The sequence below is a fragment of the Tursiops truncatus genome, chromosome 1 (genome assembly GCF_011762595.2).
Source record: "Tursiops truncatus isolate mTurTru1 chromosome 1, mTurTru1.mat.Y, whole genome shotgun sequence".
NCBI classification, from domain to species: domain Eukaryota; kingdom Metazoa; phylum Chordata; class Mammalia; order Artiodactyla; family Delphinidae; genus Tursiops; species Tursiops truncatus.
Window position 1 is genome coordinate 40815048 of NC_047034.1, and position 56884 is coordinate 40871931.

A 56884-nucleotide genomic window follows, 5' to 3' on the forward strand; every position below is an offset into this window, starting at 1 on the left:
CAAAGAGTCCGTGGCTTTTCATTGGCTGAGTCCTTTTCAGGAAAGGAGTCTTTCTTCTTCCTGTTGCGTTCTGCTGTTGCTGCAGGGTGTGAGAGCGCCCCCTGCTGGTCTCCCAACTCTATTTAACTGCGGTTTCTGTTTATTAATTTTTTTGCTTACAAGAAAATGAAGAAATCATAATATTTTTGGTAATGTTTTTGTAATCGTAATAATCAGTATGAATTTTGTTAGTTTAAATATATGAATGGCTAAGAGACCCTGATATATTAGAGAATCTGACTTACTAGACTTGTGATTTTAATTTATGTTTAATTGCTATTCCACTTGTAGTTTTTTTTGTCCTTTTGTTTGTTTGTTTACGTATTTATTTTTGGCTGATCCGCACAGCATGCAGGATCTTAGTTCCCTGACCAGGAATCAAATCTGTGCCCCCTGCAGTGGAAGCATGGAGTCTTAAACACTGGACTGCCAGCAAAGTCCCCCATTTGTAGTATATATATATATATTTTTTTGGTGGTACACGGGCCTCTCACTGCTGCGGCCCCTCCCGTTGCAGAGCACAGGCTCCAGACGCGCAGGCTCAGCGGCCACGGCCCACGGAGCCAGCCGCTCCGCGACACGCGGGATCCTCCCGGACCAGGGCACGAACCCGTATCCCCTGCATCGGCAGGCGGACTCCCAACCACTGCGCCACCGGGGAAGCCTCACTTGTAGTATTTTTATTGGAAAGCTCTGTATAGGGAAAACTCTTCCTCCCATGTGTTTCTTCTTTACTCTGACACTACTATCACACTGACAACGCTTCCGACACCAGATGTGTGGGATTTTTTTCCATGTCAAGCAATTCTGTGACACCCTCTGAGTGTCCAACAATTCAACTCAATTTTGACACTGTCTACCTGGAGATAGCATCAGATCCCACAGGTAAAGGTCTCAGTCCCACAAAACTGCTCCTCTCCCCACTTCGGATGACAAATAAATGCAAGTCCAGGTTGTCGCCTGTGCTTCTGACTAATTGATTGACTCTAAATCAAGGTTCCCATGACCCCATCCTTGGTTTCGATTAATTTGCTGGAGCAGCTCACAGAACTGAGGAAAGCAGTTTACTTACTGTTTACTGGTTTATTATAAAAGGGTAAGATGAACATCAAGATGGAAGAGATGCAGAGGGCAAGGTATGTGGGAAATGATGTGGAGCTTCCATGTTTTCTCCAGAAGCACTACTCTTCCATACCTGCAGGTGTCCGCTGGGTGTTAGAGAAACTCGCCTAATCCAGTACTTTTGGGATTTTTATGGATGCTTCATCATGTAGGCATGATTGATCATTAATTTCATTCCCAGCCCCTCTTTCCTCTCTGGAGAATGGGAAGTGAGACTGAAAAGTCCAAGCTTCTAATCATGGCTTGGTCTTTCTGGTGGCCAGTCCCCATCCAGCAGCCCACCAAGAGTACCTCATTAAAAGTGACTAATGATACTGCTATCACCCGGGAAATTCCAAGGGATTTATCAACTCTGTGTTAGGAACTAGAAAGACCAAATATTAAAACAAAAGATGCTCCTAGTGCTCTTATCAACTAGGAAATTACAAGGGTTTTAGGAGATCTGTGCCAGGAATGGGGTGAGGGGCGGTGACAGAGACCGATATATATATATATATTTCTATTATCTCACAGCTGTAAAAGAGTTTCTTTGCAAACAGTATTTCACTGTTTAAGAAAATCTGTTTTAATCAAAAATTTTGGACTTATTAAGTTTGTAAGTAGTGTTTAAAATACTTCGGATGATTTGTTTTGTTAGATTTTTAGCAGTGGTGCATTGGTAGATGTAGCATTTGCCAGTTTCACTGTGTACATATTCCCATTATGGTCAATTTCACGCTACCTACATGATGTCACTGAAGCTGAGATTGAAATTTGAAATTAACAACTTTAATAAATTTTGTATTGATTTAAACACAAGTAACCATGTTTTCTTTTGTTTTCCTGAGCACAAAACGCTCCCTTAACATTAAAAAACAAACAAAATAAGCTCAAATGACTATGGCTGGGGGTAGGGGAGCCATCAGGGGTAAATGTGTGAATGGAAATCTCTTCTTTAAATTTGTTGTTATGAATCTCACCATCTTTTTTTTTTTTTTTTTTTTTTGTAGTATGCGGGCCTCTCACTGTTGTGGCCTCTCCCGCTGCGGAGCACAGGCTCCGGACGTGCAGGCTCAGCAGCCATGGCTCACGGGCCCAGCCGCTCCGTGGCATGTGGGATCTGCCCGGACCGGGGCACGAACCCGTGTCCCCTGCATCGGCAGGCGGACTCTCAACCACTGCGCCACCAGGGAAGCCCGAATCTCACCATCTTTAAAACCAACATGCCAAATCTGATAAATTCATTCAGGTAAAGGGAATAGGAACAAGATGTAATATGGATAATTTAGTGTGATTTGACATTGGTTATACTTAAATCACTCAATAGGCAAATTTTAAGCCAGATTAAGAGAGGCAGGATCTAATTTAGTAAATCCGTGGAGATGTTTTAGGGCAGAACGCTCTTCCCACTTCAGAATTAAATCCCTAGCACATCTGCACAAAAATGTACACATGGTTTCCACCATCTTTCCGTGCCACTACAATGGTAGGCATGAATGTCCTGGCTGATGCTCTCAGGAGCATCAACAATGCCAAAAAGAGGCCCAAATGTCAAATCCTTACTAGGCATCGCTTCAAAGTCATTGCCTGGCTTCTAACTGATGTTGAAGCATGGTGACATTGGTAAATTCAAAGTCATTGATGATCACAGTGCTGGGAGAATTGTGAACCTCCTGGGCAGTTAAAGTGTGCAGTGATCAGCCCTAGATTAGGTGTGTAACTCAAAGATCTAGAAAAATGGCAGAATAATCTGCTCCTATCCTGTCAGTTTGGTTTCATCGTGCTGATGAACTTAGCTGACATCATGGACCAAGAGGAAGCAGGACAAAAACACACATAAGGGAAAATCCTTAGGATTCTTTTTCTAGGAATATAACATATAGATACAGATAAATCACTTCAATGGGGGGAAAAATACACCATGGGAGGATTCTGATTTCCAGCTTCCTCCATGCCTCTATTCCAACTTAACCTTTCCACAGCGTAGAACAGCATTGCCTTGGCCACTCAGGTGAACAGACATGGTAATAGTGGTGCCAACTGAAAACAATGTTGCTAAAATTTACCTGTCTCCATGAAACATGGATTTTACATCTAGGGACCTTGTTCTGGTTTGTATCTTACCCTCTTAGACTTCAGGAAACCTTTGCTCAGGAATAGCCACATCACTGTTAATAGTATCTTGGACCTTGTCTCCTGGGTGTCACTCAGATCTCATATCACTGAACTATTACTCATTCAAATTGGTCTGACTTGGCATTTTCACATCCATAATGTAGCTCAAACTCATCTTGACTCCCAGCCAAGTGATGTTCTCAGTACTGTCCTCTATGGCAGAGGTTAAGGTTCGTGTTATGTTATATATCCATGATATAAAGTATGATTCATGCCTAAACTGGAACATAAGTATCTACCACTGAAGCCTCAAGAGAGAAGAGGCAAGGTTAAGAGATTAAAATGATAATACAAAGAGATACTGCTGAACTTTCCCCTTTCTGTACTCCATTTGTTCCTTTATGGAACTTTGTTGAAAGAGGCATACAAATTTTGTCAAATCCTTTCATTGGAAATATCTTACTTTTCATAAATCATAGAAACTTAAAGTCAGAAAAAATCTTAGATCTAACATAGCTCACTTTTCCATGGAGTTTGGGAATCTTATCTACAACATACCTAGTCCAACACAGATATTTCATCTAACTCTTGTCTAGATATGTCACGTGGTGGTGCATTCAACAGTTGGCCACTTCCTTTTATTTATTTATTTATTTTGCAGTATGTGGGCCTCTCACTGCCATGGCCTCTCCCGCTGTGGAGCACAGGATCCGGACGCGCAGGCCCAGCGGCCACGGCCCATGGACCCAGCCGCTCCGTGGCATGCGGGATCCTCCCGGACCAGGGCACGAACCCGCGTCCCCTGCATCGGCAGGCGGACTCTCAACCACTGCGCCACCAGGGAAGCCCTGGCCACTTCCAATGACAAGAAATCTCCCTCTTGTGAGGCTAAGAGTAATTAGCATTTGCCATTGTGTACTGCCCTTTAGGGACATCCTCAGCGCATCTTCCAGAGAGGGACTTTGCCACCATAAATTCCGTCTAAAAGATCTTGGAGTAGCTCCAGGACAATCCAAGCAGGTTTAAATAGACAAGATGGGATCAAATCTAAGATAACACGAGAATGTGATATGACTTTGAGGAGACATGAGTTGATAATAATGGCTATAGATAATATTTTACTGAGTATTACTGTACATCAGGGATCAAGGAACCATTTAAGTACTTTATATTTATTAGCCATTTATTTCTTACAACCGTCTCATGAAAAATATTGTCCTCATTTTCTCTGTTGGAACTGAGGCACAGAGTAACTAGTCCAAAGTCATGCAACTAGTAAGTCAAAGAGCTAGGATTTGAATCCAGGTCATTTGGCTCTGGAGCCTGGATCCTTAACCACTATAGTAGACTATCTCAATAACTGTAACTAAGGATGCGTAAACCGGGCTTCCCTGGTGGCGCAGTGGTTGAGGGTCCGCCTGTCGATGCAGGGGACACGGGTTCGTGCCCCGGTCCGGGAAGATCCCACATGCCGCGGAGTGGCTGGGCCCGTGAGCCATGTCCGCTGAGCCTGCGCGTCCGGAGCCTGTGCTCCGCAACGGGAGCGGCCACAACAGTGAGAGGCCCCTGTACCGCAAAAAAAAAAAAAAAAAAAAAAAAGAATGCCTAAACCATGTGCGAGGTGTTATTTACTCACTTAATCCTCACAACAACAATCTAACGAGGCATGTACTATTACAGAATAGCTAAGTAAATTGCCCAAGTTCTCACAGCTTGTGAGTACTGAAGTTGGAATTCAACTCCAGGTAGCCTGGCTCTAGATCTGATACTCTTCTCCACTATTCTAGATCCTCTTGGTGGTATGCTCCATGTAGATGATGATGGTGTCAGATACAGAACTTTGTTAAGTGCAGGGAAGACAAATGACAAGGTGGAAAAGAATAAGATAGGCACCAGCTGGTAAAAGCCTGGAGGGAAATTTTTTTTTTTTTTTTTTTTTTTTGGTGGCGCCGAGCAGCATGCAGGGATCTTAGTTCACCCACCAGGGATCGAACCTGTGCCCCCTGCAGTGGAAGCACAGAGTCTTAACCACTTGACCGCCAGGGAAGTCCACCATGGAGGGAAGTTAGATGCTAACTGGTATCCGGGACACTCAGAGGACTCCCAACTCCCAACCCCAATCATTCTTGCTAAGGACATAGAGAAGACAAATTATCTCTGAACAGATGGAGCCTAAAGAATCAGAAAGAATGGCCTCCCTGCAGGAGTACATTCAGGAAGCTGCCTCTGTGCAGAAAGGAAAGTTATCTTTCCAGTCTGGTAGAAGACAATCTCCAATCTTCACTGGATAATGGGGAAATGAAGCCTAATACAATTTGCCACTTTTTGGTTTCAGGAAGGGGGTGAGAAGTTTGCAGATACCTGAATGTTTACTGTGAACATGTGGATTGGAGGTACTACTGGGGCAAGTAAAGAAAGGTCCGTTTAAAATTCTACTCATTGGTGATGATCATTTTGAGATGTGTAGAAATATCAAATCACTATGTTGTACACCTGGAACTAACATGTGTTGTACATCAATAATGCATCAAAAAAAAAAGAATCAAAAATAAAATGAAATTCTATCCATTGGATTACTTTAAAAAAAATTATTTATTTTATTATTTATTTATTTTTGGCTGTGTTAGGTCTTCGTTGTTGTGCTCGGGCTTTCTCTAGCTGCAGCGAGTGAGGGCTACTCTTCGCCGATGTGCACGGGCTTCTCATTGCAGTGGCTTCTCTTGTTGCGGAGCACGGGCTCTAGGCGCACAGGCTTCAGTAGTTGTGGTGTGCGGGCTTAGTTGTTCCGTGGCATGTGGGATCTTCCCGGACCAGGACTTGAACCCGTGTCCCCTGCACTGGCAGGTGGATTCTTAACCACTGCGCCATCAGAGAAGTCCCTGATTCCCTTTCTGAACAGGTTTTTGTTGTGTGTGTGTGAGCTATGTAGAAGGTTTCATGGTTCGTGAAGGTATTAAAAAAAAAGCCTCAGAATAATGAATAGTGAGTTGTACTGAATATTAAGCAATGCAATTAGTTCATTTTTCAGAAATCCATATAATAGACATCTTAACTAAGAATGAAGTCCTTTGGATTCCACATTTATTTGTTCATTCAGAGGACATCACTCAGTCATCTAAAATAATATCTAAATCAGTGTTTAGAAAATCATATTTGCAGAGGAACTTTACAATTTTTTTAAAAAAGAAATGGATTCACTTTAAAAATAAGTAATTATTTAAAATGTCCAATGCTTGTTAGTTGCAGTCATTCAGTAAATATTTATTGAACACCTACTGCTAAGTACTGTTTCAGGTTCTCAGTATACAGCAACAGCAGCAAAGCAAAACAACTTTCAGCCCTGCCCTCACAGAACTGACGTTTTAGTGGGGAAGGAGGAAATAACCACCACCAACAACAACAAAATGACATTTTAGAGTGCTAAGCATTAAGAAGAAAAATGAAGGGGATTAGGAGTGGAATGTGCAATTTATATAGGATGACCAAGGAAGACATAAAATGCACATATTTCTTCAGGTTTAGGATTATGTAGTATTTCACCTGCACTGAGACGTATCTGATATATTTTTATATGCTACCAAAATAATGATGTTAAGAGGCAATAAAAAGAAAGTGTACTGGGTTTTAGAGTTCTAGGTAGCAACACTTTTTTAGAAAAATAAACTTATTTATTTATTTTTGGCTGCATTGGGTCTTCATTGCTGCGAGCAGCCTTTCTCTAGTTGTGGAGAGCGGGCGCTACTCTTCGTCGAGGTGCACAGGCATCTCATTACAGTGGCTTCTCTTCCTGTGGCGTACCGGCTCTAGGCGCATGGGCTTCAGTAGCTGCGGGGCCCCGCCTCCAGAGCGCAGGCTCAGTATTTGTGGCTCACGGGCTTACTTGCTCTGCGGCATGTGGGATTTTCCTGGACCAGGGCTCGAACCTCTTTTTCCTGCATTGGCAGGCGGATTCTTAACCACTGCGCCACCAGGGAAGCCCTACCGTTTAAGATTAAATCCATTGTGAGATACCCCTAGTTTCAATTCCACTTTAATAATGAATACTTGGAGTCTTTTTTTTTTTCCTTCAAATTTAGTTTCCCAAGAAGTAGCAGGACTGACTTTTCCTGTAGTCCAGGAACACTTACAAGGCTACGTGTGCTCTTGAGAGTAGGCAATATGTCTCATTTTTATTTTTTATTCCCCAGAGTCCATGACAGTGTGGGGCACATACCTTTCAAAGCAAGTGTGGTGCTTGGAAGCCACTGAATGTGTGTCCAGTAAATACTAACTGCAAGTGTTGGTGCAAGGGAGAATGTTGAGCAACAGGGCCTGCTCAGGCACAGCACGTCCCAGAGATTCCAACTTCACAAGGGCAGATTTCTGAAGAAATCTCTTTATTTGGATCAAAATGCTTTCCGGTGCTCTCCCTCTGCCGAGACAGCACGAATTTATGAAACGTGCTCCTGTCTGCTCTAAAGGCAGCGTCCGATGTTGAGAGCTGAATTGGGCCGAGAGGCCAAGTTTGTCCTCTGCCAGTGTTAGACCTGTCCCTAGAGGAGCCCCCCTAGGTGGAGAGACTCATGTCTGCCTCTTTGTCTCCCCCGTTTCTCCTAGCCCCTCGTTCGCAGTCCCGAGTTGCCCAATCCAAAGCTCGCCTCCCGCCCGCCCACGCCCAGGTCGGAGGACTTCTGGCCACAGCATCCATCCAGAAGGAGAACACCTAGCGTAGACTTCCAGCTTGGCCTTCCTCCTCTACCGCCCCGCACACTCACTCCCGCCCCGCCCCTCCGGAAGCTCCCCGATTGGCTCCGGCGGGCGAGGGTGCCGCTGATTGGCCAGCGGGCCTTCACCGCGCAGTGACGCTGCTTTCTCCCGGCCCGGCCTGGCCCTGAGTGACCGCCCGCCGGGCAGCGCTCGGGAACGAGGACTTCGCCTGCGGGCTCAGGCAGCGCGGGTTGCAGCTCCCGGCTCAGACCGAGGCTCACTCGGCCGGGGAGAGGGTCGCAGGAGCAGTGGGCCGAGGGGTAGGGATTGGGGTGCAGGGAGGGCCTCGGGTCTTGGGCTGGGGGTGCAGGGCTGGGAGGAGGGCGGGGGCGCCAGGCGGCTCCGGGGAGCCCAGGGACATGGCACTGCCCGACGATGAGGAGGGGACAACGGTGGCGAACGGGCACCCGCCCGCGAACGGATACCTCCCGGTCCCGGGGGACGCGCCCGCTGGAAAGGTGAGCGCGGAGACGCAGAACGGGCCCAAAGCCGGCTGCCTGGCCCTGAATGGGGTCTCTCGGGACAGCCCCAAGGCCCCCTCGGGAGCTCTGGACAGGCCGAAGACTCCGCTGGCCCCGGAGGAGGAGACCCAGGCCCGGTTGTTGCCCAAGGACCCCGGCGAGCAGACGCCGGCGGTCGAGGGCACCCTGGTGCCCCGGACTGCGCTCTCCGCGCGGCGCTTTTTGGTGCTACTGATCTTCAGCCTGTACTCGATGGTGAACGCGTTTCAGTGGATCCAATACAGCATCATCAGCAACGTTTTCGAGGGCTTCTACAACGTCTCCTCGCTGCACATTGACTGGCTGTCCATGGTATACATGCTGGCCTACGTGCCCCTCATCTTCCCGGCCACCTGGCTGCTGGATACCAGAGGCCTGCGGCTCACCGCCCTGCTCGGTTCCGGCCTCAACTGCCTGGGCGCCTGGATCAAGTGCGGCAGCGTGCAGCAGCATCTCTTCTGGGTCACCATGTTGGGCCAGTGCCTGTGCTCTGTGGCCCAGGTGTTCATCCTCGGCTTGCCCTCCCACATCGCTTCAGTGTGGTTTGGGCCCAAGGAGGTGTCCACAGCTTGCGCCACCGCCGTGCTAGGTAATCAGGTAAGGACTAGGGTAACAGATGAAAATCGGATCCCGAAGGACCGGATAAAACGTCATAGGCCATGTGAGCTAGGTATATGGATGGACCCTTAGGAGGCATTCTATAAATGAAGGGCAGGAGGTGAGCAGTCATAAAATAGGAAGCAGTCTTGGATTAAAGAGGGGTTTTGATTTATTTGTGAAGACAGACCTTTCAAAACCAGTTTAAAATGACTACCTGGTCATCTTTGAGAATTACCTGTAAAGTAATTAACTGTACAGGCCCATATCTAGGCCTAACATCATAGAAAACTTGTCAGTGCAATAATGAATGAGTCTAAAGTAGGTATTATTTTTGTCATCAGTGTATTCTTTGCAAAAGGAAGGTGCTGTGTTCTGGGAAGTTTGTTCTTATTTTGAGTGGTCCATGTAAACAGCTTCTGTTTAATTTTATATATTAGCAGTCAGCAGAGTGCCTGGTACATAACAGACATTTGTAAATGATCCCTAAATAAATCTAGTGATAAAGACTTCACAGCATTACTGAGTCCTATTACCAAATTTTAACGGTAAGAAAATGCAAGACAAATCATAGATCATAGAATCCATTGCAAAAGCGTGGCTTATTTTGCCAAGTCTCCATTAAACTGTTTCCTAGACTTGCCAACACCATAGGTTCAAATTCATTAGCGTTCCAGTAGCATTATTAGGTAGAATTTGTGTGTGTGTGTGTGTGTGTGTTTTAATTGCAGAATGGTCCTTTTACTGTAATTTAAATTTTGCATATGGAGTCCTATGATACTTTATGTAAATTATATCGAGTGTTCATTCAGCTCGAGGAGAATCAAGTTAAAAACCTGTATAACAAGGGACTTTCCTGCCGGTCCCATGGTTAAGACTTCCCCTTCCAATGCAGGGGGTGCAGGTTCGATCCCTGGTCAGGGAGCTAAGATCCCACATGCCTTGGGGCCAAAAAAAGCAAAACATAAAACAGAAGCAATATTGTAACAAATTCAATAAAGACTTTTTAAAAGAAATTGCTTTAAAAAAAAAAAAGACCTGTATAACAAAAATGTTACCTCTCTCTATACATATATCATGTAGCTATGTAACAAAAGAATGTTACTCTTTTACTTCTGGTCTAACACTTGTTTCAAGATCACAGTAAGATCTATTTAAATTCCATGTAAAGACTAACTCTACATGTGGGCTTATTGCTTTATATTTATTTCCTTTAAAAGTACAGAAGAAGGGATAGCTTGAAATATAGTTTTATATCCAAAATAATTTGTGACTGATATTTTAGTTGGTTGCTTCCGCATGTTTGGATAGGAACTGTTTCCTTCAACTATTTTTTCATTTACGAAATTATATGCAAGATTAATACTTCATTGAGCATGATGGAAATATTATCAACTCCATATCTATGGATTATCTATTTCATGGATAATAAATGGAAATGTTTTCTCATAGGCAGATATCCCTCTAACACTTGGCACACCTCTGGGCCTTCCTCCCACATTCTCCCTAAGTGTTCGAATCCTTCCTTGACTCTAGTAGCTCTGCACTTGCTCACGACCCCCAAGTATGCATCTTTAGCCTAGATTATGGAGTGGTCATTCATAGTAATATTCAACATTATTGAGCATTCACTAAACCTGGCACCATGCTAAGTACTTTACACACATTGTTTCATTTAATTTCATTATGTAAGGTAGGAACTATTAGTCTCCTCATTTTATATATACAGAAGCTGAGACTTGAAGGGATAAAGTTATTTTCCAAAAGTCACACAGCTAATTAGCAGCAGAATTCACACTTAGGTCTGTCTGATTCCTGAATCCTGTCTTTTAACTACCCATCTACTGTGCCAAGTCTCTAACCTGAGAGAACCTTCTAAAAAAAAATTTTTTTTTAATTTTTTAGCCATGCCGCACGGCTTGCAGGATGTTAGTTCCCCAGCCAGGGATTGAACCCAGGCCCCAGCAGTGAAAGCACCAAGTCCTAACCACTGGACTGCCAGGGAATTCCTGAGAGAACCTTTTAAAACATAGATCAGACCATGTCATAGCTCTGCTTTGAACTCTCCAATGATTTCCCATAGTAATTAAAATAAAATCTAAATTCCTTACTGTGGATTACAAAACCTTACTAACATGTTTTTGCTTCCTTAAACAACACTAAGCTTGCATTTTGCTTAAGGGCCTTTGCAAAAACATTCTCTCTGTCTGGAATGATCTTCCTCCTAAGATCACATTGTTATATCCTTATTATCATTCAGCTCTCAGTTTAAATTCATTTTAAATATCATTCAGTGGCATTTCTTGAGGATCCCATTTAGAGTTGCCCAGTCACTGGCTTATTACATCATTGTACTTTAATCCTCTATGTAGTGCTTATCACTGTCTGATATATTTATGTTTATATATTAATTGTTAATTATTACTCTTCTCCGATCCCCACCATTAGGTTGTAAGTTTCATGAAATAGGCACATCGTCTGAATGTCCAGCATTCATTAGAGTGCCTGGCACGTTGTAGATTCTCCATAAAAATTTATTCAATAAATTAATGAGCTTCAGACTTATGTAGATACTGGTCAGCTGGATATTTCCACTTGACTATCCCATATGACCCCACCAATCAAAATTTACCTTGTCTCCCAGCTCATTACTCTTCATTTCCACTGCCACCATCTTAGCCTTGGCCACCCGTAGCTCTCACCTAGAGCTTGCTAACTGATTTTCCTATCTGCAGTTCTTGCTCTCTTCCCTCTATTCTCCACATTCGTCCATTGTGGTCTTTCTAATGTGCACATCTGTCCTGGACACTCCCTTGCCCTCTGCAGTGTCTTCCATTGCCCTTAGGAAAAAATTCAAACTCTCTTAAGTGTCAAGTGAGACCTTCCAGTTCTGCCTCCTGCCAATTCCTCAGCATCACCTCTCTGCACAGCCTCCATTCCTCATATACAGACTTGCTCTGCTCTGAGGGGACTTGTGCACTACTTACAGTTTCTCACAAGGCCATGCTCTCTCCTTCCTTTGTACATGATGTCCCCTTGACTGGGAACATATATATATTTTTTGAATTTTATTTTATTTATTTTTTATACAGCAGGTTCTTATTAGTCATCAATTTTATACACATCAGTGTATACATGTCAATCCCAATCGCCCAATTCATCCCACCACCCCCACCCCCGCTTTCCCCCCTTGGTGTCCATACGTTTGTTCTCTACATCTGTGTCTCAATTTCTGCCCTGCAAACCGGTTCATCTGTACCATTTTTCTAGGTTCCATATATATGTGTTAATATACGATATTTTTCTCTTTCTGACTTACTTGACTGGGAACGTTTCTATTTCACTTGACTAACTCTAATTTCTTATTCAGATCTTTGTGCCTTCAAAAATTTTTCCTGAACCCCACGTCTATACAGGGTGCTCCTCTAAAGTACTCTCTTAGCTAAGGTGACCATATGCTCCAACTGGCCTAGAATAGTCCAGGTGTACATCTTGTCCAGTACAACTGCTCATGGGGTCCCTTTCACTCTAACTAGTGTTCTTGCTTGAATGATCAATTACATGATCTTCCCAGTCATGGCACTCTACCTCTCATCACAGTACTGCTCTTACTACACTTGTAATTACCGGTTTAACTGTCTCTATCCAGCTTTTTATAGGGAGCAAATGCAATATTTGGTAAATGTTACTTCTCTGCCTCAGCCTCCTCTTTGAAACCTATCTTGGGCCCTTCTGTCTCACCTCCGTCCCCCAAAGAATCTGAAATCTCCCTCCACTGATCCTCCTTTAATACTTTGATTTTATTTCTCTTGTTGTGATGATCATAGTCGGCCTAATTTTTTTTTTCCTGAGGTAAAATTCACATAAAAAATTAATCATTTTAAAGTGTACAGCTCAGTGGCATTTAGTACCTTCACGATGTTGTGCAGCCATCACCTATATCTGGTTCCCAAACATTTTCATCTACCCTCAGAGAAGACCCAGTTCCCACTAAGCAGTCACTCCTCATTGCCCGCTCTCTAGCCCCTGGCAACCACTAATTTGTTTTTTCGCTATGGATTTCCCTAGTCTAGATATTTCATATAAATAGAATCATACAGTATGTGACCTTTTGTGTCTGGCTTCTTTCATTTAGCAAGTTTTCAAAGGTCATCCATGTTACAGCATCTATCAGTATTTCATTCTTTCTAAATAATATTTCATTGAATGGATATACCACGTTTTGTTTATCCATTCATTCATTGATAGACAATTTGCTGTTTTCCACCTTTTGGCTATTGCAAATCAGGCTGCTACGGATATTCATGCACAATATTCAATACCTGTTTTCAGTTTGGGGGTATATACCCAAGAGAGGAATTGCTAGGTCATACAGTAATTCTATGTTTAACTTTTTAAGGAACTGCCAAATTGTTTTCCATGGTGACTGCACTGTTTTACAGTCTTATTAGCAGTGTACAAGGGTTCCAATTTCTCCACATCATGACAACATTTGTTACTTTGTTTTTTTTTAAAAATTATAGCCATTCTAGCGGGTATGGTTTTGATTTGCATTTCCCCAATAACTAATGATATTGAGCATTTTTTCATGTACTTGTTGAACATTTATACATATTCTTTGGAGCAATGTCTATTCAGGTCTTTTGCCCATTTTTGAATTGGGATATTTGTCTTTTTGTTGTAGAGTTGTAAGAGTTCTCTATATATTCTGGATGGTAGATCTTTATCAAATATATGATTTGCAAATATTTTCTCCCATTTTGTATGTTGTCTTTTCTCAGCATTTTTTTGTGTATATGTGTGTATTTTTGTTCTCCTTTTTTTTTTTTTTTTTTTTGGCGGTACGCGGGCCTCTCACCGCTGTGGCCTCTCCCGCTGCGGAGCACAGGCTCCGGATGCGCAGGCTCAGCAGCCATGGCTCACGGGCCCAGCCGCTCCGCGGCATGTGGGATCCTCCCGGACCGGGGCACGAACCTGTGTCCCCTGCATCGGCAGGCGGACTCTCAACCACTGCGCCACCAGGGAAGCCCTTATTCTCCTTTTTTATTGTAAGTAGCCAAAGGGTAAGGAGTGTGTCTTACACAACTTTATAGCAGCATCATTTGGATGGTTGGAGCTTAGTAAATGTTTATTAACTAGGGAAGACATTTGACAACAATTTTCCTTTAATGGTATGGTAAAAAGACATTAGAACATGGTGCTTTAGAGCTTACGAAAGGACCTTGCAATAGTGGTTGTCTTTATGTTGATTACTTTTTTTTCTCTTATAATAAGAAGAAAGAATTAACAGGACTGTTTATTTTACAGCTTGGAACTGCAGTTGGCTTTTTGCTGCCACCAGTTTTGGTGCCGAACACACAGAATAACACACAACTGCTGGCTTGTAATATCAGTACCATGTTTTATGGAACTTCAGCTGTCTCCACACTTTTATTTATTTTAACGGTAATTGGTAAGTGAATTATTTTCCCTAAAGCTTATATAGATAAGTGCATGACAAACATATGAAAATAAAAATAACCAACCCTGAAAATTTGTACTGGTAATATCTCAAGTGCTATTTGCTTGTTTCATTCTTGCTGTTCACTTTCTTGTTTAGGTAATGAATGCTACCGCCTAAGGATATGTTATGGTCCGCTACATCCGTTTTAATATTGTAAAGGGTTTGAAGACTAATTCATCTCATTTGTCTCCCTACTAACTTTTCTTTCCTGATAACTGTTGGTTTCAAACATATTACCTGCCTCCTCTTTGCCTATCCGTCTATGTGTCTGCATCTTACACTAACCTCGCCAGGAACAAGTTCTTGTCGTGCTTTGAAATGATGCGAATAGGCTACAACCTTCCTTTAAATGATAAATCCTTCCAGGGATCCCCAATTTAACAGTTAACTGGATCTGAAAATGTTGACCAGTGAATGATCCTGGGCAGCAGCAAGCTGTTCAGCAGAATTTCAAACTGTGGCAACTATCTGCTTGTTAGGCCACTCCAGCAAAGCACTGCTGCCACCACTCGTCCCCGAGTCCTCTCGTCCGGGCCTGTCTCTTGAAGCAGTCAGTCAAAATCAGCTGCAAGCAGCCATCATCAGTTTGGAAGAAGGTTTGGGAAGGTCTGCTTTTTAAAGTTTATTTTTAATGGGAAACAATTTTGATTTCAGGGAAAAGAATAGGTGAGGCTTATTTAAGTAATAGAGCTGCTAACATAACTATAATATTGCCTTGTGGGCACTCAGTATATCTTAAATTGATTTGAAGAAGAAAGGAACTTTAAAGTTGAAAGGCCATCTTTCAATCATTAAAATTTATAATTAAATTTCATTATAGCTGGAGTTTTAAATTTTATATGTTAATTTTTACCATGGTTATAACAGTAATGAAAAATGCAATTTTTTTTTTTTATGATCACCAGATATAAAATCCTCAGTTTTCAAAGAAAATGTATGTTAAAGACTATGGAGTGTTTTGATAGAGATGCCTTTATTTTTTAAAATTTTACTTATTTAATTATTTTATTTTATTTTTGGCTGATTTGTGTCTTCGTTGCTGCACGCGGGCTTCCTCTGGTTGTGGCGAGCGGGGGCTACTCTTCGTTGCGGTACGCAGGCTTCTCATTGTGGTGGCTTCTCTTGTTGTGGAGCACAGGCTCTAGGCGTGCAGGCTTCAGTAGTTGTGGCACGTGGGCTCACTAGTTGTGGCTCGTGGACTCTAGAGCACAGGCTCAGTAGTTGTGGCGCACGGGCTTAGTTGCTCGGTGGCATGTGGGATCTTCCCGGACCAGGGCTCGAACTGGTGTCCCCTGCATTGGCAGGTGGATTCTTAACCACTGCACCACCACAGATGCCTTTAGAGATGAACTGCTGGACCCAGGGATAGGAAACTCAGCCCACATATTTTTAATTTTCCTTAAGATAATGAACAAAATATTCTCATGGTAGCATTTAAAATATTCTGACATGTCCAATCTACCTATGATTGGTTTTTATGTTTCTGTTAGGGAGTGGCATATTTGCTGTGTGCTGACTACTGAAAAAGGATAAATTATCCCTTGTACTATTTTGTCAGTTTAACAAGGTTTTAAAAGAAATCTATATTTTTAAAAAACAAATTCCTATATCTACTTTTCTGGTAGCCATATTTGATGTGCTAGATGAAGTATGAGATATAGTTTATATACATTTTGCATAAATGGATCTTCCATTAGCAATAGGGATTATTAAAATATAAAATTCTCGGGCTTCCCTGGTGGCGCAGTGGTTGAGAGTCTGCCTGCCGATGCAGGGGACACGGGTTCGTGCCCTGGTCCGGAAAGATCCCACATGCCGTGGAGCAGCTGGGCCCGTGAGCCATGGCTGCTGAGCCTGCGTGTCCGGAGCCTGTGCTCCGCAGCGGGAGAGGCCACAACAGTGAGAGGCCTGCGTACCGCAAAAAAAAAAAAAAAAAAAAAAAAAAAGAAATATATATATATATATAATTCTCTTTCCTTTGATTGCTATGTATCTTTGCATAAATTCTGGTTTTCCTTTTTTTATCGTCTTCAATTGCTTGTCTCTTTGGAAGAAGTGAGAGTAATAGACTGTATATAAGATATCTATAGATACAAAATTATATATAAGAAAAAAAAATTATATATAAGACACATGTATTTAAACATATATATATATATGAGATGCTACAAATATAAGATTTTTATTTGTCAAAGGAGTGGGACAAAAAACATAGGTATGACCATTGGCGTATCACCCTGTATTATTTAAGAAATTAAAAGAGAGCTATTCATGTACATAATTATTTACGTACTCATGGCTTATGAGTAGACAGTGGAAATGGAAATGGGGGGTGAATGGAATGGAAATAGAATAGGGAAAAAAAAAGCTCATTGTCAAGTTTTGCTTGGTGACCTATAAACTTAATCTTACGATACTAAGCATAGTATAAAAGCAAGATAATATACAGTTGTGATGTGAAAGTCTAGGTTGAAAATTGTGACGTTTAAATTAAAAATTTACCTGTTTTCCTTATACCTAAATATTTGCTATTAAGGAAAATATGGATTATTTTAAAAATCCTAACTTTCTTATAGTTCCTTAATTACTAAGAGACAATGCTACTTCCTTCTAAATTCTACCCATACATATTTTGGAAGCCCAATCAAATCTTATAAAATAATTTAGTTTTGTGCTGATGCTTTTCAGCAATGTGACATATACCAAACTGGTATTCAGAAGTCTTCCTAAAATACTAACTTGAGGAGGGTTCATGTCATGTAATCCTATTACCCTCCCTAAGTGTAATCCATCTAACATTTCTAGGAATTAAGCCCAACCTTCCACTGAATTTCACGGTAATACCCCATTCTTATTGGGAGAATACTATTACAGTCTCTAACATTTGATTGATATGTACCAAACATGTTTAAAAGCACAACTGCATGCTATATTTCATTTAATCCTCAAAGCCCTATAAGGGCGGTACTATTATTATCATTCCCATTTTATAAATGAGGAAACTGGGCACAGAATTTAAGTAAATTTAACTTACCCATGGTCACAGTTAGTATATAAATGCTAAAGATGAAATTTGAGCCTGGGCAATCTAACTCCATTAATAAAATGTTACATATACAAATATATCATTTTAATTTTTACTTAGTCTGATTATTTGTTTCAATTCCTCTTGTATAAGTGGTAATGCCGTTGTATTTGAAAGCTGTTCTTTTTATGCAGAGCAGTAAACTATATCACTTAAGTATGTCAGTTAAAATCCTTATCATCCTGATTCACTAAAATGAGTGGATGACAGAAACCAAAAGTAATGGCAGTCAAAATATTTAATATTAAGGTATTTAATACATGAGTATAAAACATGCATGTATAATTTTATTTTTGATTCTTATATTCAGGATATTTATATATTGGCTCCTATTATAAATTGTTAATAGAAGTACGTTTTACTTAGTGTATAAGAATTTCAAGCCCTGAGAAAAGTCTCTGATTTTATTTTATTTTTAAATATTTATTTATTTATTTATGTTTGGCTGCACTGCACAGCATGTGGAATCTTAGTTCCCCGACCAGGGATCCAACCTGTACCCCCTGCGGTGGAAGCCAAGTCCTAACCACTGGACTGCCAGGGAATTCCCTGAAAAGTCTCTGATTTTTAAAAATAAATATTCCTCAAAAAGACAATGTATTTTGTGTAGTACTCAATAATTACAAAATTCTTTTACACATATCATATAGTCCTCATACCAGCTTGTTGTTATTATCTCCATTTTATGAATGAGAAAGCAATAGCTGAGAAGCAGGAATTGATTTCTTCGAGTCATATAGTGAGATGAGGCAGAGCCAGGATTCAAACCTGTGTTTGTCTTATAATAAATTAATATGTGTAATGTCCGCTTGAATCACAAAGGCACAAATAATGAAATCAAAAGATAATATTATAACATGATTTCAAAAAATAGAAGTGGTCCTAAACACAATAGATTTGTTATTTATTCATCATGGGAGAAAAAGTTTGAATGTGGTGCCCAAAATCCTTTGGCTACTTTCCATTCCTATTGCTAAGGGTGGAGAATAACTTTTATTAATTAATTATTTTATTAGTTAATTATTTTATTTGCACAACTTTTTGGTGGGGAGAAGAGAAGTTAGAAGTCTATTTTTCAGTTTCAAAGGAGAAAGAAAAAGCCATATTTCATCCTTTGAAAGGAGCAATGAGGCGTAAACAGGGTCATAGACCAATGGTTTTTTTGTTCCTCTTTTTTTTTTTTCTTCATAGACTTAAGCCTGACTTTACTATATTGTGTAGCTGGTAGATAAAATCTTGATTTTGTCCAAGAAAGCAGTTAACTTCCTGAAACTAAGACATAACACTTGTATTCAGAAAACAAGTCTAATGGAATTAAAGACTACCAGAACTTGTTTTTATTTTGCATTTGAGTTCAGATCTGAGCCATTTAGACTTATTTTATTGTAGTAAATAAACATCTAAGTAAGAGACTTAGGACTCAATACCCATGACTACGTTGTAAGCATAATTTTTACATTCTGAAACTTTGTTTTACAACATGTGAGTTCTGTTTTACCAATATTAATAAAGAGAGATATCTCCTATCTTAACTAGGATGCAAAGAGACTTTCAGGAGAGGACAACAGGCGTCCTCAACAGTGCAAGGAGCAGATAGGGTGAAAGGAAGGGGAGGGATTGCAACCACTTAAAACGTTTTATGTCTACCAGTCCTCCAATGTAAGGATATTAAAAAGTAAATATGAGTTATGTCTCCGCTTCAGTTAGTTGTAAGACCTATAAAATTAGAAGTCTAGTTGTTGTTTTATTTATATCATAATTAATCCATGTTTTGGTGAGCAAAGAGCTGTAATTTTTTATTTTTAGCAGCAAACAGGAGAATTAAGAGAATTACAATATTGTGTGCAAGTTTTAAGAATCATTTCTTTCTTTTGCAGTGATTTTCAAACCTGGCTGAGCGTTGAGTTTTGTGTAATACAGTTCTAAGGTTCTGTTCTGGAGGTTCTGATTCACTGAGCCTTCTCTAGAATCCCCAAATCTGTATTTTTAAAAAATTTCTACATGATTACAGTTGACAGTCAGGTCCATCAGATCTAGACCACTTTCAAACTACAAAGCAGGCTTCTTTGTTGGAAGAAAGAAATAGCCACTATTTAAAAAGAGAGAGAGAGAAAGAGAAGGAGGAAATTCTAATATTTTAGAAAATATTACTTTCTTCTGAATCCATTTACCTTCTTTTTGGCTTTTGAATTTACCCTACTTTATTGATTCTAAAGTGTACATTTTTTTCATGGCGTCTCTGAAATTGAGGTGCCTTTAGTAATCAATCAATGGCGTCTAAGATGAGTAAGTTCTAGAGATATGCTGTATAACATTATGCCTATAGTTAACAATACTTATTGTACACTTAAAAGTTTGTTAAGAGGGTAGATTTCAAGTTAAATGTTCTTATCACAATAAAAAAATATCAATGGCATGTAACACTGGTGTCAATTGAGGTATGGTTATGTGAAAACCTTCTGTTGATGCCTGTCAAGATCATTAAGTGCCAGCCTCAGACAATTTTAGATTCAGTGAAATACAGCATTTTTCCTGTATGTATTTGAGTTTAAAATTTTGAGTCAGTACTAAAACTAGATTTTAATTTCTGATGTACCACTCTTAGCAGGTCAGCTCTTCTATCAGAAAGTCTTGACTCCTGGCTAGCCATACCCTACAGAAATCTCTGCCTAGCCATCTGTTGTAGGAAATTAGTAGATCCTTCCCTGCCCAGCAAAAGGGCAGTTTCTAAATATCTGGCTGAGAAGGCTGTGCGATCTTTCTCTAACTACATAGTAATGGGCAGTGCTAGAACTTACAGTATCAGAAACTATGTATCACACTTTTATGTCTCCCAGCTCTACCCCTAGATTTTCCATATGCAGCTGAAGTGAGTCAGCAAGCAGGACCTAGCTCTGCTCCCATGAATCCACATGGACCTTTTCAGTTCTAGAGGGGTAATTGCATCAGATGATAAACTTTCTATCAAATTTCAGAAGAAAATAGGTACTAACTCAAGACAGTCCTCTAAAAGCTCAATTTACTGGCTGCTCATACTGGCTATTGTAAATAGTGCTGCAGTGAACATTGGGGTGCATATTACCTCTAATTACAGATTGAACCAAATTTAGAAATAGAATTGTTGAATACTTAATATAATAAAAATTAATCTTGCTTAACTAAAAACAGAATAATCACTGGGCAAAGTTGTGACATAGTATGGATGGTTTTACAGTTCAGTTCTGTGAATTGGCCAAATCTCTGAGTTTTAGTCCATCTCAGAGGGTTGAGATGATAATATCAAACTATTCTTCACTTAGAAATTAGTGAAAATGAAAAGCCTTACTATAAAAGACTTTTACTACCTCTTTAAACTTAAACTGAATTTAGTCTGCTCACTAAAGAAGACTTGTATATTGAGTTATCTTTTCATGTATGTTTCCAGCATTCAAAGAAAAACCTCAGTATCCACCAAGCCAGGCTCAAGCAGTTCTCCAAGACAGTCCGCCTGGAGAGTATTCCTATGGGAAATCAATAAGGAACCTATTTAAAAATATTCCTTTTGTCCTTCTATTGATCACTTATGGTAAGTGGTTTTATTTTTGTTGATGTCTGTGTAAACCTTTGAGCATTACAGATTATTTTCTTATAATCTAGTGGTTTGAGCTAGATTATTATTATTATTATATAATATTATATAATATTATTAATATATAATAATATATTAATAATATAAATAATAATATATCATTAATGTATATTATATTATATTATTATTATTTTCTTATAATCTAGTGGTTTGAGCTTTAATTAATGAGATAATGAGATAGGTTTATTAGTCATAAACTTAAATTTTTAACCAAAAGCAAAAACTTCCGAATGGATTTCCTTACATGTTTTTAGAACAAAAAAAATTGGTGGATATTAGAGAAGCACTCATTTTTTTTGTGTTTTTTTGCGGTACGAGGGCCTCTCACAGTTGTGGCCTCTCCTGCTGCAAAGCACAGGCTCCAGACGCGCAGGCTCATCAGCCATGGCTCACGGGCCCAGCCGCTCCGCAGCATATGGGATCTTCCCGGACCGGGGCATGAGCCCGCGTCCCCTGCATCGGCGGGTGGACTCGCAACCACTGCGCCACCAGGGAAGCCCGAAGCACTCGTTTTTTAAAAAATTTTATTTAATTAAAAAAAGTTTTTTTATACAGCAGTTCTTATTAGTCATCCATTTTATACATATTACTGTATATATGTCAATCCCAATCTCTCAATTCATCACACCATCACCCTCTCCCGCCACTTCCCCCCTTGGTGTACATACGTTTGTTCTCTACATCTGTGTCTCTATTTCTGCCCTGAAACCGGTTCATCTGTACCATTTTTCTAGGTTCCACATATATGCGTTAATATACGATATTTGTTTTTCTCTTTCTGACTTACTTCACTCTATATGACAGTCTCTAGATCCATCCACGTCTCTACAAATGACCCAATTGCATTCCTTTTAATGGCTGAGTAATATTCCATTGTATATGTGTACTACATCTTCTTTATCCATTCGTCTGTCTATGGGCATTTAGGTTGCTTCCATGACCTGGCTATTGTAAATAGTGCTGCAGTGAACATTGAGGTGCATGTGTCTTTTTGAATTCTGCTTTTCTCTGGGTATATGGCCAGTACTGGAATTGCTGGATCATATGGTAATTCTGTTTTTAGTCTTTTAAGGAACCTCCATACTGTTCTCCATAGTGGCTGTATCAATTTACATTCCCACCAGCAATGCAAGAGGGTTCCCTTTTCTCCACACCCTCTCCAGCATTTGTTTGTAGATTTTCTGATGATGCCCATTCTAACCAGTGTGAGGTAATACCTTATTGTAGTTTTGATTTGCATTTCTCTAATAATTAGTGAAGTTGAGCAGCTTTTCATGTGCTTCTTGGCCATCTGTATGTCTTCTTTGGAGAAATGTCTATTTCGGCTGCATGAGCTGTTTATATATTTTGGAGATTAATCCTTTCTCCATTGATTCATTTGCAAATATTTCCTCCCATTCTGAGAGTTGTCTTTTTGTCTTTTTTATAGTTTCGTTTTTGCTGTGCAAAAGCTTTTAAGTTTCATTAGGTTCCATTTGTTTATTTTTATTTCCATTACTCTAGGAGGTGGATCAAAAAAGCTCTTGCTGTGATTTATGTCAAAGAGTTTTCTTCCTGTGTTTTCCTCTAAGAGTTTTATAGTGTCCAGCCTTACATTTAGGTCTCTAATCCATATTGAATTTATTTTTGTGTATGGTGTTAGGGAGTATTCTATTTCATTCTTTTACATGTAGCTGTCCAGTTCTCCCAGCACCACTTATTGAAGAGACTGTCTTTTCTCCATTTTATATCTTTGCCTCCTTTGTCATGGATTAGTTGACCATAGGTGCGTGGGTTTACCTCTTGGCTTTCTATCCTGTTCCATTGATCTATGTTTCTGTTTTTGTGCCAGTACCATATTATCTTAATTACTGTAGCTTTGTAGTATAGTCTGAAGTTGGGGAGTCTGATTCCTCCATCTCCGTTTTTTCCCTCAAGACTGCTTTGGCTATTTGGGGTCATTTGTGTCTCTATACACATTTTAAGATTTTTGTTCTAGTTCTGTAAAAAATATCACTGGTAATTTGATAAGGACTGCATTGAATCTGTAGATTACTTTGGGTAATATAGTCATTTTCACAATATTGATTCTTCCAATCCAAGAACGTGGTATATCTCTCCATCTGTTTGTGTCATCTTTGACTTCTTTCATCAGTGTCTTATAGTTTTCTGAATATAGCTCTTTTACCTTCTTAGGTACGTTTATTCCTAGGTATTTTATACTTTTTGTTGCAGTGGTGAATGCAATTGTTCTCTTAATTTCTTTTTCTGATCTTTTGTTGTTAGTGTGTAGGACTGCAAGAGATTTCTGTGCATCAATTTTGTATCCTGCAACTTTACCAAATTCATTGATTAGCTCTAGTAGTTTTCTGGTGGCATCTTTAGGATTCTCTATGTATAGTATCATGTCATCTGCAAACAGTGACAGTTTTACTTCTTCTTTTCCAATTTGTATTCCTTTTATTTCTTTTTCTTCTCTGATTGCCGTGGCTAGGACTTCCAAAACTATGTTGAATAATCGTGGCGAGAGTGGACATCCTTGTCTTCTTCCTGATCTGAGAGGAAATGCTTTCAGTTTTACACCATTGAAAATGATGTTTGCTGTGGGTTTGTCCTATATGGCGTTTATTATGTTGAGGTAGGTTCCCTCTATGCCCACTTTCTGGAGAGTTTTTATCATAAATGGGTGTTGAATTTTGTCAAAAGCTTTTTCTGCATCTATTGAGATGATCATATGGTTTTTATTCTTCAATTTGTTAATATAGTGTATCACATGGATTGCTTTGCATATAGTGAAGAATCCTTGCATCCCTGGGATAAATCCCACTTGATCATGGTGTATGAGTCTTTTAATGTGTTGTTGGATTCTGTTTGCTAGTATTTTGTTGAGGATTTTTGCATGTATATTCATCAGTGATATTGGTCTGTAATTTTCTTTTTTTGTAGTGTTATTGTCTGATTTTGGTATCAGGGTGATGGTGGCCTCATAGAATGAGTTTGGGAGTGTTCCTTTCTCTGCAATTTTTTGGAAGAGTTTGAGAAGGATAAGTGTTAGCTCTTCTCTAAATGTTTGATAGAATTCACCTGTGAAGCCATCTGGTCCTAGACTTTTCTTTGTTGGAAGATTTTTAATCACAGTTTCAATTTTTTGTTTTGTTTTGTTTTGTTTTGTTTTGTTTTTGCGGTACGTGGGCTTCTCACCGTCGTGGCCTCTCCCGTTGCGGGGCACAGGCTCCAGACACGCAGGCTCAGCGGCCATGGCTCACGGGCCTAGCCACTCCACGGCATGTGGGATCTTCCCAGACCAGGGCATGAACCCGTGTCCCCTGCATCGGCAGGTGGACTCTCAACCACTGTGCCACCAGGGAAGCCCCACAGTTTCAATTTTATTACTTGTGATTGGTCTGTTCATATTTTGTATTTCTTCCTGGTTCAGTCTTGGAAGGTTATACCTTTCTAAGAATTTGTCCATTTCTTCCAGGTTGTCCATTTTATTGGCATAGAGTTGCTTGTAGTAGTCTCTTAGGCTGCTTTGTATTTCTGCAGTGTCCGTTGTAACTTCTCCTTTTTCATGTCTAATTTTATTGATTGAGTCCTCTCTCTCTTTTTCTTGATGAGTCTGGCTAAAAGTTTATCAATTTTGTTTATCTTCTCAATGAACCATATTTTAATTTTATTGATCTTTGCTATTGTTTTCTTTGTTTCTATTTCATTTATTTCTGCTCTGATCTTTATGATTTCTTTCCTTCTACTAACTTTGGGTTTTGTTTATTCTTCTTTCTCTAGTTCCTTTAGGTGTAAGGTTAAATTGTTTATTTGAGATTTTTCTTGCTTCTTGAGGTAGGCTTATATTGCTATAAACTTCCCTCTTAGAACTGCTTTTGCTGCATCCCATAGGTTTTGAGCCATTGTGTTTTTATTGTCATTTGTTTGTAGGTATTTTTTTATTTCCTCTTTGATTTCTTCAGTGATCTCTTGGTTATTAAGTAGTGTATTAGTTAGCCTCCATGTGTTTGTATTTTTTATGTTTTTTCCCCTGTAATTGGTTTCTAATCTCATAGCATTGTGGTCGGAAAAGATGCTTGATATGATTTCTATTTTCTTAAATTTACTGAGGCTTGATTTGTGACCCAAGATGTGATCTATCCTGGAGAATGTTCTGTGTGCACTTGAGAAGGAAGTGTAATTTGCAGTTTTTGGATGGAATATCCTATAAATATCAATTAAATCTATCTGGTCTATTGTGTAATTTAAAGCTTGTGTTTCCTTATTAATTTTCTGTCTGGATGATGTGTCCATTGGTGTAAGTGAGGTGTTATTAAAGTCCCACACTTTTATTGTGTTACTCTCGATTTCCTCTTTTATAGCTGTTGGCATTTGCCTTATGTATTGAGGTGCTCCTCTTTGGGTGCATATATATTTATAATTGTAATGTCTTCTTCTTGGATTGGTCCCTTGATCATCATGTAGTGTCCTTCCTTGTCTCTTTTTTTTTTTTTTTAGCGGTACGTGGGCCTGTCACTGTTGCGGCCTCTCCCATTGCGGAGCCAGGCTCCGGACGCACAGGCTCAGCGGCCATGGCTCATGGGCCCAGCAGCTGCGTGGCATGTGGGATCCTCCCGGACCGGGGCACGAACCTGTGTCCCCTGCATTGGCAGGCAGACTCTCAAGCACTGCGCCACCAGGGAAGCCCCTTCCTTGTCTCTTGTAACATTCTTTATTTTAAAGTCTATTTTATCTGATATGAGTATTGCTACTCCAGCTTTCTTTTGATTTCCATTTGCTTGGAATATCTTTTTCCATTCCCTCACTTTCAGTCTGTATGTGTCCCTAGGTCTGAAGTGGATCTCTTGTAGCTAGCATATATATGGGTCTTATTTTTGTATCCATTCAGTGAGCCTGTGCCTTTTGGTTGGAGCACTTAATCCATTCATGTTTAAGGTAATTATCGATATGTATGTTCCTATTACCATTTTCTTAATTGTTTTGTGTTTGTTTTTGTAGGTCCTTTTTGTCTTTTGTGTTTTCCACTTAAAGAAGTTCCTTTAGCATTTGTTGTAGAGCTGGTTTGGTGGTGCTGAATTCTTTGAGCCTTTCCTTGTCTGTAAAGTTTTTGATTCCTCCATCGAATCTGAATGAGATCCTTGCCGGGTAGAGTAATCTTGGTTGTAGGTGCTTTCCTTTCATCACTTTAAATATATCGTGCCACTCTGTTCTGGCTTGTAGAGTTTCTGCTGAGAAATCAATTGTTAACCTTATGGGGGTTCTCTTGTATATTATTTGTCGTTTTTCCCTTGTTGCTTTTAATAATTTTTCTTTGTCTTTAATTTTTGTCAGTTTGATTACTATGTGTCTCGGCGTGTTTCTCTTTGGGTTTATCCTGCCTGGGACTCTCTATGCTTCCTGGACTTGGGTGGCTATTTCCTTTCCCATGTTAGGGAAGTTTTCAACTATAATCTCTTCAAATATTTTCTCAGGTCCTTTCTTTCTCTCTTCTCCTTCTGGGACCCCTATAATGAGAATGTTGGTGCGTTTAATGTTGTCTCACAGGTCTCTTAGGCTGTCTTCATTTGTTTTCATTTTTTTTTTCTTTATTCTGTTCCACGGCAGTGAATTCCACCATTCTGTCTTCCAGTTCACTTATCTGTTCTTCTGCCTCAATTATTCTGCTATTGATTCCTTCTAGTGTATTTTTCGTTTCAATTATTGTATTGTCATCTCTGTTTGTTCTTTAATTCTTCTAGGTGTTTGTTCTTTAACTCTTCTAGGTCCTTGTTAAACATTTCTTGCATCTTCTTGATCTCCATTCTTTTTCCGAGGTCCTGGATCATCTTCACTACCATTATTCTGAATTCTTTTTCTGGAAGGTTGCCTACCTTCAGTTCATTTAATTGTTTTTCTGGGGTTTTATCTTGTTCCTTCATCTGGTACAAAGTACTCTGCCTTTTCATTTTGTCTATCTTTCTGTGAATGTGGTTTTCGTTCCAGAGGCTGCAGGATTGTAGTTCTTGTTTCTGCTGTCTGCCAGCGCTGTCTTCTTTTGTGAGTTCTCCCAGGGTACTTTAGGTCCTTTATAAATTATAGTTGTGACCACCATAAGCATATGGAAAGTGTCATCAATAATTCCTTTCTTTGACCCCGTGCAAACTGTCATCTATTTTGACTACTGTATCAACGTCTCATCCTTCTAGGTCTTTCAGCATAGCAGACAGATATTCCTCCTAACACTGTAGCTTTGACTGCAGGCACCAACACATTGTGTTCCCTTCAGAGTTTTCTGACACAGTATTCTTTTGTCCTTATATTAACACTGTTTATTAACCAATACCCCCTATTTCTGTCTTACTTGCCTTCAGAAGTCACTCACTGCTATTCTTTTCTTTATATTTTTGGGGGGCAGTGCACACAAGAGTACATAATTGTTTTATAAGTTGTAACAAGTTATGCTGTGACCTAAACTCTTACCCTTTTACTGGGATTACTTCCCCCCACCCCTTTTCTTAGTGGAAATTATTAAACACAAAAGTAGAACATTTAATTTAATGAATTCCTAAGTACCCATGATCACCCAGCTTCAACAATTACCAACAGTTCACCAATCTTGCTTTTATTTCCTCTGCATTTTTCCTGGAATATTTTACCTTTTTAATTTTTTTTTTTTTTTTTTTTTTGGCTTTGGCCACGCTGCAGCTTGTGGTATCTTAGTTCCCTAACCAGGGATCGAACCCGGGCCCTTGGCAGTGAAAGCACAGAGTCCTAACCACTGGACAGCCACGGAATTCCCTGGAATATTTTAAAGCAAATACCAGATGTTATATCATCTCATAATTAAATACTTCAGTTCCTTTTCTTAATTTTGGTTACCTCCACTGCTTAACTTAAACCTAAAATTCATAACTAGGAAGCAGAGAAAATATAGTGGCTCACTGTTATCTAGTAGAGCAAATTCATTTCTTTAGCCTATCATTTAAGGTGGCTTCTTTCCTTCTTTTATACCTCATTGTTTCCCAATACAAAATTCTCTTTTAGCCAAATTTATAACCAACCCTGTGTCACATACACAGACACACAAACATGCCTTCACATGCACATACACTGTTAATTCTCATCTCTGTAATACATTTTGTGCCATTATTTCTTTTACCTGAAATGTGTCCTTTTTTTCCTTAAGCAGTCCTATAAGAGCTAGCTTAACGTTTACCTCACCTATTGTTCATTGTATTATTCATTCATTTATTCATTTATCCTACCAATAATTATCAAGTATCTACTAAATGTATAATAGTGCCCTAGATGCTGGGTGGATTAGAAAGAAGCATGATACATGATTTCCACCCTGAAATAATTATAATTCAATTGAGGAGATTATGTAAACCTCTGAAAAGTAAACAATAGTGTAAAAGTTATTTATCAGAAAGATAACGACATAAGAGAAGTTGTATGGCAAGTGCATGCTAAAGGCCTTCAGAATACATAATTGGGACAAGATACAAGAAAGGAAGGGGTGTGGGTGGCAGGGAGGGCATCACAGCAAAGATGGTGGTTGAGGCTGGCCTTGAAGGACAGGTTAGATTTGGATAGACAAGGGGGAAGAGGGTAATGGCATGAGCAAGGGCCTTAGACGGCACCGTCTCTGACTATTCTGATTTCTGTGGAGCTTTTATGTGTTTTATTTAGCACCTGGTTATGCATAACTAATTAGGTAAAAATTTGTTTAGTTGTTTGAAATTTGTAAAGGACTTCCATATATATTATTTCAGCTAAATTTTTGAGATGGAAAGATTATTATACTTGTTTTAAAAATAAAGACTCTGAGTTCTCATTTATTTTTTAAAAAAATATATTTAAATATTTATTTATTTGGCTGTGCCAGGTCTTTTTTTTTTTTGGCTGCATTGGGTCTTCATTGCTCAGTGCAGGCTTCTCATTGCGGTGGCTTCTCTTGTTGCGGAGCATGGGCTCTAGGCGTGCAGGCTTCAGTAGTTGCAGCACGCAGGCTCAGCTGTTGTGGTGCACAAGCTTAGTTGCTCCATTGCATGTGGGATCTTCCCAGACCAGGGACTGAACCCATGTCCCCTGCATTGGCAGGCGGACTCTTAACCACTGTGACGCCAAGGAAGTCCCTGTGCCAGGTTTTAGTTGTGGCACGTGGGATCTTTGTTGCCGCATACGGGATTTTCATTGTAGCATGAGGGATCTTTAGTTGTGGCATGCAGGAATCTTTTAGTTGCGGCATGTGGGCTCTTAGTTGTGGCATGCGGGATCTGGTTCCCTGACCAAGGATCGAACCAGGGCCCCCTACATTGGGAGCATGGAGTCTTAACCACCAGACCACCAGGGAAGTCCCCTGAGTTCTCATTTCTTAATTCTAAATTTTATTTGTATAGGATTTAAAAGGTACAAAGGACATACAATGAAAAGTCAGTCTTCTCCCATCTCTATCCCCAGGTCATCCACTCCCTGGAAGGAATCACTGTTACCACCTGCAACTTATTTGTTATCATCTGCAATTTATTTGTGAGGCTAGTATAACCTTGATATCAAAATCAGACAGGGACAGTGTAAGAGAAAAATTTTAGGCCAGTTTTACCTATGAACCTAGATGTAAAAATCCAAAATAAAATATTAGAAAACCTAATCCAGCTATTTATAAAAATGATAGTGCATCCTGATGAAGTTTGGTTTATCTCAGGAGTGAGAAATGATTTAGTACTAGAAATGTATGCATATAATTGACCACAGTAAGAGATCAAAGAGGAAAATTTACCCAATGGCTGAGGAAAAAGCATTTGATAGAATACAATACCCATTGGTTAAAGACTCTTAGCCAATTGTGAGAAAAATGAACTTTCTGAACCTGATAAAGTTTATCTACAAAAACCCTATAGCAAACATCATTCCAAAGGCAGAACCTTAGGAACATTACCCTTAAAAATCAATAAGAAGGGCTTCCCTGGTGGCGCAGTGGTTGAGAGTCCGCCTGCCGATGCAGGGGACACGCGTTCGTGCCCTGGTCCGGGAAGATCCCACATGCCGCGGAGCGGCTGGGCCCGTGAGCCATGGCCGCTGAGCCTGCGCGTCTGGAGCCTGTGCTCCGTAACGGGAGAGGCCACAACAGTGAGAGGCCCGCGTACTGCAAAAAAAAAAAAAAAAAAAAAAAAAAAAAAATCAGAAGTATCCCTTAAAACAAGGATGCCTATTGTCACCACTTCTATTCAACATCCAACTGAAAGTTCTGGCTGGCGCACTAATACAGGAAAAATGAAAAGTATATGAATTGGAAAGAAAAAAGATGCTATTATTCACAGATAATATGATCATGTATACCAGAGGTCAGCAAACTGTCTTAGGAGCCAAATCTGGCCATTGCCGATTTTTATAAAGTTGTGTTCGCTTACATATTGTCTATGGCTGCTTTTGAACTACAGGAGCAGCAGAGTAGCCACATCAGAGACCATATAGCCTGCAAAGCTAAAATATTTACTGTCTGGTCTTTTACAGAAAATGTTTTTGCTAACCCCATGGTCTACAAAATAATTCAAGAGAACCTACAGACTGTATTAGAACTAATAAGGATGGGTTCAGAAAGATTATGAGATACCTAACAATGTGAAAATATCAATTGCATTCTTATAAAAAGATACATTTTATAATAGCAACTAAAAGTATAAGATGTGTAGGAATAAATCTACCAAAAAGAACTTAATGTAAATCAGCTATACTTAAATATTAAAAAATAACTTTATAAATTATAAAACATTGAAAGACATAAGAGAAGACCTCAGTTAAGTGGAGGGATATACCATGTTTTTGGAAGACTCAAGATTGTAATAATGTCAGTTAACCTTACAGGACCACTGTATTAACAAATGTCAATTATGGATTTGGACTGATGGAAAGGCCAGACACAGACACAGTCTTCAGAAACTGAACAGAGTTTACTTGTTGAAGGAATTAGAAAGAGGGAGTTGGGAAACCCTGTGGAGAGTTCAATAATATTCCCCAGGACAGTTGGAGAAGTTTCTTGACTTATTCATCACCGAAGGGGTGCATAGTTAGGGATCATAATGTCTGAATGAGTGAGAGTCATATCACACCTTTTGGAATTGTTCCTGTTCCCCTCCATGCCTAGTATTATATACAAAAGATTGGAGCAGACTTGTACATGGGATAGTCTGGATAGGCACTACACTCCTAGGACAGGTTTTCAGGATATTTTAGTGTCCAAAACTCAGGAACCAAATAAACCAAGAAACTTTTTTTTTTTTTTTTTTTTTTGAGTTAGGGCTATTTGGAGAAAGCATGATCCCTCACTGTTCCCATCTGTAGCTACTTGCTATCTGAAACTCAGACAAATACCATACTCTAGATTCAGCTAACAGTATTCTTTGCTATTATAATTCTTTCTCCAGATTCTGGCTATCCTCACTGAGGTCTGGAATAGATTTGAGATCACCGTAGGGTACAGTGCAGTAGAGTACACTCAAGCCTCAGCACAGGCCTCCTTTATTTTCCTTGGCCTCCTCAGGCTAACCTCGCTGGGTCCCTGTGCATTCCTGAGCTCAGTGGGAAGAGAGTAACAAAGGCTAGTTACCCAGGGGTTTTTGATAACATCTTTAGACCTAGGCCTCATCTTGCAATCTCCAACTTAAACAGGGTTTGTAATAAAACTTGGCTAATTCTGAAATTACTGTGAGATAAGTAAGGGCCAAGAACAACAATGGTAATTTTGATAAAGAACAAGGTAAGGAACTAATTCTCAGATATCAAGATTTATAGAGCACTGGTAATCAAGATGTCATGTATTAGTAAGGGATAGGCAATTAGATCACTGGAACAGAATAGAGAGCCCAGGGACCTAGCCCTGTGTATCAGTTGGCATAGGCTAGGTTGTATTATAGCAATGAAACCCCACCAAAAAAAATCTTAGTGGCCAAACACATCAAAAATTTATTTCTTGCCGATGCTACCTGTTCACTGTGAGTAGGCAGCAAATTACTCAGGGATCCAGGCACATGTCTCCATGATTACTCAGGTAGGAAATGAGAAGTATCACTTTTACTCACCTTTAAAGTCCTATGGCCATGCCACTAAGTGCCTGTATAGAGAAAAACTAGAATATTTGCAGACAGCTGTGATGACTAGAACATTATGCATATATGAAAACTTGATATTTGTAGAAGAGAATCTACATAGTAAATTGTCCTGGGACAATCAATTAGCCATAGAGGAAAAATAAGGTGAAATTAGAAAATGAATTGTGGATTAAAGATCAAAGGGTAAAAATCAGAGCTTTAATTTTTTTTTTTTTTTTGGCCACGCAGCACAGCATGCAGGATCTTAGTTCCCTGACCAGGGCAGGGATTGAACCCGTGCCTCCTGCAGTGGAAGTGTGGCGTCTTAACCACTGGACCTCCAGGGAAGTCCCCAGAACTTTAATGTTTTAGAAGCAATAAAGGGAAGGGAAGGGAACCATCTTTAGTATTCTTAAAAGAATTTCCTAATGCAAAAAACATAAACCCTAAATAAAAAGATTGATAAATATATACATTAAACTAATGATATTTTCTAAAAGGACATGACATAGGCTATGAGAAAATGTCTGCAATGCATATAACCAACAAAGGCTTCGTACTCACAATATAAAAGTGACCCCTATTAATCACTAAGAAAAGAGCAAACAGTCTGGGGAAATCAGAAGGCATTTATATGTTTGTGTGTGTGTATATTGCTCATGTATGATGCTCAACCTTACTAGTAATTGAGGAAATCCGAATCAAAACCAAAGTAAGATACAATATCCCACACATTCAAATTGGCAAAAAAAAAATTTTTTTTAATCTGATGCAAACAAATTTGGCAAGGATGTAGAGTAAAGGAACTCTGTTGGTAGTACAGTAAGTCCCCTACATATGAACCTTCAAGTTGTGAACTTTCAAAGATGCAAACGTGCATTCCATCAATGTCAGGTGTGAGTGAAGTTGCAGCTTATCCCCCGTCTCCTATTGCTGACGATCCTTCAGCTCTACCATCTCCCACCTCCTCTCCCTCCTCCAGTCAGTAACTCTTCTTCCCTGTCACTTGATGCCAGCCCCTGTATGTCAGCTGTTGTACTGTACTACTGTACTTTTCAAGGTACTGTACTGTAAGATTAAAAATGTTTTCTTTATTTTTTGTTTTTTATGTATTATTTGTGTGAAAAGTATTATAAACCCATTACAGTACAGTACTATATAGCTGATTGTGTCACTTGGGTACCTAGGCTAACTTTGCTGGACTCACGAACAAATTGGACTTACAAACCCACTCTCGGAACGGAACTCGTTCATATGTAGGGGACTTACTATATAAACTGGCACACCCATTTGGAAGAGTAGTTTGGCTATATCTAGAAAGTAGAAGTTTTACTCCCAGGTACATACTTAGAGAAACCCTTATACATAAGAACAAAAACATAGTATTTATTGCAACATTGTTTTAAATAGCAAAAAACTGGAAAAAGCCTTAACATGTCTATTGGCTTAGGACAAGAGATAATTAAATGGAAGTATGTTCACACAATGTACTATTATACACCAGAGAAAACTGATGAGCTAGAACTAAAAGTATCAACATGGTTAAATCTCAAAACCATGATATTGAGTGATATGAGCAAATTGCAGCTGGGTACTAATACCATATTATTTATATAAAATTTAAATACATGCAGAATAATTCTAACTGTTGTGTATTGATACACATGTTATAATATCTACGATGATAAACACCAAGATCAGGATGGGGATTACCTCTGAGGAAGAATAGGATTAAGGAAGGTCTAAAAAAATGAATCTACAGCAAAGATGGCAAAATGTTAATGTTTAGCAAGAGGGTGATGAGTAAGGGTATTTGTTAAATTAGTCTCTGTACTATTTTGTATGCTTGAAATATTTAATAATAGAAAAACAATAAACTTAAATTTCAGCTAGGTTAAAAGACTTAGACCTAAAGTTATACAACATATGTGAAGAAACTCCATGATTCAAACCTAGTCATATGATTCCTGATAACCAGCTGTTTTTATTTTTCCTTTTAAAGTATTCTTTAATTAACATTGTCTTACTAATTGCCTTATAAGTCTTCGATGCAGGGGTGAGATCTCTGAAAGAGGGATTCTGTCTTAATGCTTAAACATTCATTAGCTTGTGCAGGCGCTCAGGAAGCAATCCGTTGCTAGATTGCTGTATACAATGTTATGCATGGGACTGTGATTTCTGGTCCATATTGTCTGAATCTAAATAATAGTAAATGATGTAATGACAGAATTGTACAATCACAATCTCTAGTAAGTTTAGGTGTTACGTTGATCAGTCCACATCCTGAAAGGGAATAGCAAGAGGTCTTAATTTTTTCTGTCAACTGTCTAAGAAGACATTATATTTTCACAGCTGTCACAGAGTGTTCCATATTACTTTATGAACTAGTACATGGTACATTGATAGTTTTCTCTTTATTTATTGTAGGTATCATGACTGGAGCATTTTATTCAGTCTCAACATTATTAAATCAAATTATACTGACATACTATAAGGTAAGCTTCTGCCTATATTGTGTTGCATGCCTGGCCAAGAATTTTTCTTTAGCAATATAATTCCTGTTAGCACGATCATAAGGCTAAAGATTTATGACCTTGTTGCTGTAAAAGATTTATATTTGTTTTCACTGAGAATACATTTAATCCAGTTTATAAAACAACATGGAAAGCAGAAGTCATTCTTGCTTTGACAATACCTCAGTCTTTTAAAAAAATTTTTTTTAAAGAGGTAGTGTGTCTGGTTATATGAAAAAAGACAAAGAACAAACTTTAAAAAAAACCAACACAAATATAAAGATGTAAATATCAAGCTCTGATCTCTCTTTGCTTTTGAAAGGAGAATGCAGTTGTAGTATGTAAAAGCTATCAGCTTAACTTCCTTTTCAGACATCTGTGAATTACTTAAGAATTCTAACAAAAATTACTGTACTTTCTAACCATGAAAGATCAAGAAAAATTCCCTTTTTGATTTCTCCCATATATCAGGGTTTTTTTTTCTGTTTTAATGTAGAATGTCCTTTAACATGTGCTTTACCTTCCTCTACCCCATTCACCTTAACACATGTACTGAATTCTTCATGTTATATTGTATGCTTAATTTTATCTGCTATTTCCGTTGACTTTGAGAAGGTATTGGAATGTGAAGGATCTGTTTGAATTAGAAGTATCTGATCAACTTCTTTTGAAAAACATTTTAAGGGAGAAGAAGTGAATGCTGGAAGGATTGGGCTGACGCTAGTGTTAGCTGGAATGGTGGGCTCTATTCTTTGTGGTTTATGGCTGGATTATACCAAAACATACAAGTAAGTGAAAGTAGGCAAATGTATGGTGTACAACCTAAGGTATTTTGGTTTTGAAGGAACCTTTACTTTTTATTTTAAGAAATTTACAAACAGTTATTATTACTAAAAGACTTGGATTCTAGACACTCTTAGGTTCCCTTAACTTCTGAATACAGTAGTCTCTGTATTATCTTATCGGTCTTGTTTATTTCAACTTTGAGAAATTGGATACCTTATGAACTCTCCTCCCCTCTAATAATACTCACATATACCTCTTCAGAATGGATCATTTCTATTCTAAAAAGGGCCCTTTCTGAGAAACATTTGACTTCTGACAGAGACTTTATATTGCTCTTTTCTCATGTTATGAACTTAAAAACAAACAAAAAGTTGTTCTTTCCTATCAGAAGACTTTTTGGTAAAAATTGTTTGGCTAAAATGCCCCCAAACTGTAGTTCCACTTAACTATTATACTGTAATACATAATATGAAGATGCTATATTAATTGTACATCTATGTGGAACCAGAAAAATGCTAATACAAAAGAAAAAGTGAGTAATACCAACTAGGAGACTGAGAAAGGGGTTTCAGAGGCAGCAACTTTTGCACTGGGCCTTAAAAGAATAGCTATATTTCAAAAAAAAGAAGAAGAAGAATAGCTACATTTCTTAACAGACAGAAACTTCCCATCTGTTTGGTAGAAATGAATGAATGGAACTATGAATGAATGAAGTAATGGAACTATGTCCTCTGCGCCTTTCAAGGCCTAAGATATATTTGATACCATTATCTAAACCCTTTCAACGTACTGCTGATCTTGAAATTCTCCAAGATAGTTCTCGTGTAATTTAAGACAGCACTTAACTGTGGCTTCATTATTACGTAATGGTAGCTTAGAGTAAGACCCATTAAATTTGTAGATGAAGGGAGCATATGTAAAGGATTTATATTTATTAAAATCTTTGGTCCATTTTATAATTAGGAAACTGGATTGGCATAGAAATTTTCTTTGTTGCCCTGGCTTTCTTCTCAGGATAACTGCCATTCATTCACCAAGTTCCTGGTTTTTTTTTTGGTTTGGTTTGGTTATTTTTGTGGTACGCGGGCCTCTCACTGCTGTGGCCTCTCCCGTTGTGGAGCACAGGCCCCGGACGTGCAGACCCAGCGGCCACGGCCCACGGGCCCAGCCGCTCCGCAGCACGCGGGATCCTCCCGGACCGGGGCGCAAACCCGCGTCCCCTGCATCGGCAGGCGGACTCTCAACCACTGTGCCACCAGGGAAGCCCAATGGGAAGTAATATTTGATCCCTGTCCTTAGGATCAGGTGTTCCTGATAAGGTGTTCACATATGTACAGTTAAATAATAATATAACAGACTAAAATAGATGTCAAGTGCCAATTATGTAGATAGAAAATGATTAGGGAGTTTGGAAGAAAGGAGAATCTTGTAAGCTGCAGTGGTTAGGAAAAGCATTTTGGAAGAGGCGGAATTTGATCTGTATCTTGAAATACGGATAGGGAACTATCCCATTTGGTGGCACAAAAATGATTTTATCCTTATGAGTTTTCCTTCTTGTCTGAGCATTGGATATGATGTGAGTTTTGTTGTCTGTTGCTGTTGAAACTTAAATTTAATCTTTCAAGTCCATGCCTTGGTGGAAACATTTTCCATAGATAAGAAGGGGTTAATCTTGAAATCTGAAGAATTTATTACCGTATGGACAGAGCATAGCTAGACATGATTTTTATATGCCTAAGAAAATCGGACAAATTACTAACAATTTTGTTGTTTTTGTTTTAGACATACTACTTTGACAGTTTACATTTTGTCTTTTGTTGGAATGGTTATATTTACTTTCACACTAAACCTTGGACACATTATCATCGTGTTTGTCACTGGAGGGTTGCTTGGGTAAGCATCACATGTATTTAGGAGGAATGATAGCATGCTGTTATAATTCTGAAGTACCACTACGGTGGTTTTTAACTTTTTTAAGTTCATCCAAAAGTTCTTTAATATTTTATTTTTTTATTTTTATTTGTTTAACGTCTTTATTGGAGTATAATTGCTCAAAAGTTCTTTAATATTTTAAACTTTAAAAATCTGTCTTGTGCACGTCAATGTGTAGTTCTTTACAACTATAAAAAATTAGCTTAAAATTATTTTTTTGCTATACTGTAGGTGAAAAATGGATAAGCCTTACTTAATCCAAGTAACTTTACTTGGCTAGAAAGACAACTGACTTAGAAAACTAGGGGTAAATTTTTCTCAGGAAAAAAAATTAGAAACTGTTTTGCTTCCTAGTTCATGGTTTTGCTTCTCAGTTCTCATGTCCTTGGGTTAATTGGTGAATCATCATAGTGCCTTCCTTTCACATACCAACCTCAAAACATTCACTTACTTGGTAATTAGAATAGGTCTGAGAAGTTAAGCAATTGCATCAATATGTGATATTGTCCTTTTAATGATTCTTTCTGTGATTTTGGATTTATTTTCTTAGTTTCTTCATGACTGGTTACCTCCCCTTGGGTTTTGAATTTGCTGTTGAAATCACTTACCCTGAGTCTGAAGGTACTTCATCTGGTCTTCTTAATGCTGCTGCACAGGTAAACCTCTGATTTCTCTTAAATCTGAGACCATTAGTTTACCAAATAGTCTAGTGGATAATGAGTTTGACCATAGTTTTTGTTTTAAAAATTCTACCTTTCAATGCATGTTTCTAGAAGCCAAATCATTTGAATAAAATAGTTAAGAAAAGTTCTGGGGAAAACATTATATTTGTTTTAAAGAAGCAAACAATAAAAATATTTCTCTTACTTTATTTTAGATATTTGGAATTTTATTCACATTGGCACAAGGAAAGCTCACATCAGACTATAGTCCTACGGGAGGGAACATCTTCCTCTGTGTTTGGATGTTTGTAGGCATCATTTTAACAGGTAAATTAGGGAATTTGCCTGCCAAAGTACTCGTGTCATGTTGTCTTTATATTTAATTTTCATTTATATTGCTTCTCAAGGCTTGACAGAACTCAAGGAAAAAATGAGATAAAAAGCAGGATATTATTGTTTCCCTTCAAGGAGATGAATCTATGAATTCATTTTTCGGGTTTCAAATTCAATGCAATTACTATGCATAGAAAATAAAACCATTGTAACAAGTGTCAGTAAAGGCCTGGAATGGACAGACCTGGCCTCAAGTTGTGATTCTGCTGCTCACTAGCTGTGTGACTTTGAAAAGTTACTCAACCTCTCACATCCTCCCTTTCTCATTTATATAATAGGGTATTAAAAGCCTGCTTTATGATGGTTATACAATTTTTTGAATATAATTTTAAAAACACTGTATTGTATACATTAAAGGGGTAAATGTTATGATATGTGAATTGTATCTCAAAAAAATGTATATAGATGTAATATAAATATGGTAAAAATAGCAAAAAGAAAGGGGGAAATGCAACTATACTATTGCAAGATTTCTACATCTTTCTTGAAGTAATTCTATATAAAGTCTAAGAAGATTGTGATAAATTAAAGATGCACAGTGTACTCCCTAGAGCAACGAATAAAAAATAAACAATAACAAAAAAAGGCTGCCTTAGGGGGTTGCTGTGAGGATTAACTGAGATGGTTGATGAAGAGCTCCTAGTATAGTGTCTGGCACCTAGGACATGCCTGATCATGTATCACATAGGCTGCTTTTTTTTTTTTTTTTTTTTTTTTTGGTGTACGAGGGCCTCTCACTGCTGTGGCCTCTCCCGTTGCGGAGTACAGGCTCCGCGCAGGCTCAGCGGCCACGCCTCACGGGCATAGCCGCTCCGCGGCATGTGGGATCCTCCCAGACGGGGGCACGAACCCGTGTCCCCTGCGTCGGCAGGCGGACTCTCAACCACAGCGCCACCAGGGAAGCCCTGCTTTTTTTTTTCTTAAGATTTTTTTTTTTTTTTTGGCTGCGTCGGGTCTTAGTTGTGTGGCATGTGGGATCCTCCGCTGTGGCGTGCAGGCTCTTTGTTGCAGCACACTGGCTTCTCTCTAGTTGTGGCCCGTGGCTTGTGTGCTCAGTAGTTGCGGCACATGGACCTAGTTGCCCTGTGGCATGTGGGATCTTAGTTCCCTGACCAGGGATCAAACTCATGTCCCCTGCATTAGAAGGCAGATTCTCAACCACTGGACTTCCAGGGAAGTCCCCTTAAGATTTTTTTGATGTGGAGCATTTTTAAAGTCTTTATGGAATTTTTGCTTCTGTTTTATGTTTTGTTTTTTTGGCTGCGAGGCATGTGGGATCTTAGCTCCCCAACCACGGATCGAACCCACACCCCTTGCATTGGAAGGCGAAGTCTTAACCACTGGATCGCCAGGGAAGTCCCAGGCTGTTATAATGTGGTAACCATGGGACGAAGTCAAATGGTGGTGGTGGAAATAGCGTGTGGAATTATTTGCCAGTTCTTCTTAGGTTTAGTCAGAATAGACATGGGCAGGAAAGAGAATAGAGTGCCCGATCTCCAGAAAAAGAGCATGTAAAAGAACTTTTATCTATAGTTTGTCCAGGCACACGGGTGTAAGGATGAATTTTGGAGCAAGATTTATAGGGAATTCCCTTGCAGTCCAGTGGTTAGGACTCTGAGCTTTCACTGCCGGGGCCCGGGTTCGATCTCTGGTTAGGGAGCACAGATCCCACAAGCTGTGGGGTGTGGCCAAAAAAAAAAAAGCAAGATTTATATCCAGTAGTGCTTCCAGGCCCATGTTGGCCTCAACTGTTATTTCACTTTGTTAATTTCTTTCAGAGTCCCCTTGTCAACATGAGAGACAGAAGCCATGGAGACTTGAAGAGGGATTATTTTTTTGATCTGCTATAACTTGATTCAAGGATAGAATCTAGCAGAAAGATATGAATCAAGGCTTCTTTTTATATTCGTTTGAATACCTGATCATTCTTTTTGAAACCCCCAATATGATAAATGCTTACCAGTGATAAGCACTTATTTTGGAAATACACAGCCACCTAAGGTCACTATCATTCATTCATTACACTCAAAGGGACTAAATGTACCATTTCCTCAAAGAAAAACATCCTACCACGGAAGTGTTTTCTTCTTATTCTCTTCAGTTAGTAAAACAAAGCGTACAAAACTGAATGTTCTGTAACTGAATGTATGTAATTTAATACATTAACTGTCTTAACTACTGATCTGTCATAAATAATTCCATATTTATTCTTAATTTCCAGGGAAGTAACACCTAGCTATCAAATAGAGTGTTTCTGTTGCACCAAAAAAGGGAACAGTTTTGTGTTCTCTTTTCACATTATCTTATAGTAAGATTCATAAATGTTCATTCAAACAGGTGAAGTACAGAAAATTAATTAAGAAGTGAAAAAAAGATCTTTAAAATTAGTTTTACATTGATACTTTTGCCACCTAAAAATGCTAATTAATGTCTCTCATATGTTGAATGTTTTACTGGAGAGAGATGATGGATTTATATCCAGTAGTTATTTGTTTAAACAGAGGAAAGAAGGCTGGGAAATTCCTGAGGTGTGGTGAAGGTGGTACCTTTTCTTTTTACATTTTTTTGAGAATTGTTGGCAGATCTTGTTTTGACAGGGGAATTACCATTTAAATGCAGTGCATTCTGCTTTTCCAGTATTGACAGCTCTCTGTAAAGTCTATTATATAGGCTCCTTAGCCCATTTATGTCCATTAAAAAAAGTGTTTCTAAACACTTCACAGTGTTTCTAAATTCTATGATTAATATTAATGGTAAAGAAATCCACAGTTTCCCCCTAAGTAGCCTCTTTGATTTGGTGGATTATACAACAGTGTCGAACGGATCAGCCGATATCGATCATTGCTGCAATTTAAAGCATGCCGTTTTAATATCAAGCTGCTTGTAAATATGAGCTTGTTATACAACATCACTTTAAAATCATTTAAATGCATTCAGAAAGGCCATTTTACATATGTCCAATTAGTTCAGCGTAAATATCTGAATTTCTAAAATATTGGTATCAGTAATGGAACAGAATTCTAAGGGGCAGTGTGGATTTCTAAAGAAGCATTAGTCTAATTTTTAAGACTGATTTTACTTTCACCTTTCAGACTTTGCTTTATGACTGATTAGTTAACTACCCACAAACTTTTATCTTTTCTTGTTTTACACTCTCTTTTTGCAGTCTGTGGCCTTAACTACCACATTAATCTGTACCTCCAGACCCTGATCGCTTTTACATTTCAGACCAATATGTCTAATCATCTATTTATCTCTGGACCTGGATGTCCCATGGGATTTTATACTCAACCTATGCAGAACTGAACTCACCACCTTCCCAAGCACACCAATTCGTCTTGTATTTTCAGTTTCAATAACTAGGACCTCCATCCATTCAATTGCCCAAGCAAGTCACCCACTTCCCCCTCCCTAATCCCCATTTTTCATATCCTATCAAACCACTGAGTCTTTTTTTAAAAAATATTATTTACTTATTTATTTTTTGGCTGCGTTGGGTCTTATTTGAGGCACGCAGGGCTTTTGCTGAGGCATGCGGGCTCTTCGTTGCGGCGCTGGGCTTCTCTCTAGTTGTGGCGTGCGGGTTTTCTCTTCTCTAGTTGTGGCGCACAGGCTCCAGAGCATGTGGGTTCTGTAGTTTGCGGCACGCGGGCTCTCTCATTGAGGCGCACGAGCTTAGTAGTTCTGGCATGCGGGCTTAGTTGCCCCGCGGCATGTGGGATCTTAGTTCCCCGACCAGGGATCGAACCAGTGTCCCCTGCATTGGAAGGCGATTCTTTACCACTGGACCACCAGGGAAGTCCCTCAAACCACTGAGTCTTATTGGTTTGATTCTAAAATATCTCTGAAACCTGTCCTTATATCACCATTTCTCACACATGCAGGCTTTCCCACCTCTCGGCAGGATGAAAGCCTCTTGACTTGCCTTCCTGCCTCTAGCCTTGTTGCTGATGACATCCCCCGCACAGCTGCCAGACTGAGTTCCCTAACGCACAGACCTGATCATGTCCTCCTCTACTCAGACGCAATGTCATCCTGCCAACCCAGCCTCCCATCTTGCCACCTGCCTCTTGTACTTGATGTTCCGATGATCCCAAACTACCTCTAGTGCCAAGAATAGGCTGTACTCTTCCTGTCCTGGTCTCTTGGCATGTACTGGTTTCCGCCTGCCTAGAATGCCTTCCCCTCTCCTCTTATCTGCTTGACAAGTTCCAACTCATTTTTCAAGTTTCAGTTCAAACATATCTCCTCTGGTAAGCCTTTCCTGATTTCCTTCTGACATAGGCATTTTTTTCCCCACACTTCCGCTACACTGTGCATGCCTGCATTATTGGAGTTGTTATACAGTGTTATAATTGTTTGCATGTCAGTGTTTCCCTAGCCTGGAGTGTCCTTTAGGGAAAGAATGGTGCTTTTCATCTTTGTGTCTTGGTTCTTAGCATCCTGTATTTGTTCACTAATGAATGACTTGCTAATTAAGTTAATGGCTTAGAGAGATACTGTTATTTTTTCAGGCTACAAGAATGTTATGGCATATTATGGTACTGTAGAGTGCTAAATTTGACAGTATCAAAAAAGATTTTGTACTGCTTAGAAAAAAGTATATTTATACATACTCTACGGTAACTCCATTGATGCTTCTCTGTTTGCAGCATTAATCAAGTCCGATCTGAAAAGACACAATATAAATAAAGGAATTACAAATGGCGATATTAAAGCTGTAAGTAGTGAATATTTTTATGATTATACTATTGGGAAATGTGTGCCTAGAGTGAGTATAAACCCGTCTGCCCCATCAGCTGTTTTTTTAATTCCTGTGGCTCTGTCATAATGGCATATGCCAGATACGTACTGTAAATTTTTTATCCTCTTATTCTTTCTACAGGTACCAGTTGATAGCCCCACAGATGAAGAATCAAAAACTATTCTGATGTCCAAGCAATCAGAATCAGCAATTTGAGGTGAAAGGAAAAGTTAATATCATGTGATAATTGAGTAATAAAGCTTAGTTTATAGGTTGTGGGGAATGGACACTTACTTGAAAATTATTGTATGACTCCTGTATGCAGTTACTGTTCTTATTTGTTAATTTAAGCAATATTTTGCTTAAAATACTTTTGTTTACCTCATTTTAACACTACCATTTATCTAATGAGTGTCCCATCTTATATTATTGACCTAAAAGTAAGCTTCTTGACATTTGGTTTTTAAAAGTGAATGTTCTTTTTGTAGAAAATGGAAGCTTAGAAGGCTTTCTAAAATGATCATATGGAGGTCCAATCCCTTCAGGTCACATAGGAGTACATGCAATTTTTTTATATAAAACTATCCAGTGGAACCAAGTGTACAACGTATTCCTAATTATCTCCCTTTCCATTGTTCAGACCAGCTGTCCAAGCCCCCTCAGTGTGAATACAGTCTACGAATATGACACTTCTAACCCACCAAATGACACTATTGGGATGAGACTTCCAGATGACCTCTTAAGATTTTTCCCATTTCTTACATTCTTGTTAGAAAATACTTTGTAACAGGTACTGTCAGTGACCATAAAAACTTTTCTGTGTGCAGACGGAACCCATAACTTTGGTCTTAGGCATATGTTCTCATTAAGCGAAGTAGCTCAGACACAGACTCATTACCTTGAGTTCTTCTTTGTGCTGCCTTCCCATTCATCGTAAGAATGCTAACACTATATTTTTCCACTCCAACTTGATATAGAGTAGTTTTGTATCCACTACCTTTTTTTACTCTTTTTTTCTTCAATATATAACTTTCTAGTAAGAAAATTTCATCCTATGTGTTACTGGCTTTTTCATGATTTTTTGTATCACACCTTATACTTTTGCCTTGAAGATTCCTGAGATAAGGAACTCTGTAATAACTTCAGGTAGCCTAGGTATTCCCATTTAGTGGAGACCTCTTGAAATGCTGTCTGTTCTAATTCAGAAAATCATTCTTTATGGAATCTTTATCATTCTTTGAGGAATCCTGTGCCCAGGTCTGTGCTCCCTTAGTGTGTTGGGGGAGTGGATTCTTTTCTTCACCACAGAATGTGCATAGGCTCCAAACTGTTGGAACATCTGCTCTTTTACATGCTCAGGGTAAGGAGAATAGGACCAAATGCATTTCCACAGTGCCTACCACTGCGTTTTGTTTACAGTGAGAATCTCAATGTTGTTCATGTCCTGGCTCTCTAAGCTGATAGGGAATATCTTTAGAGTAATGGCATTTAAACAGCCATAATATTTATATTATGTCCACAGAAACACAAAAAGCCAATCAGGTATTCCCTTGAATATCCTTGAAGTGAATTAGCAATTCTGATTTGGGTGTACTATATGCATCGCTTTATACTGAAATTATAACATTCTCTGTAACCAAACGACAGTAAATTATGTGGAATCTTACCTTGGAGAACGTGTTACCAGAAGAACTTAGCTGGGAATCAGGAACTTCAGGTCTATGTCCTGGATCTGTTTCTAGTTTCCCTGTAAATCAGGCAGCACTTTCCTCATCTGTATAATGAATGTGTAAAATTTGATCTCAGAGATCTTTTTTGAATTTTAAATGCACTCATGGGGGGATAGACCAAATCATTGTACCACAGGAACTTAAATCTAGCTGTAGAAAAATTCCCTGGACAGTTGAATAAACAACTGTGGTTGTTACCTTGTAGATACAGGGAACTTAAAATCTGTTTTTAGAACTCCCCTGGTGGCACAGTGTTTAAGAATCCGCCTGCCAAGGCAGGGGACATGGGTTCAAGCCCTGGTCCGGGAAGATCCCACATCCTGTGGAGCGTCTAAGCCCGTGCACCACAAATACCGAGCCTGTGCTCTAGAGCCCGCGAGCTGCAACTACTGAGCCCGCGAGCCACAACTACTGAAACCCATGCACCTAGAGCCTGTGTCTGCAACAAGAGAAGCCACCACAATGAGAAGCCTGTGCACCACAACGAACAGTAGCCCCTGCTCACCACAACTAGAGAAAGCCCTCACGCAGCAACGAGACTTAACACAGCCAAAAATAAATTAATTTAAAAAATATGCATGACAAAATTTTTAAAAAATAAAATCAAATCTGTTTTTAGCCTTTTTGTTCAGTTGGTGATAGCTCAGGCAGAATATGCTGAATCATTAACTTCCTTAGATATTTACGTCACAGATTTTATGGCCAAAAATATATTTTAAGGTACCTCCTCTAAATAATTGTTTTTACTTTTAAACAGTCAATGTTATTTCAAATAATCATATACTTGTCAAGTTCCTGAGGTTTGAATAAATTACAGATAAAAGTTGGAATATTTTATTTCTAAAAAGCATATATACATATATGTCATATGTATTTTTCCTTGTTGATTAGAAAAAGAATGAAATATGATGTGACAAAACACAAAATGAATTGATAATTTTTCTGTATTTTGAATTAAATTTGTCTGTAATACATCAAACAAGAATGTCATGTAATTCTATGTCGTAGCTTTGGAATATGGAGTTGGTAACTATCACTTGTGTAAATTTTAATCAAGTGATTTTAGAAAGAAACTGGATGCTTTCAAAAGCTCTTGTATTTATAAATGTTGCAAATATAGCTTTTGCCTTTTGTGAATGTTGGAGAAATGTCTTTAAAAATGTGTTTTAAAAATATGTGTAAACATAGAGTATTGCCAGAAGAATGCCTGTCGGTCTTAAGTCATTTTTCATGTTCTGATTTTTGCTTTTTGTACTATTTAGCTGTATTCTTGTTCTTCAGTTATTTCAGACTTGAGATAAATTTATTTTTTTAAGGCTAATTTTGTGTGGCTTTTTTCTTTTTAAGTTATGATGTTTTAGTACACATGGGGAATGGAAAGGGATTATAACATTTCAGAATGGGCCAAGGGAGAGAGGTGGTTTGTGGAATACAGTAAGTCCCCTACATATGAACGAGTTCTCTTCCCAGAGCTCATCCCTAAGTCCAATTTGTTTGTAAGTCCAACAAAGTTATTTTCACTTTTGTTTCTATTGTTATTGCTTGGCGCTTCTTAGCAGTAGTACCAGCTACATCCCTGCTGCTTTCACGCTTGCTTCCAGACATCCTAGGCTTGAAGTAAATACGCTATACTACTGTACTCTATATAGTACTGTACAGTAAGGTGCACAAAAGCACGTGATTGGACATGCAAATGCACATTCGCATCTTTGAAAGTTCGCAACTTGAAGGTTTGTATGTAGGGGACTTAACTGTACAAGGTAACAAAGCCCACCAGGGTCAGGGTCCAGATCAGGTTCAGGGCTGAACCAGCAAAGTAGCCAGGGCTCAATCTCTTCCCCTTACTTTGGTGCCTGCCTCTCATTGGCCAGATGGGTGGCCCGCCATGAGCCATCATGGACACTACATCTAAGCTCCAGACTGTTCTCTGCCTTTTTCTCCTGGTAGCATGTGCCTGTATGGGACCTTATATCCTAGAGTATGTGTCACTGTTCCTCAAGGCCTTGCTGATTAATGTAATAATATCAATCTACAAGTTTATTTGTTGAAAATAGGATAGGATAAATGTTCATTCTTCATAAGATTAAGTGAGATAATACATGAAAAGTGTTTAGAATTAAGCTTGACATAGTCAACACTCAAAAGTTGGGTATTGGGACCTCCCTGGCAGTCTAGTGGTTAAGACTCCACACTTCCAATGCAGGGGGTGCAGTTTCGATCCCTGGTCGGGGAATAAGATCCCACATGCCACGCAGTGCAGCCAAAAGATTTTTCTTTTTTAAAAAGGGGCATTATTCTAATACATTAATGACTGGTAACTAGCAACGACTACCACTTACATGTATTTAAATTTGAAGAGAGACGTTCAAGTGACATATCAAAAGAATACCAATGAGGAAAATCTGAAGTCCTGTGGAGGGTCAACAGAGAAGATATTTGGGGAGAAGGGAAGTGATGGCCTGCACCATTCAAATCAAACCGGGCAGGGTGCTGCCCACTCCAAATCCTCCCGAAGCTAGTCTTGTGTACTAATAAATGGGTTAGTGTCTATTAAGGAAACTAATAGAGACTGGAGGCCAGATGAAAGATTGGTCTAGGGCAGTGACTCCCAAAGGTTTTGATCTCAAAATTCTTTTACACTTAAAAATCAATATGTATCATATTAGAAACTAAAACAAAACTACTTTATTCATTTAAAAATAACTTCATTATATCTTAACATGAATTACATCTTTATGAAAATAACTATTTCCCAAAATAAAGGTGGTGAGAAGAGTGACTCTTTTAAATGTTTAAAGAATGCAAAACTTTAATGTCTGGCTTTATAGAAGACAGCTGGGTTCTTAGATCCTGGGTTCAATCTGTAAAGATACGCTATATTGACATGTTTGAAGGAAAGCTTTGCAGGTATCTGGAGCTGGAAAGGGAAACGTACTAGTCTTTTCAGGTACTTGTGGATATTCTTTAATACTATACCAAAATTCGAACTGGTAGTGTCTTAAAAGTTAGTTGCTATGTGGAATCTGAAACTTTGTTACATTAAAATCTAATGGTCTGTCTTCTTGTTTAAAGAGATCTATAACCATGCATGATTTTGTAATATTATGCATTGACATTTGGAAAATAGGATTTCACTGAATTATGCAGCTCTTCCAAATACTGATATATTTCATTATATGATGCCAGACAGATCACCTCTGATCTCATCAGAAAGTCTTTCACGTATTGGGAAGCAGTCAAGTTCATACAAGTCTTCTGAACCTTGTTTTGGCAGAGGCAGGATTTCCAAAACACTAATTTTAGTTTGAAAACTTGATTCTTATCATTGGCAAAAATATTCTGTCAGTTGTTTCTTGAAGTGACTCGCTTCATTGTCTCTTGAGAAAATATCTACTAAATGCCCAAGTCTAGGTAACCGTAATTTATGTCAATCGTTCTTTCAAGTGAAAATGATTTTCTGTGAAAATAAGGCTCTAGTTCAGCTTGCAACTCAAATAACTGTACAAGTGCTTTTCTGCAAAACAACCTTCATACTCTGGTGTGTGGCAGGGTGTGTTATGCATACTTTCCATGTCATCACAAAATATTAAAAAGTCATATACCCAAGGATCGGGATTCAATAGCTCTTACTCCTTCACTGAGGATATTCTTAGGCGAAACTGACTTTTTTTAAACTGCAGATGCGTGGTGGTGAAGGATCCAGTGGCCACCAGTAGTACAGTTTGGTGCCACAGCCCTATTCGGGCTAAGATGCCAGCAGTTTTACCAGTTACCGCTTTTTGCAAATGTCACCCAGTAAAAAATGCAAGTAACTTCTTTGTATTATTATTATTACAAGAATTTTGACATGGATTCCCTGTAAAGGGTCTTGGGGACTCCCAAGTTTCTGCCAACCGCACTTTGAGAACCACTGTTCTAGAAAAGAGATTGGCTTTCAATCAATGATTGACAGTGTGAGAAAAAAGGAAGAGTGGAGAGTAAGAGGGGGTCAAGGATCAAAGGTGTCTAATAAGGAGACAGAAGAAAGGAGAATCATTGGAGACAGAAGAGTCTGTGAGAAAGAAAGGCAGAACTGGGTAGTTTTATTAGTTACCCTATAATAAACAGAGACTTCAAAATCTAAGCCCTTTTTTAGATCCTATTGAAAAGCGCTAAAATTACATTTAGATTTTCAGTGGAAAAAAAGACTTCCTTTCAGAAAAAAAATACCATTCTCATTTTCCACAGCAGGCAAAGATATATAGGTAAGTAGCACATTTCTTTTTTTTTTCTTTTTTAACATATTTTTTTATTTTAACCATGTGCATTTTATTGCATGTATTTATACCTTATTAAAGCTTAAAAATATTATCCAAAATAAAAATCTGGATTTCTTACTGTTTTTGTAAAATCCCCTATATTGACATCACCACTTTGTGCCACACCCCCTGGGAGGGTCACCTTGCCTCAGTGGTCAAAAATATAAATAAGCAGGGCTTCCCATGTGGCGCAGTGGTTGAGAGTCCGCCTGCCGATGCAGGGGACACGGGTTCGTGCCCCTGTCCGGGAAGATCCCACGTGCCACGGAGCGGCTGGGCCCGTGAGCTATGGCCGCTGAGCCTGCATGTCCGGAGCCTGTGCTCCGCAGCGGGAGAGGCCACAACAGTGAGAGGACCGCGTACCGCAAAAACAAAACAAACAAACAAAAACATATATATATATATATATATATATATATATATATATATATAAGCAATGAAGACTGTTCTCACCTGATTCAACAAGAATATTGTCTGGGTCACAAAGTCCATTACTCGATGAAAAGATATCCCCTCTCTCTATTCTCATTTTTCTGTCTGCACAGAAATGGCCTTGAGGAGGATAGCCCACAGAGGCTACAGAAATCCACAAAACCTTCGGATTATTTTCTCTTGTAATGTCCTCTGCTATACAAGCTTCACAATTCAGGAGATCTGAGCATTTCTGTACATGCTTATCCTTCACAGCCACAATGACTGGAACATTGTCATTGTGGATGCCCCTTTAAATGAGGCACATTCCAGCCAGCTTGTAATAGTGTCCTCCTCCCACTATTAATCCAATGTTTTCTGTAACAATTATCATTCCCCCTATAATCTTACAACCAGTGGTGCTATGCTACAGAATTCTGCACATAAGGGCACATGGCTCTACTGAAGGACCTGGGAGAATATTTTCCTCACTAATGCTGAGCTCAAGGCAATATCCCCTGTGAACAAGACAATAATTTTATGTTACTCTCAGAAGCAACGAAGGTTGTCACAACAATTGCTCCTTCCCCAGGCTGACCTCTGAACCAAGAAAATATGGCACTCAGGCTTCCCTTGGAAGCCTTGGGCCATAATGCAAACAAGGCCAAAATGGAGAGAGGTATATCTGCTATCATACTGTGCCCTTGAGGCACACAAAGCATGGGATTCCCAACAAAAGCTGATCACTCCTTTACGTTAGCAGAACCCAACTGTTTTCAAATCATCCCATACAGTGAATGGAACCTCAAGATTTAATGTGGCTTAAACAGTGAGACCTTTATAATTGCACAAACCAGAGCAATGGGAGGGAAGCTACTCCTGGATTGGTGACTTGATGGCTAGAAAATCCTATCATAGGAGTTAATGTGAGGCCAACAATATCCCTGAATAAGGTCGTCCATTTTTGCAAGTCACAAGCAGAGTCCTTTGGGCCAAAAATGGGTCAGGTCAGTGACTTAACTCATCAAAAACATGAGAAAGGAGTGAGCGCTCAGGATTCTCACAGTCCCTCCTGTGAATGGGAAAAACCAAGGTTTCTTTTCCTGAACACACCGTGGTGGGTCAATGCTGTACACTGTGAGTACCTGCCAGGTGGGAGAGGTGAAATTGCTTGGCCACAGAAACTGTCAGTGACAGAAATCTGGCAAGGGGCCTGGGCAGGTTAAAAAGTACAGTGCAGCTCCCACATGCCTGGGATGTTTGCAGATGTTTGGATGTATGAGGTTCAATTCAGATGGTACCACAAGGAGGGATCTCAAGTGTTGACATACTGAAAAAGGAAATTGTACATCCCTGCACATGTAAGATGTTTTTTTCCTTCTGAAATCTGCGGTTCCAGAGTCAAAACCTTGGGCTAATGGCCTTATCATATTCATTGCATTAACAAGGCCTTGATCCTGTGTAAACAGTCTAGTGGTTGAAGAGACTGGAACTGTAGGTAAAGAATTCAGCATATTCCCCAAATTGTAAGGCCTTTTCTCAGTGTGAACTCTCCGATGTGTGATGAGGTTAGAGCTTTGGCTAAAGGATTTCCCACATTCACTGCACTCATAAGGCCTTTCTCCAGTGTGAACTCTCTCATGTCTAATGAGATGGGAGCTTTTGCTAAATGATTTCCCACATTCTCTGCACGTGTAACATCTTCCTCTAGTGAGGACTCTCTGGTGCCGAACAAGTGTGTTTGCCACTGAAAGTTTCTGGGCAGACTCCCCATTTATAATGATTTTTTTCCCCTTGGAAAGGGAGCCTCACGCTCAGTTCCACTATTTTTGTTTGTTTGTTTTTTTGCGGTACGCGGGCCTCTCCCTGTTGTGGCCTCTCCCACTGCGGAGCACAGGCTCCGGACGCGCAGGCTCAGCGGCCACGGCTCACGGGCCCAGCCGCTCCGCGGCACGTGGGATCTTCCCAGACCGGGGCACGAACCCGTGTTCCCTGCATCGGCAGGCGGACTCTCAACCACTGCGCCACCAGGGAAGCCCCAGTTCCACTATTCGACTTCTCTCCCAGGTGCATGTGGCCTGTTGGTGAAGAAATCCTGAGTTGCCCAGGAAGTCCTTCCTGACATCCCCAAAGGTAAAGGGCTTCCTTGATACATAGAATTTGCAGCTGTTCACAAACAATGCTCTCCTCACATCACTTCTCAATGGCTTGTCTACAGTGTGCTGCTTTTGGTGATGGAGGTTTGCTCTGAAATAGAATGGTTTCTCACAGGCCCCACGCGAGTAGTTTCTGCCCACAGCGTGCTGCCTGGTACTCAGCCAAGTGAAAAATGTCACTCAAGATCGGGCCACACATCTCATAGAGGTTGGCCTTCTGGGGAGACTGACCCGCCTTAACAATTCTGATCTGTGAGCTTCCTTGATCAGAGACACTCTGCTCAGATAGTGCCTCGCATCCTCTTCTGCACGCCAACAACCCAGGGGAGTTGTAAGTGCCAAGTCCTCCAGCATCACATCATGGTACCGGCATCTCTGAGCCTCGCCAAGGAGACCCCATTCCTCCAAGGAAAAGTTCACGGCCACATCTGCAAAAGTCACACTGCCCTCAGGCGGGTCCTTCAGCGCCGCCGCCGTCATCGGACTCTGTGGGCGGAGCGGGGCCGGTAGCGGCGGGAGAGGAGGCGGGACGCGGACACGGCGGTCCCTTTCCCGGGCCTGGCGCGGGGCACCCTGAGCGGCGTCGCCGAACCTCAGGCCCGCCTCGATGCCGCAGGGACAGCCCCTCCTCTCGCACCTCTTCGGGTCCCGTCACCTCCGTCCCTACCCAGCGTTGCGGAGCTGAAACAGGCCAAGGCCAATTAAAAACTAATATTTTTTAGAATTAAACATTTTTATTTATTTATTTATTTTGGGCTGTGGTGAGTCTTAGTTGCGGCATGCGGGATCTTTTGTTGCAGTGCACGGGCCTCTCTCTAGTTGTGGCTCAGTAGTTGCGGCATGCGGGCTTAATTGCCCTGTGGCATGTGGGATCTTAGTTCCCCGACCAGGGATCAAACCCACATCCCCTGCATTGGAAAGCAGATTCTTAATATCTCACAGGAGATAAAATACCTTTGGGTTCCTAAAGAGAGATAAGGTGTCAAAGTGCACTGACCATCAAGGAAGAATACCTTATCTTAAATCTGTACTAAGATCTATAGATGTCCTGTGAGCAGGTTTGAATTGGAGGAAGGAGGACATGGGTCTGGAGGCCCTAGAGCCTTGAGAAAAGAGGAGAATGAGATTCAGGAGAGAGGAAAAAACGTATATGAGCTTCATTTCCTATTTAGACAAATGACAGATCAGGCTTCTGCCCAGTTCTGTTCCATGTATTCATTTGCACTTTTCCCTTCATTCCTATTATTTTAAGCCCATGGTGAAATGGTCACTCTAAAGAGAAATGTCAGAAACCAGTAGACCCTTGATTTCTGGTTGCAGCCTCCAGGTTTCGGTTGACACATGCTGCTTGAGTACACCTTTCTCAGGGAAACATCTGATTCCTCCAGGGATTGAAGTGACCCCTAACCCCCTGAGATGAATGGATAGAATAAATTTTCATAACGCTTCAGAATGCAAAGGAGTGAAGCTGAAATAAGAGTAACAGTGGGCACTTCCCTGGTGGCACAGTGGTTAAGAATCCCAGAATGCAAAAGAGTGAAACTGAAATAAGAGTAACAGTGGGCACTTCCCTGGTGGCGCAGTGGTTAAGAATCCGCCTGCCAATGCAGAGGACACCGGTTTGAGCCCTGGTCCAGGAAGATCCCACATGCCACAGAGCAACTAAGCCTGTCCACCACAACTACTTGTGCTCTAGAGCCCAAGAGCCACAACTACTGAGCCCGAGTGCCACAACTACTGAAGCCTGTGCGCCTAGAGCCTGTGCTCCGCAGCAAGAGAAGCCACCGCAATGAGAAGCCGTGCACCGCAATGAAGAGAGTAGCCCCTGCTCACCACAACTAGAGAAAGCCCGCAGAGAGCAGTGAAGACCTAACGCAGCCAAAAATAAATAAATAAAAAGAGTGACAGTGATTTCTTTTTCAGTGAAAAGCCTAATCCTTCAAAACATACTTTGACCGAAAACCAAGAGAGGTTAAGCTCCAGATCATCAGCTAGGGCGCGATTTATGGGTGGACAGAGCTTCCTGTTACACAATCAGCAGCTCAGTATTAGAGAAGGGGTCCCTGGAGACATTACCCATAGGCATAGACTCATTGCCTCCAAACCTATGCAGTGCTCGGTACTATTATTATTTTTTTTTCGGTACTATTATTCATGACAGTTTTCTTGTATAATTAGGCTGTATTATTCATGTGTGTTATTTTATTGCCTCTGCTGCACTGTGAGCCCTTTGAAAGCATCCCTCATGGTATGGTGGGTAAAAACATGCACAGCCTTTGGAAGCCTAGTCTGAGGTATGAAACGCAACTGCCTATGGTCTTGGGGAAGTAATTGAAACCCTCTGAATTTCTGTTTCTTCCTTTATGAAATGGGATAATATTTCCTTGCTTGCAGGTTTGTGGTGAGGATTAAATTTATGTAGAAGCCACATGGTAGCTTCTGAAAAACTCAGATCCATTATTATTCTCATTGAGAAATGGGGCATATAGGGACTTGCTACAGATAACACTTGAGAAGCAGTTGACTGATTTGGGAGAACTTCAGTTTAAGTGTTTGAACTCAATGTTATTCACAGCAGCTGCCATAAAATCATTAACATCCAAAGGATTTAGTTACTTCTGTGTGCATGTGGGTGCAGCCCCGGGCATTGTGACCAGCGCACGGAACAAATGAATTCTGAAGAGACAGAGATCTGAGCAAACAGGATGGGAGTCAAGGTACTTTGGCACCAAAGAACAAAACTGAGACGCTCTTGTGAGCAGGAAAAAAAGGTTTTTATGTTTATTGCACAACCCACAACAAAGGAGATTAAATCACAAGCTAGGAAGGAAGCTACCCACAAGTCCACTGCCCTGCCACAACTCTCCATTTCTCCTTGTTCTCTTTTTGTTCACATGAAAGTGTAATCTTCCGTAGATATAAAGCAATTTGTATACTCAACATAATATCATAAGCATTTCCCATGTTGCTACATGGCCTTTGTAACCAATATTTTATTTTATTTTTTTCCAGTTTTATTGAGATATAATTGACATTTAACACTGTATTAGTTTAAGGTGTGCAACATAATGATTTGATTTATATATACAGTGAAATGATCACCACAGTAAGTTTAGTTAATATCCATCACCTCACATGGTTACAATTTTTTTTTCTTGTAAGAGCTACTCTTTTAGCAATTCTCAAATGACCATTATTTTATTTATTTATTTAAACATTTATTTATTTATTTGTCTGTGCCTGTCTTGGTTGCAGCATGCAGGATCTTTTAGTTGCGGCATGGGGGATCTAGGTCACTGACCAGGGATCAAACTCTGGCCCTCTGCATTGGGAGCGTGGAGTCCTAACCGCTGGACCACCAGGGAAGTCCCGGAAACAACCATTATTTTAAATCACTGAATAATATTCCAATAAGGCTGATACACCATAATTTACTTAACGGTTCCCTACTCGTAGCCATTCATTTGTTCATTTAGTCAACTTTTATTGAACATTTACAATTGTGTCAGGGTTTATGACAGGAGCTAGAAATACAAAGCAGTGTCCCGTTCTCATAATGCTCAAAGGCAGGACAATAAATCATCAGGATCCACAGCACTTGATCAGAGACTGTCCACGTGCAAATAATAATGGACCCGCAAGGAGGTGGCGTCCCTCCTGAGGGACGCAGACACTCAGGCAGACTCAGCTCTCACCCTGGGAACCACACAAGGCTTTTCTTTTCTCTGGAACAGAAGAGGATTGTGATGCTCGCGAGGTCCCAATCTCATTGTTTTATGCCCCGAACGCCTCTCTGCCCACCCCAGCACTCACTCACCCTCACTTTCTAGTTTGTGAAAACCCACTCAGCTCCCTCCATCTCAAGGAGACAGGAAGCCATGAAGTGTAATCCTGGGTTATATTTGCATTTTAAATGCATAAACCTCAGACAGTCTCAACTGTCTGGGAAGACAGACTATGCGAGCCTTTGTACCTCCCTGTGTCCCTGAAGTCACTCTGCGTTAGGCTGGTACCTCTTTGACCTCTGAGTCAATCTGGGTTTTCCTTAGCACTGAAAGCCTGCCTGCTAGACCCATAGCGGGCTCAGGGCCCGGAGAGCCGGTTCCGCCCCAAACTGGGGCGAGCACGCCCTCTACTGGGTGGTCTCACAAACCGTTTCAGGCAATGCAGAAATCTCGCTGTTTGGGGAGTGGGGGATAGGATGTGCGGGGTTCATTTCAACCATATCCAGGCCAGCAGGAGTCACTTAACCCAAACACACACACACACACACACACACACACACACACACACACACATCACATCACGGGGCAACAACAATCTCTCATACTTCTAGTGACGCTTCCAAGCCAAATAATGGGATGGTTGGTGAACGTGCTGACTTCTCTTTTTTTTTTTTTTTTTTTTTTTGTTTTGTGGTACGCGGGCCTCTCACTGTTGTGGCCTCTCCCGTTGCGGAGCACACGCTCTGGACGCGCAGGCTCAGCGGCCATGGCTAATGAGCCTAGCCGCTCCACGGCATGTGGGATCTTCCTGGACCGGGACACGAACCCGTGTCCCCTGCATCGGCAGGCGGACTCTCAACCACTGCGCCACCAGGGAAGCCCCTGACTTCTCTTAATTGTCCTGCACAATTTCTTTAAGATTGGGAAGACCACAGTGTTTTCTCACTGGAGGCTGCTCCAGTGGCCCTCGGGGTACCTCTGGCCACACTGCTCCAGACCCAGCCCGCTAGCCCAATGGTGGGCTTCCTTCCACTGACACCCCTCAGCTTGGCCGTGGGCTTTCTCCCTTCTCCACACCTGCTGACCAAATATCAAGAAGTAGCGGGCCTGTGCTGAATGAAACACGACAGCTTTATTTTGGGCAAAAGGATCTGCACACACTGTTA

General features: G+C 40.0%; 1 protein-coding gene and 1 pseudogene across 3 annotated transcripts; both read left to right on the plus strand.

The window, feature by feature from the left end:
• The first annotated feature begins 1740 nt into the window (after positions 1-1740).
• LOC141279156 (small ribosomal subunit protein uS8-like) lies at positions 1741-3924 on the plus strand (annotated as a pseudogene).
• A 4188-nt stretch (positions 3925-8112) lies between these two features.
• Positions 8113-46449, plus strand: FLVCR1 (FLVCR choline and heme transporter 1). Of its 3 annotated transcripts, XM_019918568.3 has the most exons (11): positions 8113-9098; positions 14406-14550; positions 21111-21251; positions 34796-34863; positions 35566-35669; positions 37450-37560; positions 38150-38255; positions 38477-38588; positions 43307-43374; positions 43540-43615; positions 44039-46449. In XM_019918568.3, the coding sequence occupies exons 1-10, from the start codon at positions 8361-8363 to the stop codon at positions 43612-43614; spliced, it is 1668 nt and encodes a 555-aa protein (XP_019774127.1). In that variant the 5' UTR covers positions 8113-8360; the 3' UTR covers position 43615; positions 44039-46449. The 3 variants fall into 3 exon arrangements, with proteins under 3 accessions (XP_019774127.1, XP_073659304.1, XP_019774128.1); XM_073803203.1 differs by lacking the exon at positions 37450-37560; XM_019918569.3 differs by lacking the exons at positions 43307-43374; positions 43540-43615; positions 44039-46449 and adding an exon at positions 40433-43300.
• The last annotated feature ends 10435 nt before the right edge of the window (positions 46450-56884 follow it).

Excerpts from the sequence above, each read along its gene's own strand:
- FLVCR1 (XM_019918568.3), top strand. The coding sequence starts at position 8,361 with ATGGCACTGCCCGACGATGAGGAGGGGACAACGGTGGCGAACGGGCAC. Across the intron at positions 14,551-21,110 it reads ATTTATTTTAACGGTAATTG|CATTCAAAGAAAAACCTCAG; the intron begins GTAAGTGAATTA and ends GTATGTTTCCAG. Across the intron at positions 21,252-34,795 it reads CCTTCTATTGATCACTTATG|GTATCATGACTGGAGCATTT; the intron begins GTAAGTGGTTTT and ends TATTTATTGTAG.